General features: G+C 44.2%; 1 long non-coding RNA gene across 2 annotated transcripts; it reads left to right on the top strand.

The window, feature by feature from the left end:
- The first annotated feature begins 2,126 nt into the window (after nt 1-2,126).
- Nucleotides 2,127-48,824, top strand: LOC135209422 (uncharacterized). Of its 2 annotated transcripts, none has more exons than XR_010313347.1 (4): nt 2,127-2,223; nt 13,512-13,550; nt 43,774-43,857; nt 48,275-48,824. It is a non-coding gene; the product is annotated as an uncharacterized LOC135209422 (long non-coding RNA). The 2 variants fall into 2 exon arrangements; XR_010313346.1 differs by lacking the exon at nt 2,127-2,223 and adding an exon at nt 4,330-4,353.
- The last annotated feature ends 23,265 nt before the right edge of the window (nt 48,825-72,089 follow it).

Genomic DNA, 72,089 nt, shown 5'->3' on the forward strand with positions numbered 1-72,089 from the left:
TCACATACTTCATATATACATACGTATATATATATATATATATATATATATATATATATATATATATATATATATATATATATATATATATATTTTTTTTTTTTCTTCAGTGTTGCCATAAGATTTCTGCCCAAACAAGATAAGGAAGCAGACATCATGATAGATGACACTATTGCGGCCGTCCTCAAATTTGCACCACGTGGGGAAGAGGAGGGGAGAAGTTTAAGCGAAGGTCAAACCAAAGGAAATCGAGGCCTCTCCATCCGCCTCTTCTCTGACACCTAAAATGCTGCATAACCCCATAAACTTTTTTACATGCTGTGACTTTTTTTTGTGCTCCCTCTTTATGAATTGTTAAATTGATAAGTATCTGTAACTACATACACTGCATTTTATAAGTTAAGCCATTTTCTTCAATTGGTTACAGTACAGTATAGTGTCCCCATATTTATATTTGTCCAACGCCTGTGGAATAGTTAACTGAGATATTGAAAAATTATGTTATCCTTATGGACCAGACATATGAGTAAATTTGTAGACTATATATAGTTTAACATCATGGGTATTCGATTCTCGGCCATTCCATTGAGGAGTGAGAGATGTGTATTTTTGGTGATAGAAGTTCACTCTCGACGTGTTCGGAAGTCACGTAAAGCCGTTGGTCCCGTTGCTGAATAACCATTGGTTCCATGCAACGTAAAAGCACCATGCAAACAAAACAATCATGGGTATTTCAATTAATTCTTGGTCTTCCTGCCCTCGAGTGGGAGTAAGGCATCATAGTAATTAGTGATTTTTATGCTCAGGTGTGCAATAATAAAAAGGTTCTACATGCCATATTCATATACAAATTGTGTAATTATGATATCTTAGTTATATTTCCATTTCTTTTTATGGAAACACATTTTAAATAGCTTATGTTCTGAACTGTGTTGAGTGATTCATCATATGTTCTTCCACATGTCCATCCCTTAATCTCAGATACTGTTCCTAACCTATTCATAACTCTTTAGGTTAAACTACTTCCCTTCACATGTTCCCGCAAGAACTTATGCTCAATCACATTTGTCAACTTTTTACCCTTCCCGTACAGTCAAACAGTCACTGGCATTCCAAACCTTTCTATTCTTAACTTGTTTATCTTGACACTTTTAAGCTCCCAAAGCTTTTCTGTCTATCCATAGAATATCGATCACCTCCTAGTGTCAGAAACTATTTGAAACCCACAACCCATATTTTCCTTACTATACTTATTATTTACTCCTAAAAATTACTTAGTTGCTAGATAGTTACTGCTTGGTTCGTTGATTGACAGATCTAACCTTTATTAACGTTACCTCAAAGTTAGTTAAGTAACTGAACTAACGTTGCGCCAACGTAAAAAAGAAAAAAAAAAAGTTTTTACCGTTAGTTTTTAGTTTGACCCCTAACGTTTGGATAGTAATTTGCAATTGGTTGGGAAAGTTTTTATTGTACAAAAAATCTCTTATACTAGGTTGTCAAAATAAGAGAAGAGAATTTGCAGTAAATATGCTTGATAACTATCTACTAAGGAATCTCGTGAATTTGGTGCTAAATCCTCATGTTTGATAAAAATACAGGATATTCTAGCAAAATCTCCTTGTCTCCTGTTTGAAATTAATTATATTAATTTGTTGACTGCAAGAAAGCATTGGACAACGTCCACAGGAAAACATATTATGTAATGTCTTGCGATCATAAGGCATTCCCATCAGTTATGAAAAGCTAATTGAAAGAATCCATGAGCGGATATCTACACAGTATGAGTAATTTAACCTGAATTCAGAAACCTTTTGATCTGTTTAACTAGGTTCATTTCCACAGAAATGATTGATTTTGACTCCCCAAATGTACACCGATATCCTGAAGTAAGACGTCTGCTAGTGTAAAAAAAAAAAAAAAAAAATAAAGGCTCATATAAGAAATGTAAAAAATGTATAAATTTTGCTTCAGCGATAAAACACATGCACATTTGAGGGAACTGTTCTTCTAAGGGTCCCGTAATTTCTTTAGTTTACGTTCATGGGTGCTTAAGAATCCTTCGATTTGACGGTCGGGTCACTCGGCTGTCAACCAGATAGAGGAAACGTGTGTAAGACCCTAATTCACTTTTGCCTGTGATTTCTATGACTGGATAACGTCGACGAGTATGGAAGTGATATATAGAAAATTTTACGTTTTGTTGTATTAATTTGCTACATGGTAAGATGGTTAATTAAGACTAGCCTAGCTTTGGGGGTTTAATCTTAGGTAATAAAAGACGGTGGGGGTCTATTTTCTTTTGAAATGGCAGGTTTCTATAGTACCAAGCTAAGTAGTATATTTTGGTTGCTTTATTAACAATTTAACGCTGGGGCTGGGCAGGGTTGGATTCATTAGGGAGTGCGGGCCCTAGGCTGGTGACTTGAGCCCCCCCCTCCCCGTCTCATTTATGGGCAAGCGATGAGGGCACTACCTAACAGCATGGGGTGTTAGGGGTTAGGTTTCCTGGATTTTTCCAATTGGGTAGCTAGCCTAGATCTAGGGTATTTATCCGCGGCGGCCTTGACTATGGCAGTTGCGGTTTTTCTATGCAGTTAGTACCTATTGAACAAGAATTTTAAGTAATATTATTCGGACGACTGTAATTAGCTAGTAGCTAACCCCCAGGGGCCAGTACTAAACGGCGAAATAGTACATTGGACGCCCCAATCCCTATGGTGGATGTCGTATCCGCGGTTACGTTCTTTGCAGTCCGTGCGGAATGCTTTTGTAAAAATACCCCTAACTCTAAACATTGGAAAGGCCCATGTGAGCAAGTTGAGGTGGCTTTGGTTGGTATAGCATAGGCTAAATAACCTAGTGGGCATCTATCCCAGAACGCGGCCTGTTCTTGTAAAAGCACTTAAGCACTTTGATTATGCTATTAAGCCTATTTAATAATTTAGGAGCTAGTAGAGAGGGTACAGTCTGCCTGGGTGGGCCACAACTCTTGACTGATGCTCATGGCAGTGAATTAAATTACTTTTTTGGGAAGGTTGCCCCTATGTCGCCGATTAGTCATTTGCCCTAGGCCTTTTATATTCCGAAAAGTAGCCCAAGTGGTTTCTTAACTTTTAACTGGGCAGGATAAAATCTGATACCAGGCCAGATACAGTCATGCATCCTATCATGTGCCACATGTGTGCACTTAGCACAGGCATTAGCCTAGTACTTAAGATTTTGTTAATTCTAGGCAATAACTCATATGTGGGATTGAAATTAGATAGCTAGGTAGGGTAAACAAGTGCGTGGACTGGCCAACTCAATGACTACCATGGCTAGGCCACCCTCCGAAAAAGTACAGTCCTGACACCGGAGATGGTCATCGGTCATGAGTAGTTGGTGGTGAGAGAAGATAAAGACCTCTACTCTTCTTTCGAAGTATTTTCTCCTAAGTTACAAAATAAGGCCATATTTTAAGATTTAAACAAAGGTTAATGAAAAGGGTGGCAAACGCAGTGCCCACAACCCCAAAACGCTTTCTTAGTTTTAACTTACGATTAAAAAAAAAAAAATTAGAAGATTGACACCTTCTTGATGTTTGCAGAGTCGGTTGTGTCAACAAACTTCCCATTTCCTGGCGTAAGTTGAATGGTAATTTTAGTGTTAACTTGTCTAAAGGAACGTGGTTTGAAAAATCCCATCTCTGTTTTGAATTTAATCTAAAGTTTCCCGGCCGTGTGACACCCAAATCCATCCGCCACGCTAAGTAGCCTTACTGTAACCCCTGTGGCTAGCGCGCGCAGCGCAACATTACCTCTTGCCAGAACATGCCGTGCTTGCCAAGAATCTTTAGATATGCGATAAGGCACGAAGCGCCGTTCCGCCACGGCCTTACTGACAGCACACATAAATCGATCGTCGCGGATATGTAGACGCTCCATACTTTGTTTGTTGTTGTTTTGGTATCGCTGCCATATTGGTTTTGGTGTTCTTCCGCCGATTTAGGTCGGCGGTCAAGTGGGCCTGCGAATCTGTAGGTGCTCCGTTATTATTGCTGCAAAGCACTCCTTTCTGGTATTTCCCCACCCCAAAACCCCCCCGATTCCCAACTGGGGGCCGGGGGCCCCCAAGCTTGTTGGGTGGAAAAGGGGGTTAAAATAATATTTCCTCAAGAAAACAAGATGAGATTCACTGAAAAAACACCATTAAATGGGGGGGAAAGGGATTGTTAATTGTCTTTTAGAAACTGGTGATGCGGCTTGCTTCTGAAGAATTACCAATTAGTATGTTGTTTACCCTAGTCATAGGTCATTGTGAAGATTGTACCTGATTTAGCGGTTATCTAACGGGAAAAAGGTGGTTGTACAGGTGCAGTATCTACTTTTATATTTAGACTGACACTGACATTGAGACTTTCAAATTACAACTGCAATTAGATCATTAAAGTGATGTTTTATATTGTATTTAAATCAGTAGTGGTGGTCCCCAGAGAGGCATGAAAAGTGACTTATCAGTTATTTAAGAATTTTTGATTTAATATTTAAATGTTTTGTGCCTCTTGGTTGGTGGTTCTGCATGTGGGAACCTGGCGGTGGTACATATTAAAGTATTATGGCTCCTTTAATGTAACTGTAGCATGTTGCACACCACCGATGTATGTTTCACTCACATGTGCTTTATAAAATTATACCCTTAGATAACCGCTAAATCAGGTACTATCTTCACAATGACCTATGACTAGGGTAAACAACAGAGTGGACTGGCAACTCACACTACCGCGGTTTTGGCCACCCTCTGAAAAAGTACTTTTAACACATCCTGACACGGAGATGGTCATCAGGCATGAGTAGGTGGTGTTAACAGGAGCTCAAGACCTCATCCTCTCCTCCAAAGTTAGAAATTAAGGCTAAAAAAATTTTTTAATTTTAAAGATGAAAAAGTGGCCAACGCAGGCAGTGTGCACTAACCCCAAAATGCTTTCAAAATTTTTTACTTACGATTTAAAAAGTTTACAAGATTGACGCAATCTCGATGTTTGCGGAGTTGCTAGTGTCAACAAACTTCCCATTTTCTGTGCTAAATCTGCACACCACTTGGACCCATAGACGTTAGGGCACTTTTCATCACAATCGTAAACCAGACATCTAACCCAGTACTTATCTAAGGGAACTACGGCATTCTTTGTGGCGTTTTGCGCTCGTCAATTGTTTGTGTTGTCAATTGGTATGTGTTTACCCTCCAAACTGGGTATAAGACTTACACAAAACTGGGGAAAATAAGTGAAATTAGCGTATCTATTTGTAGTATATATACTTATTACAGCAATTTTATCATTACTGCATTACTATGACAACTAGAATTTGTTCATGCCACTTACCTGACAGATATATATAGCTGTATTTTCTGACGTCCGACAGAAATTTCAAAACTCGCGGCACACGCAGTGGGCGGCCAGGTGGTAGTACCCATTCCCGCCGCTGGGAGGCGGATATCAGGAACCATTCCCATTTTCTATTCATATTTTTTTCTGTCGCTGGTCGGTAAACATCTGTTTACAAGACCTCTGCTCAGGATTTTTTGGAAATTGACTCGCTTTTAAGTATCTGATTGATTTTTTGGTATTGAATTGGATTGTTGGATTGCATGCGCGATAGTGGACCGTTTTTTATTTTGGATTGACTTTTCTCTATAAGATATGTCTGGATCAAGTGTTGTGAGTTTCAGAGTGTGTGTGAGGGCTGATTGTAAGGTGAGGCTACCGAAAGCATCGGTAGACCCCCACACAGTATGTATGAGTTGTAGGGGGCTTAATTGTTTGATTGATCATCGGTGCAATGAATGTGAGAATTGACTGATGATGAATGGAGAGTATAATGAGTCCCCATCGCCTATTAAATTGGAGTCGCGATAGGATCAGGAGGTCTTCCTCAAGGAGTGGTTTCTTCCAAAGGTAAGACTAACATCTCTCCTGCACTAACACCTGTAGTGTTTACAACCCCTAAACCTGTGTTGCCTTCGGGCTCTGATCTTCTTGTCGGGAGAAGCGAATGCTCTCTCTATGATTTTGGAGTCTCTTCGCACTCTGGAGACCAAGGTGAAAGCCTTAGAAACTGGCTCGGTGCAATTGTGGGTGAACGTGCCCCCAGTGTTTGGTTGTGGAGGGGGCGTCAGATAGGCCCCCATAATGCCTCTAGGCCTAGACCTCTATCAGACTCCCAAGACCCAGGGAGGAGGTATGTCGAAAGCCGCAAGAGGGTTACGGGGGCTTCCCACCGATCTGGCGTCCCTTCGGCAGACCCTGTAGCAAAGACCCAGGCTGCCAAGGACCGTGCACGAGCGCGCGTCCTGAAAGAGTGCTTCTCGTCCTCCGAAGCGTCCTCCCCGCGCAAGGGGTGGAGCGCTCGGAGAGACTCTCGTCCGTTGAAAAGGACGTTTCTTGCGGAGGACGCTTCACGTCCTCCTTCGCCGCTTTCGTCAGAAGACGCTTATGATGTCTTTCCGCCTCAGAAGAGAGGTAGGATCTCCTCCGATGAGGACGCTAGGTTGCGTGCACAGGCGCGTATACCTGAGAAACAGGTAGCTGTACCTGTGAGAAGGATCAGTCCTGCTTCCTCTGCTCATTCTTCTCCGACGAAGAACATTCTTTTGTCCCTTCAGGACCAGCTATCCTCGCTTATGGCTCAAAGAGGATTCGCCCAGCAGCAGCGAGCCTAAGCGGAGGAAGGACCTTAGACTGCCTGTCAAGAGGACTAAGCAGTCTCCTTCTCCTTCACCTACTGCGTCTCGTTCGCCGATCGCTTCTCCTTCAGCGATTCGCTGATCTCGTTCGTCATCTAGAAGGACGTTACGTCAGGACGCTTTTGAGGACGCTCTGTACGAGGACGTTCGGCAGGACGTTCGGCAAGACGCTCGTCAGGACGCTTGTCAAGACGCTCGTCAGGACGCTTGGCAGGACGTTCGTCAGGACGCTTGGCAGGACGCTAGGCAGGACGTTCGTCAGGACGCTCGCCAGGACGCTACACAGGACGCTCGGCAGGACGCTCTCCAGGACGCTAGACAGGACGCTTGGCAGGAAGCTCGCCAGGACGTTCAGGCCTCCTTTCAAGACCTTTTTTTGGGGAATTTGCTTGATTTCAAGAAAAGTCTTACCCCCAGACGCTATTTTACGCGCTCAGGCACGTATGCCAGCGAAGAGATGTAAGGACGCTTCTCGGGCAGGTGAGACTGCTGCGGAAGGCGCTGAGGACGCTCGTCCTCCTCAGGACGCTCTACCATCAACGAGCAGTAAGCGTCATAAAGAAGACAGCCGAAATAAGGCTGCATCTAGCAAGGATAGGGGTCCTTTGATCATGCCAAGACCCGCCATTAGGACGCCTTCTCCTGACAGACGGTCTCCTCTTCCGTTTAGAGAAGAAGGAGAACTAAGTAGTTCGGCTGAATCGGGTGAAGAGGAACCTGCTACAGCCCCCTTCTATCTCGGACTATAAGTCCTCGTACGACTCTTGCGTTCTTCTTTTGAGGACAAATTTCAGCCCGCAGCTCCCAAGTCTCCTCCTTCACAGTTTTCTTCATCGAAAACTGGTAAAATCCCGGAGTTTGTAGAGATGAAAACTTCTCTATCAACGAAACGTGCCTTTCAAAAAAGCTCCAGGATTGGATGATAAGAAGAGAGAACCAAGGCAAGACGACCTTCGCCTTGCCTCCTACTAGACTTAGTGGAAAAGGGGGCATTTGGTATAGAACCAAAAAAGATGAAAGTGGGAGTTCGTATCCCTTCTTCGGCTCAGGGAGATTTCTCCAGCCTTGTGGACTTACAGAGGAAGGTCGCTTTTACCCTCTGCTAAGGTAACTTGGACCGCGTCGGAGACTGACCATCATTGAAAGGTCTGCTCAGGACGCTGGAAGTCTTCAACTTCCTTGACTGGTGTTTGAGTTCTGGATATGCAAGCGAGAAGCCCAGAATCTCTTAGTCTGGGGGAGCTGTCCAGCGTGTTAGCATGTATGGACAAAGCCGTCAGGGATGGTTCGGAGGAGCTCGTATCTCACTTTGGAACAGCTTTATTAAAAAAGAGAGCTTTGCTGTGCAACTTCACAGCTCGTTCGGTGACGCCAGCTCAGAAAGCGGATTTGTTTGTTTTCGCCTCTTTCGAACCATCTCTTCCCCCAGACTTTGGTAAAGGACCTGACGAACAGCTTACAAGAGAAGGCTACTCAGGACCTTTTGGCCCAGTCTACAAGACGGTCAGCCGTACCTTCAACCTCTTCGGCTGCAGTTCGTCCGCCGAAGAAAGTAAAGCCCTTTCGTGGGGCTCCCCCTCGAGAGCAGCTCCTCGAGGGAGAGGGTTTTCACGAGGAAGAGCTTCTTTTAAGCCAAAGCCTTCCAAGTGAAAAGCATGTCCTTCAGACACCAGTCGGAGCCAGACTGAAGTATTTTGCGGGAGCGTGGAGAGAGAGAGACACGGACTCTTGGTCCCTCAGATCGTGGAGCAGGGGTACAAGATCCCCTTTTTAGATCTTCCTCCTCTTTCTACGACTCCCAGAGACCTTTCTCCATCCTACCAAGGAGAAAAGAAGAAAGTCTTGTTCGATCTCCTTCAGCAGATGATCGACAAAAGAGCGGTGGAACAAGTCGCGGACCTGGGGTCTCCAGGTTTTTACAACAGAATCTTCCTAGTACCAAAGCAGTCGTCAGGTTGGCGTCCAGTTCTAGATGTAAGCAGGCTCAATCTTTTCGTGGAAAAGATCAAATTCACGATGGAGACGCCTCATTCTGTTCTGGGAGCGTTGAGACCGGGCGACTGGATGGTATCCTTAGACTTGCAGGACGCGGTACTTCCACATCCCGATCCACCCTCTTTCAAGAAAGTATCTAAGATTTGTCTTGAACAACAAAGTATGGCAGTTCAGAGCTATGTGCTTCGGACTGACCACGGCTCCGATGGTGTTCACAGTAGTGATGAAGAACGTAGCGAGGTGGCTACACTCTTCGGGAATAGAGTTTCCCTATAACCTCGACGACTGGCTGATCAGAGCGTCGTCGAGAGAGAAGTGTCTGAAGGACTTGCAGTTCACTTTAGCCTTAGCGAAGTCCCTGGGACTTTTCTGGTCAACCTCGAAAACAAAGTCGCATCTGACCCCAACACAGTCCATCGTGTATCTGGGGATTCAGATGGATTCAGTGGCTTTTCGAGCGTTTCCGTCCCAGGAACATCAGCGGCTAGGCTTAGAGAAGATCTCAGCCTTTCTAAGGAAAGAGACTTGCTCGGCGAGGGAATGGATGAGTCTGCTGGGGACCATTTCCTCGCTGGAAAGGTTTGTTTCCTTGGGAAGACTGCACATCAGGCCTCTCCAATTCTTCTTGGCAGACGAGTGGAAGGCCAAAGGACGATCTCAATGCAGTATTGAGAATATCGATTCCAATCAAGAACCACCTAAGATGGTGGGTGACCCTCAGAAGCTTCAAGAGGGCGTGTCCCTAAGTCTTTTGAGCCCCGACCTAGTGTTGTTTTCAGACGCTTCCATCACAGGATGGGGAGCAACACTAGGGGGGAAGGAAGTGTCAGGCTCCTGGAGAGGGGAACAGGTAGCCTGGCATATAAATGTCAAAGAACTGGCAGCAGTATTTCTGTCCCTGCAGTTCTTCGAAAAGAGTTTGGAGAACAGATTGTTCAGATAAACTCGGACAATACCACAGCACTCGCTTATTTAAAAAACCAGGGAGGAACACACTCCAGAACGTTGTACTCCCTAGCGAGAGAGATTCTGCTGTGGGCAAAAAGAAAAGAGGTAACGATCCTGACGAGATTCATTGCAGGAGTGCAAAACGTCAGGGCAGACCTTCTCAGTCGTCGGGACCAGTCCTTCCGACGGAATGGACCTTGCACGAGGACGTTGTCGAGACCTGTGGACGCTGTGGGGACGTCCACTGGTCGACTTATTCGCAACGTCAAGGAACAAGAGACTTCCTCTTTACTGCTCCCCGGTCCTGGATCCAGAAGTCAATCGCGGTAGACGCTTTGCTTTGGATTGGACGGGCCTAGACCTATACGCCTTCCCACCATTCAAGATTCTGGGGGAAGTCATGAGGAAGTTTGCGGCCTCGGAAGGGACAAGGTTAACCCTGATCGCTCCGATGTGGCCAGCGAGAGAATGGTTCACAGAGGTCATGTCTTTCCTTGTAGACTTTCCAAGGACATTGCCCTGGAGGAAAGATCTACTCAAACAGCCTCACTTCGAAAGGTTTCACCAAAAGCAGTCCGTCAGGTTGGCGTCCAGTCCCAGATGTAAGCAGGCTCAATCTTTTCGTGGAAAAGACCAAATTCACGATGGAGACGCCTCATTCTGTTCTGGGAGCCTTGAGACCGGGCAACTGGATGGTGTCCTTAGACCTGCAGGACGCATACTTTCACATCCCGATCCACCCTCTTTCAAGAAAGTACCTAAGATTCGTCTTTTGGGCAAAAAAGTGTGGCAGTTTCAGAGCTCTTTGTTTCGGCCTGACCACGGCTCCAATGGTGTTCACCGTAGTCATGAAAAATGTGGCGAGGTGGCTACACTCTTCAGGGATAAGAGTTTCCCTTTACCTCGACGACTGGCTTATCAGAGCTACCTCGAGAGAGAAGTGTCTGAAGGACTTGCAGTTCACGTCAGCCCTAGCGAAGTCCCTGGGACTTCTTGTCAACCTCGAAAAGTCGCATCTGACCCCGACACAGTCCATCGTGTATCTGGGGATTCAGATGGATTCATGGCTTTTCGAGCGTTTCCGTCCCAGGAACGTCAGCGGCTAGGATTAGAGAAGATCTCGGCCTTCTTGAGGAAAGAAACTTGCTCGGCAAGGGAATGGATGAGTCTGCTGGGCACCATTTCATTGCTAGAAAGGTTTGTTTCCTTGGGAAGACTGCACCTCAGACCTCTCCAGTTTTTCCTTGCGGACGAGTGGAAGGTCAAGGACGATCTCAATGCGATCTTGAGAATATCGCATCCAATAAAGAGCCATCTAAGATGGTGGCGTTTTAGACCACAGAAACTACAGGAGGGCTTGTCCCTAAGTCTTCTGAGGCCCCGACCTAGTGTGGTTCTCAGACGCTTCCATCGCGGGCTGGGGAGCAACACTAGGAGGGAGGAAGTGTCAGGCTCCTGGAGAGGGGAACAGTAGCCTGGCACATAAATGTCAAAGAGCTAGCAGCAATCTTTCTGTCGCTGCAGTTCTTCGAAGGGAGTTTGACGAACAAGATCGTTCAAGTAAACTCCGACAATACCACAGCACTCGCTTATTTGAAGAATCAGGGAGGAACACACTCAAGAACTTTGTTTCACCTGGCGAAGGAGATTCTGCTGGGGGCGAAAAAAAGAAAGGTTACGATCCTGGACGAGGTTCATTGCAGGAGTGCAAAACGTCAGGGCCGACCTTCTCAGTCGTCGGGGGGAACAAATCCTACGACGGAATGGACCTTTAACAAAGACGTTGTGTCGAGACCTTTGGAGGTTGTGGGGACGTCCCCTCTGGTCGACTTATTCGCGACGTCGGAGGGACCAAGAGGCTTCCTCTGTATTGCTCCCCCAGTCCTAGATCCAGCAGCGATTGCTGTGGACGCGTTGCTATGGAATTGGACGGGTCTAGATCTGTACGCCTTCCCGCCATTCAAGATCATAGGGGAAGTCATGAGGAAGTTTGCGGCTTCAGACGGACGAGGTTGACCCTTTACCTCGCCCCGATGTGGCCAGCGAGAGAATGGTTCACAGAGGTCATGTCTTTTCCTTGTAGACTTTCCAAGGACGTTGCCCTGGAGGAAAGATCTTCTCCAAACAGCCTCACTTCCGAAAGGTATCACCAAAAAAAAAACCTCTCCGCTCTGGGTCTGACTGCGTTCAGCTATTGAAAAGTTGGCCAGAGCGAGAGGTTTTTCGAAAGCAGCTGCGAGAGCAATCGCAAATGCAAGACGTGCATCTACAAGAGCTGTATACCAATCGAAGTGGGCTTCCTTCAGGGCATGGTGGTAAAAAGGAGGGAGTTTCCTCTTCCACGACCTCTGTGGAACCAGATAGCCGATTTTCTGCTCTTTCTTAGGAATGTGCAGAAATTAGTTGTCCCTACCATCAAGGGATATAAGAGCATGTTGTCAGCGGTTTTTAGGCACAGAGGCCTGGACCTTTCTGACAACAAAGACATTCATGATCTCTTAAAATCTTTTGAGACTTCGAAGATTCCCCAAACGAGACCGCCTTCATGGAACCTTGACGTAGTTCTTAGGTTCTTAATGTCAAGTCCTTTTGAACCACTTCAAGCAGCGTCTCTTCGAAACTTGACAAGGAAAGCTCTTTTCCTAACTTCTCTGGCGACGGCTAAGAGAGTTAGTGAAATACAAGCTTTTAGTAATCTAGTGGATTCAAAGGAGACAACGCTGTCTGCTCTTTGAGCCCAACTTTCTTGGCAAAGAATGAAAATCCTTCTAACCCTTGGCCGAAAAGCTTCGAGATCAAGGGTATGTTCAAGTCTGGTGGGCCAAGAACCAGAGAGAGCCATGTGCCCCTGTCAGGGCTCTCAAGTTCTATGTGCATAGAACAAAAGAGGTAAGAGGTCCCTCAGGTAATCCCTGGTGCTCTGTGAAGAGACCAGAGTTACCTTTATCCTAAGAATGCTGTTGCTTTCTTTCTGAGGGACGTCATTTAAGAGGCTCATTCATCTTGCCAGAAGATTGATTTGAGCCTCTTACGAGTGAAAGCTCACGTAAGTTAGAGCTGTCGCTACCTCTCTTGCCTTCCAAAAGAATATGTCAATCAAGGACATTCTTGATGGCACCTTTTGAGGAGCAACTCTGTCTTCGCCTCACATTACCTAAGGGCTGTGAGAACGATTTATGACGACTGTAATTCTCTTGGGCCATAACGTTTTTGTTTCTGCAGACAGTCTTGGGGGCTGAGTAGCTCTTTCCCTTTCCCTTAGTTAGGTTTAGGTTAGTTTTTATTGTTGTGTTTTTAGGTTGTGGTGAGTCTTGTGTGAAGATCTCCCATCCCTTAGTTTAGTATTCAAGGGGTCTTTGGATAGTTGGTCAGGTGGTGGTCAGTTGCTTCGTTGCCCTCTATGGTCTTGTCACGTTGAGGTCAAGACGGCAAAACTTATGCCATATCTCTTTTTTTTTTTTTTTTAGTGAATAATTATCATGAGTAGGTTTGTCTTTTATGTATTTTTTTATTTTTTTATTTTGCCTTGTGCTTGACAGACTAAAATCCATATAATCTTGGAAACCCTTGCTCTATCAGGGCTGAATTGAATTTAGTCCTCATTATGTGAGCTACGACCCCTCGGATTACTGAGCTGGTCACCCAAATGCTACTAGATTTCCATCCACCTGTCCAGTCAGAAATATGTGGGGGATTGAAATAAGATAGTTGCATAGAATTATAGAGGGATAGTCAAGGTCGTTTCAAGATGATAAGCAACAAGTAAATTAACAGAGTAGGAGTCAGCTTGTTTATTTATAATTATAGTTTTGCATGATTTTAAGTAAAGATTTTTTCTTTTACAGGTGGTGTTTGAACAAAGGAAAAAAAAGTTGGTTATACAGGTACAGTACTTAGATATTTAGACTAACACTGACATTGAGACTTTCAAATTAACTGCAATTAGATCATTAAAGTGATGTTTTATAGTATTTAAGTCAGTAGTGGTGGTCCCCAGAGAGCCATGAAAATAACTTTGCTTTGTAATCAGGTACTTAAAAATTTAATTTATAATTTGTTCATGAAACTTACCTGTCAGATATATATATAGCTGATAATTTCCGACGACCGACAGAATTTAAAACTTTCGACCACACGTAGTGGGAGTAAGGTGGTTAGTACCCATTCCCGCCGCTGGGAGGTGGGTATCAGGAACCATTCCCATTTTCTATTCATAATTTTTCTGTCGCCGGTGTTGTGAACATCTGTTTTTTTACCAGTACCTCCGTCTGGATTTGGAAACTTTTGGCTACTTGAGTATCCCTTTTGGTTTTTTTTTGGATTAATTGACTTGGATCGGTGGCTAGGCACATGTTATTATTGGATTGAATTGATTTTGGTTTGGATTTCTCTTTGGATAAATGTCAGGGTCTAGTTCAGCTAGTGCTAGATTTTGTTCTAAGACTGATTGTAGAGGTAGGCTACTGAAAGCTTCAGTAGAACCCCCATACTGTATGTAAAGGTTGCAGGGAGCATGAATGTGCGTATGAAAGCCGTTGCAAGGAGTGTGGAAAGGTTAACAGATTCTGAGTGGAAGGCGTATGAAACCTATCTTAGGGGAAAAAACTTGAGAGGATAGGTTAAGGAGGTCTCCTCTAGGAGTGTTTCGGGTATGCAAGAAATTAATGTTTTCTCCTGTTAACCCTCCTTCTGTTAATTCTCCTAACCCTGTAGTGTTGCCTTCGGGCCCTGAAAACAGTGTCGGTAGAAGTAATACTTTGTCCTTAATTTTGGAGTCGATTCGAAGTTTAGAATCAAAAGTGTTGGCTCTGAGAGCAAAAGTGAAGTGCAGTGATACCCCTTGTGTAGTGGAGGGTGCGCCAGATCGGCCTCATTTCGCCTCTAGGCCGGGACCTCTGCTTGACTCCCAGGACCCGGGGAGAGAGCATGTCGAAAGCCGAAGGAGGGTTACAAGGAACCCCCACCGATCTGGCGTGCCTTCGGCAGTTCTGATGAAAATCCCAGACTGCCAAGGAGCGTGCGCGTGCACGTCTCCTCAAGGGAGTGTTTTTCGTCTTCGGAGGCTTCATCCCCACGTAAAGGGTGGGAGTTCTCATGGTGCTTCTCGTCCCGTTTGAAAAGGACTGTGCGTGTTCGTGACGCTTCACGTCCAAGTTCTCCGGAACTTCGCTCTTCTCCTGATAGTGCGTTCGCCGCTTTCCCACCGCAGAAAAGGCGTAGGGATTCTTCGGACGTGGATTCGGTTAACTCATTCGAGCGATACAGTCGCTCTAGAGTTCGGGAAGAGGCCGTTCTTGGGAGGAAGGGAGGGAGCTCCCCTCGCCACTCTCCTGTCACAGGATCAGGGGGGTCCCTCCCCAGAACAGGAGGATTCTCCAACCCAAGAAAGATGCTTCAGTCACTGCAGCAACAACTTCAGGATGTTCTTGCTTCTAGAATGGTCTCTTCCCCGTCGTCGTAGGAAGGATGATAGGCTTTTCCTGTGAAGAAGTCAAGACCTTCTCCTTCTCGCTCGCCTCTCTCTCCGTTTGAGTCTCCCTCCCTCAAGAGTTCGTTCTGCTCCCCAGTGGCTCTCTAGAGGAGGTGAGAAATTAGTTTCTCGCTCTCAAGAAGCGGTTTTACCCGCTCTCACGATTTTCTTGATGTTCGGAAGCGAGCTGTGGACGCTGAGCGCGCTTCTGTGTAAGTGGAGCGTGCTTCAGTTGCCGCCAAAGCGCGCACCCTGTTGATGATAAACGCACGCCAGTGGACGCCAAGCGCGCGCTGGCGGACGCTCAGCACGCGCCAGTGGACGCCAAGCGCGCACTAGTGGGGCGCTCAGTGCGCGCCAGTGGACGCCAGGCGTGCACTAGTAGATGCCGAGCGCGCACCAGTCGCGCCAAACGTGTGGCTTCGGACGCCAAGCGCGCCTGTGGACGCCAGTTCCTCACCAACGCAAGCACAGGTGGAAGAGGGAACCCTACCTGTTCGTCGAGTTTTCTTCAGTACTCCCTCCAACTTCTCCCAGTTTTCTGAAGAGGGAGTTAGTGACGATTTCGTCGAAGCAGAGGAAGAGCAGCAGTCGGCTCCTGTCTCATCTGACTACAAGGTTTTGACGAGTCTTCTCCAGTCGGAATTTGGAGAAACATTTCAACCTGAAGCCCCTCATACTCCTTCTCAATTTTCTTCATTCAAAGCGTCGAAAGCATCGGGATTTGTCAAGATGAAGAAGTCCGCTTTCCACGAAGCAAGCGGGTTCCGCAAAATCCACGATTGGATGGAGAAGAGGAAAGCGTCAGGCAAGTCCTCTTTCGCTTTGCCGCCCTCAAGACTCTGCGGAAAAGGGGGCATGTGGTACGAGACGGGAGAGAACGTCGGCGTTAAACTTCCAGCCTCTGCTCAGGGTGATTTTGGGAGCATTGTGGATGCCTCCAGAAGAGCCCTCCTGTCATCATCAAAAGTCTCTTGGACTCATAACGAGTTGGACTTCCATCTAAAAGGCCTCTTCAGGACTCTAGAGGTCTTTAACTTTCTCGACTGGTGTCTAGGAGTTTTGGATGCCAAAATCTAGCGCTAGCTGAACTAGACCCTGACATTTTATCCAAAGAGAAATCCAAACCAAAATCAGTTCAATCCACTAATACGTGTGCCTAGCCACCGATCCAAGTCAATTAATCCAAAAAAAAACCAAAAGGGATATACTCAAGTAGCCCAAAGTTTTCCAAATCCAGACGGAGGTGCTGTAAGCAGATGTTCACAACACTGGCGACATAAAAAATTATGAATAGAAAAATGGGAATGGTTCCTGATACCCGCCTCCCCAGCGGCGGGAATGGGTACTAACCACCTGACTCCCACTACGTGTGTCGTAAGTTTTAAATTCTGTCGGTCGTCGGAAATTATCAGCTATATATATATCTGATAGGTAAGTTTCATGAACAAATTATAAATTAAATTTTTAAGTACCTGATTACAAAGCAAAGTTATTTTCATGCCTCTCTGGGGACCACCACTACTGACTTGAATACTATAAAACATCACTTTAATGATCTAATTGCCGTTAATTTGAAAGTCTCAATGTCAGTGTTAGTCTAAATATCTAAGTACTGTACCTGTATAACCAACTTTTTTTCCTTTGTTCAAACACCACCTGTAAAAGAAAAAATCTTTACTTAAAATCATGCAAAACTATAATTATAAAATAAACAAGCTGACTCCTACTCTGTTATTTACTTGTTGCTTATCATCTTGAAACGACCTTGACTATCCCTCTATAATTCTATGCAACTATCTTATTTCAATCCCACATATTTCTGACTGGACAGGTGGATGGAAATCTAGTAGCATTTGGGTGACCAGCTCAGTAATCCGAGGGGGTCGGTAGCTCACATAATGAGGACTAAATTCAATTCAGCCCTGATAGAAAGGGTTCCAAGATATATGGGGGATTTAGTCTGTCAAAGCACAAGGCAAAATAAAAAAAAAATATATAAAAGACAAACTACTCATGATATTATTCTCTTTTAAAAAAAAAAAAAAAAAAAACAAAAAAAAAAAAAAAAAAAAAAAAAAAAAGAGATATGGCATAAGTTTTTGCCGTCTTGACCTCAACGTGACAAGACCATAGAGCCATACATATGAGGGCAACGAAGCAACTGACCACCACCTGACCAACTATACCAAAGACCCCTTGAATACTAAACTAAGGGATGGGAGATCTTCACACAAGACCTCACCACAACCTAAAAACACAATAAAAACTAACCTAAACCTAACTAAGGGATAGGGAAAGAGCTACCTCCAGCCCCCAAGACTGTCTGCAGAAACGTATTGGCCCAAGAGAATTACAGTCGTCATAAATCGTTCTCACATCCCTTAGGTAATGTGAGGCGAAGACAGAGTTGCTCCTCCAAAAGGTGCCATCAAGAATGTCCTTGATGACATATTCTTTTTGGAAGGCAAGAGAGGTAGCGAAAGCTCTAACTTCGTGAGCTTTCACTCGTAAGAGGCTCAAATCAGTCTTCTGGCAAGATGAATGAGCCTCTTTAATGACGACCCTCAGAAAGAAAGCAACAGCATTCTTGGATAAAAGGTAACTCTGGTCTCTTCACAGAGCACCAGAGATTACTGAGGGACCTCTTACCTCTTTTGTTCTATGCACATAGAACTTGAGAGCTCTGACAGGGCACATGGCTCTCTCTGGTTCTTGGCCCACCAGGACTTGACATACCCTTGATCTCAAAGCTTTTCGGCCAAGGGTTAGAAGGATTTTCATTCTTTGCCAAGAAAGTTGGGCTCAAAGAGCAGACAGCGTTGTCTCCTTTGAATCCCACTAGATTACTAAAAGCTTGTATTTCACTAACTCTCTTAGCCGTCGCCAGAGAAGTTAGGAAAAGAGCCTTCCTTGTCAAGTTTCGAAGAGACGCTGCTTGAAGTGGTTCAAAAGGACTTGACATTAAGAACCTAAGAACTACGTCAAGGTTCCATGAAGGCGGTCTCGTTTGGGGAATCTTCGAAGTCTCAAAGATTTTAAGAGATCATGAATGTCTTTGTTGTCAGAAAGGTCCAGGCCTCTGTGCCTAAAAACCGCTGACAACATGCTCTTATATCCCTTGATGGTAGGGACTACTAATTTCTGCACATTCCTAAGAAAGAGCAGAAAATCGGCTATCTGGTTCACGAGGTCGTGGAAGAGGAAACTCCCTCCTTTTTACACCATGCCCTGAAGGAAGCCCACTTCGATTGGTATACAGCTCTTGTAGATGCACGTCTTGCATTTGCGATTGCTCTCGCAGCTGCTTTCGAAAAACCTCTCGCTCTGGCCAACTTTTCATAGTCTGGAACGCAGTCGACCCAGAGCGGAGAGGTTTTTGGTGATAACCTTTCGAAGTGAGGCTGTTTGAGAAGATCTTTCCTCCAGGGCAACGTCCTTGGAAAGTCTACAAGGAAAGACATGACCTCTGTGAACCATTCTCTCGCTGGCCTCATCGGGGCGATAAGGGTCACCTCGTCCCGTCTGAAGCCGCAAACTTCCTCATGACTTCCCCTATAGATCTTGAATGGCGGGAAGGCGACAGATCTAGACCCGTCCAATTCCATAGCAACGCGTCCACAGCAATCGCTTCTGGATCTAGGACTGGGGAGCCAATACAGAGGAAGCCTCTTGGTCCTCGACGTCGCGAATAAGTCAACCAGAGGACGTCCCCACAACCTCCAAAGGTCTCGACACAAACGTCTTTGTTAAAGGTCCATTCCGTCGGTAGGATTTGTTCCCGACGACTGAGAAGGTCGGCCCTGACGTTTTGCACTCCTGCAATGACCTCGTCAGGATCGTAACCTTCTCGCCCACAGCAGAATCTCCTTCGCCAGGTGAAACAAAGTTCTTGAGTGTGTTCCGTCCTGATTCTTCAAATAAGCGAGTGCTGTGGTATTGTCGGAGTTTACTTGAACGATCTTGTTCGTCAGACTCCCTTCGAAGAACTGCAGCGACAGAAAGATTGCTGCTAGCTCTTTGACATTTATGTGCCAGGCTACCTGTTCCCCTCTCCAGGAGCCTGACACTTCCTCCCCTCCTAGTGTTGCTCCCCAGCCCGCGATGGAAGCGTCTGAGAACAACACTAGGTCGGGGCTCGAAGACTTAGGGACAAGCCCTCCTGTAGTTTCTGTGGGTCGAACCACCATCTTAGATGGCTCTTTATTGGATGCGATATTCTCAAGATCGTCCTTGACCTTCCACTCGTCCGCAAGGAAAAACTGGAGAGGTCTGAGGTGCAGTCTTCTCAAGGAAACAAAACCTTTCTAGCAATGAAATGGTGCCCAGCAGACTCATCCATTCCCTTGCCGAGCAAGTTTCTTCCTCAAGAAGGCCGAGATCTTCTCTAATCCTAGCCGCTGACGTTCCTGGGACGGAAACGCTCGAAAAAAAAGCCACTGAATCCATCTGAATCCCCAGATACACGATGGACTGTGTCGGGTCAGATGCGACTTTTCGAGGTTGACAAGAAGTCCCAGGGACTTCGCTAGGGCTGACGTGAAACTGCAAGTCCTTCAGACACTTCTCTCTCGATGAAGCTCTGATAAGCCAGTCGTCGAGGTAAAGGGAAACTCTTATCCCTGAAGAGTGTAGCCACCTCGCCACATTTTTCATGACTACGGTGAACACCATTGGAGCCGTACGGTGAACACCATTGGAGCCGTGGTCAGGCCGAAACAAAGAGCTCTGAACTGCCACACTTTTTTGCCCAAGACGAATCTTAGGTACTTTCTTGAAAGAGGGTGGATCGGGATGTGAAAGTATGCGTCCTGCAGGTCTAAGGACACCATCCAGTTGCCCGGTCTCAGGCTCCCAGAACAGAATGAGCGTCTCCATCGTGAATTTGGTCTTTTCCACGAAAAGATTGAGCCTGCTTACATCTGGGACTGGACGCCAACCTGACGACTGCTTGGTACTAGGAAAATCTTGTAAAAGCCCTGGAGACCCCAGGTCCGCGACTTGTTCCACCGCTCTTTTTTCGATCATTTGTTGTAGAAGATCGAATAAAACTTGCTTCTTTTCTCCCTGATAGGATGGAGAAAGGTCTCTGGGAGTCGTAGAAAGAGGAGGAAGATCTAAAAAGGGGATCTTGTACCCTTGCTCCACGATCTTGAAGGGACAAAGGGTCCGTGTCTCTCTCTCTCCATGCTCCCGCAAAGAACTTCAGTCTGGCTCCGACTGGTGTCTGAAGGACATGCGTCTCACTTGGAAGGCTTTGGTTTGAAAGAAGCTCTTCCTCTTGTAAGTCCTCTCCCTCGAGGAGCTGCTCTCGAGGGAGGAGCCCCACGAAAGGGCTTAACCTTCTTCGGCGTCGTACAAAAGCTGAAGAAGTTGAAGGAACTGCCGAACGTCTCGAGGACTGGGCTAAGAGGTCCTGCGTTGCCTTTTCTTGCAAACTGCTTGCCAGGTCCTTAACCAAAGTCTGGGGGAAAGGGGGAGATGGTTCGTAATAGGAGAAAAGAGCAGCTCCGCTTTCTGAGCTGGAGTAACTGATCGAGCTGTGAAATTACACAGCAAAGCTCTCTTCTTCAAGAAGGCCATCCCAAAATGAGAGACCAGCTCCTCTGAACCATCCCTGACGGCTTTGTCCATGCATGATAGCACGCTGGACAGCTCCCCCAGACTGAGAGAGACTGGGCTTCTCGATTGCAGATCCAGAACTCCCAGCACCAGTCCTAGAAGTTGAATACTTCAAGAGTCCGGAGCAGCCCCTTCAAATGATGGTCCGTCTCCGTAGGGGTCCAGGTCACTTTAGCAGTGGATAAAAGGACCTCCTCTGATCCAATCCCCAAGCTGGGAGAAATCCCCTTGTGCTGAAGAAGGGATTCTCACACCCACATCTAATTTTGTTTTATACCACATACCTCCTTTACGCTGAGTCTAGCGGGAGGAAGGGCGAAAGTGGTCTTGCCTTGATCCTTCCTTCGTTCCATCCAGTCTTGGAGTTTCTTGAATGCCCTGCTTAGTAGAGAGCGAAGTCTTCATCTCGACAAACTCCGGGGTCTTACAAGTCTTAGAGGATGAAAACTGCGAATTGGGCTGATGACAATGGCTTTCGATTCTCCCTAATAAAAGTTTGGCAATTTGTTTTACTAGGTGTACCCGAAAGGAAACCATCCCAAATATTAGGCTGAAAGACACACTAATACCATATGAGGAGGAGGTGAAGTTTTTAGGAATGATTTTTGATAAAAAACTAACATGGGGTAGTCATATTGACTCTTTGAAAATTAAGGTGAAGAAGTCCCTTAACATTTTAAAAGTAGTTCAGGTTTTAATTGGGGTGCTGATAAGAGGTCACTTTTACGGTTATATGACTCTATGTAAATCAAAGCTTGAGTATGGTTGCCAAGTCTGCTCTTCAGCAAGTGCAAGCAAGCTCAAGGAGTTTTGATGTAGTTCAGTTCATCATTGCTGGTCTGAGAATATGCTCTGGAGCATTTAAAACCCTCCAGTTGAAAGCTTATATACCGACACAGAACTCCCTCTAGACTTACGTTGAGAGGAACTGGGACTGCGGTATATGTTCAAACTAAGAGGTTTCCCCAGAAAACCCGGCAGCATCTATCTTTAACCAAAACAATTCACAGCAGTTTGCAAATGCTAGAGCATCCAAGCCTTTTCATGTGAGAATTAATGCTGCAGTTGACAGTGTGCCTATTAAAGACCAAAAAATTAAGGCAATACATTGCTCTAAGCTGCCTCCTTGGTTGACCCCAGAACCATCGGTCTGTAAAAAAACTGGGTTAAAAAATCTGTTAATGTCCAAGAAGTGAAGGCTTGTTTCTTGATCATGACCGAAAGCATTCGGATTCTGTTAAACTTTTTACTGATGGATCAAAGACATCAAGTGGTGTTTGGTTGTGCTGTTGTTCATAGTAACAACTCGTATGTGGGCAGACTTTCAAATAATGCCTCCATTTTTACAGCTGAATTAACTGCATTAGCCAAATCCCTTGAGATTGCTTCTACTCTACAGGGTAATAATTTCACCATTTACTCAGATTCTTATAGTGGCACTCATGGCCCAGCCATTCAGCAGTATAACCCTAAACATCCAATTGTTCAACGTATTCAAGAATGGTTATATAGGCTTGCTTCCAATTCAAATCTGTCCATTTTTGCTGGGTTCCTTCCCATGTGGGGTATTGCTGGTAACGAACTTGCTGACCATGAAGCAAGAGATGTCATTAATAAAGAATACATTCTCTTCCACATGTTCCTTCCACTGACATGAAATGGACTATTCGTTCATATGTTAAAAAATAAATGGCAAGCATGTTGGTCGTCTCCCCATCTAACCAACAATAAAAAGTACAGGAAGATCTGACAAAGTATTGAACATTGGCCCTCTGGTTTCCAACAATATCGTAGGGTAGAAACTGTATTATGTCGTCTAAGAATTGGCCATACTCGATTGACCCACCGATTCCTGTTGAAGGGGTACCTGCACCAGTCTGTATGCAGTGTGACTCTCCTCTTACTATGGACACATATATGCCATTGCCATAGGTATTCTGCAGCACGACAGGCATGGGTTAGTGGGCAGGGATATAGTAGAACTGCTTGGTCCGGATGTAGCTGTTAATAGAATTGTTGGATTCCTTAGAGATATTAACCTTTTTAATGAAATTTAATATTGAGCGCCAGGTACGTTGCAGTAAAGTAAGTGTATACACTAAAGTTGTTTATTATAAGTATACTTATATGAATATGAGTATGTGTATGGTATATGTATGTATAAGTTTTTTACTCTTGTTGCACTCACGAATGGCTTCAAGCCTAAATTTCATTTTTATACATTCAACTTACCTGTCAGATATATACATAGCTATTACTCCGTCGTACCGACAGAAATTCGAATTTCGCGGCACACGCGGCAGGTAGGTCAGGTGATCTACCCCCCGCCGCTGGGTGGCGGGAATAGGAACCATACCCGTTTTCTAATTCATATTTTTTTCTGTCGCTTGGAATGTAAACAACGTTTGCAGTTCCTCCTGATGGATTTTCGTGTTTCATCGCCATCGATCGTCTGGGCTAACTTTTACAGGGAAGTAATGGATCTTTGGTTCGGCATACGCTTTTGTTAACTTTTAGAATTTTTTTTGATAAAATTAAAACTTCGAAAATTTAGAAGAGTAGTGACGTGTAACTACCGAAGTTTTCGGTAGACACTCATCCACTTTCACGAAAGTGAATTACGTATACTTTCATGAAAGGGAATTACTTAATATTTATTCATTAATACCAATAAGTGTTAGAGTTTGATTGAGGAATGTATATCTTTTCTTCCTAGTTGGGGAAGTCAGAAAAGTAACTATCCTTTAGAAGCTTTATTAGCTCTTGTGTTAACGAGCAATTATAGTAGTAACAGTACTAGTAGTTGTTGCATCCTCATCACCTTCTTACTCCGCAGTATCTACAATATCATATTTGCAAATTGTAGACTTTGGATATAGTTCAAATGCGAACTCTTAGAACGTAAGAAGTGAATATAGTGTTCCCCCATTACAATGGAGGGTGCGTCTGATCGGCTCTGTCTCGCTCTCAGGTCTAGACCTCTTCCAAGCTCACAAGCCCAGAGGAGAAGGAATGTCGAAAACCGTAAGGAGGTTTCAGAGAATCCCCACCGGTCAGGCGTCCCCTCGGCAGGTTCTGTAGAGCGTCCCAGACTGCCAGGGATAGCCATTGGAAAGGCATCCTAAAACAGTGTTTCTCCCTTTTTATGCCTACTGTTCCTCGATGGATAGAAGAACTTCAAATGAATGAAATGGCGAAGATCCTCGTATAATGCCTTCTGTAGAATTATTCAAAATAGAGAATGACATTAATCGATCCACCTTTCGGAATCAGGCGACGATTTAGCGCCTTCTAATATTAGAGATCATTCGATAACATTTGTGATAAAGTCATTGTTCGAACATTTTTTTTTTCGCAACTAGACGAGAGCGCTATCCCATGGGGGTATGAAATTGTTATTTCAACATAAAATTCCCCATCGGTGCATTTTTAGATATAAATCTATTATGATGAGAACGATTTAGATTGTGTGTCAATCGAATGAATTATATGGATCTCGTTGAGTGATAAAGCATATATGTATGACTTGTAAGCTTCTAGCTCCTTCCATGCTTAGAACAAATCGCCTTAGGACTACGGTATGGCAAGGCATAGACACATACCGAAATTTATGCTATAATGGTCAAGTGAAATCCTTACAAAATTTCCTAAATTAATACGGTTTACCTTAATGTAACAGTATTATAGAGGATTCTATTACGCTAGAGTATGAGTTATATGATGCTATCATGTCTTCGAGAAGTGATCGGAGAAGCATATCTTTATTGGTGGATTGAGAGTAGGATAGAACATTTTTCTTCGTGTTAGAAGAGGTTTCCATGAATTACCAGTACCCTTCTAGGACTTTCCTAGGAAGGAATAGGTTTAAAAGAATTGTTTAGACGACACCTATTTAGTTTCTAGACTTGTCGAAGTCTCGTTAGCTTAATTATGCTTATATAAAAACTTCCTGAAGTTCGATAATAATTTATAAGATTCCTTTATTTAATGGAGTAACTGGCAACTCTGGAAAGGGAAGGCCAGACTGCTTTTTCTTTCGCTTTGAAGACCAACCTAACGCTGTCGCAGTACCATCTTGTTCTCTGTCGTGAGAGGTCGCTTACAGCTCTCTCTCCTGCGGAATGGGATAACTAACCGTATCTCTTCCCTACAATCGTGGTCTTAGCCTCGGATTGAGGGAATACTGAAGCTATCATAAATAAAATATTGTCTGCCTTTTGTTAGGAACAATCTTTCAATAAGAAGGATATTACAACCTTTCAATGCTGTTTACCGTAGGTAACATGATTAAAGGATTCTAATGCAGCAGAACATATTATTTAATGCACTCATACTTACGAAAGCATGGCTTATTAGAATACATACTTAGTGAGAAGAGAGATGTAATAGAGATTCACTTCAAGACTACGGTATGGTTAAGTCTTTCGAGAAAGGACACAACCGTATTAGAATCGGATATTGCACAGAAGTTGTATGAGTCGGATGGGAAACATTCTTTTAGTGGGAAATGGTTTCCTGAATGTATTACTACTACGTACGTATATAAAAGTTTTTCATAATAAGAACGGAATTAACATATGAAAGGATGTCGGGTACCATAAAGACACAGATGTTCTGGCACATAACATAAAGATAATTAGTAGGAGGCGCCAGGGTGGCGCAGATGCGCCACCCTGGCGCAGGTTGCGCCAGCCTGGCGCAAGTTGCGCCAGCCTGCACAAGTTGCGCCCAGCTTGGTGCAATAAGCCTAGAGCACCATCCAAATATTTCTCGTTTGAGCGAGTTTTATTAAATAAAAGCAATGCAAGAATTTGCGAGTCCATGAGAACCTCGATCGACGATAATAACTGTTAAAGTATGTCTAACATTTATTGCAAAGAGTTGTGAGAACCTGCGAGAAGCCTTCTTCATAGATCTCTTAGCAAGAAGAAGACGAACAATCTTCCTGTAGACTGCTTCCTTTTCCTCAAACCATGCCATAAGGAATCATAAGCGCCAGCCAGACGCCTGGCTCTAACTAGAAAATAATTAGTTAATAGATATACCTTAGAGCAATTATGCTTTCCTACAGAAAGCTGGGAAGTTACTCAGTCCCTCGCACTGGAGTGGTCCTTCTCGTTCAGGAGAGGGGGGGGGGGGGGGGGGGGATACGGAAGAATAACCGAGGAAAGAATAATTCCCCTTCCGATATACTCGTATTAGAGGAAAATTGAGAAGAAACATCCAACTATGGAGTACTGTAGAATGATAGGATTCTTACAGCACCTCTTCTTATTTTGATATCAGATTTCCTGACCAAGGTTGCAACGTAATAGGCCATAAAGGCTCCAGCCAGGCTTTAACCAGGCGATAGGCGCCAGCTAGGCGCGAGGCGCCAGCGAGCATCCAGCACGCCAGCTAACCAGGCGAGAGGCAGCTTTAACCAGGCGCGAGGCGCCAAGCCTAGGCGCGAGCGCCGACATAGGCGCGAGGCGCCAGCCAGGCGCGAGGCGCAGCCAGGCGCGAGGCGCAGCCAGCAGCGCAAGACATCAGGATCTCCAATTTCTCAGTATTTGGAGATAGACTTCCAAGAGTTTCCTCTTTGAGACTGACACAAGATCAGTTTTTTTCCTGACAGGGACACAAGTGTCGCACAGGCGGCCGTGGCCCTTGTCAGGATTAACTGAAATTGCGGAAGTCTCTAACAAGAACAGACTTCTCATGTCAGGTATATAGTGGTCGCGTGAGCGACTTCTTTCCTGGCAGAGGAGTTGTTTTTTTGGGAGAAACACTTTTTTGCCAGATCAACCCTCTACTGACAATTATTCTAGATATCGCACACGAACGTAGTAAGTGTCAGGATAAGTTGGTTCTTCTGCTTTATAGACCTTTACATGGTGAAGAGAACTGATATCTTTAGAGGTCTCTCGCTTTCTCAACCTTATGAGACAAGTGATAGAAATATATCGGACTCCTAAGTTAATCTGGGTGCAGGTTTTAGAAAGACCTTGGCAACCCCTTTTTTATTGCACGTTTCGGCTAGTCCCTGAACCATGCAGCTCCTCTTTCTCCTCTTTCATTGTTATTAACAGGATGGTATATTATCCTACTCCTATGTAAACATATAACAAGGGAGACCTTGTAATGTTTTGGTACTGGAAAAGACTCGTAGGAGCTCTCAGTATTGGGTGAGAGGCTCTTTCAAGTATCTGAACCGTACATTACGGCCTGATGTTCTAGGATAGGAATCTTGAATGATTCTCTCGATCCTGGATCAGTTAGCAGGAGAATAGGATAATAATAATTTGTTTGCAGAATAACGATGATAGAATTTTTTTTTTTTTTTTTCCATTCTCTCGTTGCCCAGGCACGAGGACAGGAAGAAAGAATATAGAGAGAGGTAGCATATACGCCATCTTTATGTTATAGAAAGGGGAATAAAATTTAGTCTTTTTCCCCTAATAGATAAACTCTTTACAGAATGTAAAGACAAAGGGTGTCAAAGAAAGAGAGGATATAGGTATGCCTCATTTTAGACTTAGAGAGGTGGATTCTCAGAGGTCACGTTCTTCTCACAGCAGGTTTTGGAAGTCTTTTCCTAAGACATCTGAATATTCTTTCATCATCTATTTTAAATGGACCTTAACAACCTCTCCACTCTGAGTCTGTCTGCGTGCAGACTGACCAGAAGTGGACATGAATGAGAGGATGTTTCAAGGTAAATGACAGTAGTCATGGATAAGATATATAATTACTGCAGATCGTGCTTGAGGGAATGAGGAAACTGTCCTCTTCCGATACCTCTGTGAACCACATAGCGTTTTTTTTTGTTTTTTTCTTCCCTTTAGAGGGAAGAATACCTTTGTATATATCTGCTATCAAAAAAATGCAGTAAAAGGCTATGCTCTGTCTCTATAAAGGAATTGGAGATAGCAGAGCATTAAGATCTTCGGATCTTACACAATACCTCTATACGACAAGACTTGGAGATCCTATAGTTACAGTGGGATCCTATTTGGGCCTCAGATTCCGTGTTCTGACAAGATGGAATGCTCCTCATCAATGTTCTCTTGGTACTAATCGACCAAAGGAAAACGACGATGAGATTTTGGGCTTGGATCTGGAATCAAATCTAGAAAGACTCGGCAATGGGTTCCTGCCAGCATGGTATGTTTGGCAAAAGAACTATAACCTTTTATTCCTGGATCAATGCTTTCAGATAAAGGATTCGTTTGTCCAGGCCATGTATTTACGTTGTATCTACAAAAGAAGATAAGGTTTAAACGTTTGCTGACAAGAGTCTTTGGAATACGATGAGGGCTCAAAACTACTTCCCAGAAGGTTCGAAGAGATATATTTAAAGAGCTTAGAAATCGGGAATCCTCCCAATTTCAAGCTCAGAGTCTCCTTAAATTCTTCCAGGCTCTTTCCCTGCCTTCGTGCAAGGATAGGGAAGATTTTGCAATGAGAGAACTCGTCAACATGTAGGAAGAGTGCTCGTTAGCAACTGAAGTATCAAGTATGATCCTCCTCGGAGGAAGACTGGTCTCTCGGACTATTAGATTTCCTATCGTCTACTGGATGTAGCCGACTAAAATTACTTCCCCTTGTTGCAGAGGCCATAAGCTCAAAGTGAAGAATTTCTTCCACCCTTTTCCTTTCTCCTGATAAACGATTGTGGATGTTTCAGACTCTCGGACAATGTAGCGCCAATCAGGCGCCAAATGCCAAACAGGCGTAAAGACGCCACCCGAGCAAGACAGTCCAAATAAACACTGTCATTGTCTGATGAGAGAAGGAGTAGGCCTCAATCTGGCGCAGATGCGCTAGAGGCGAATAAATCAGGCAAAGTGTCCGAGGTGGACATCGCCAGTTTTCATCGAGACTCTTAACAAGCTCGAATCTCCAGCAAGTGGGGAGAAGTCAGCCAGGCGCAAGGAGCCAGCCAGGCGCGAGGCGCCAGGCAAGCGAAGCACCAGCCAGATGCGAGACGCCAGGCAGGCGCGAGACGCCAGGCAGGCGCGAGACGCCAGGCAGGCGCGAGACGCCAGGCAGGCGCGAGACGCCAGGCAGGCGCGAGACGCCAGGCAGGCGCGAGACGCCAGGCAGGCGCGAGACGCCAGGCAGGCGCGAGACGCCGAGCAGGGCGAGGACGCAGCAGCGAGGTCCAGCCAGGCGCAAGTGAGGCGCCAGCCAGGCGCGACGAGAGGCGCCAGCAGGCGCGAGGCGCCAGCCAGGGGCGAGGCGCCAGGCAGGCGCGAGGCGCCAGCCAGGGCAAGCAGAGGCTCTGGGCTTCATCCAGAAGAGATCTTGCAAAGAAAGCCCTGGTCTTCTTTGGAAGAGTGGAATCTCTAAAGCACTTCTTGAGTAACTTGATGTTTCCTTCAAAACAGCTAAGAAGAATTAAAAGCGCTTGAAGTGCGAGCTTTTAACAATTCTTGTTCTTTCCATAACAATATGTCGTGAGAGTCATATTAGCTGTAATAACGGGAGATGCAACTCTGTGTTGACTTCTCTTTGCACGAAGGAGATCAAGTGGGCCTATGAGAGATCCTTCTCTCTTTGTTATACGTGTCCACGGATGCGTTGCTGGGATAGGGAGCCGACACTGATCCTTAACTAGTGAATTAAAAATTTTTTTTTTAATTTTAACATAAGTGTATTATTTTCTGGGGTTATTTGAAATGAGTTTGGGGATAGCTCTTTTCAAATTAAGCACAAACCCTCGTGTTAGGATCAGGTGATCGGGATCGGTGTGTGCTCCTTAAATTATGCCAATAGGCATTGTGTATTGTCATGTAAGTGGATAAGACCCCATTGACAAATGACCACTAGATTCTGTCAAGTAAGTGGATAAGACCCCATTGACAGATCTACAAGAACTCTTAGCCATAGGTCACATCCTCGCTGAGGCTCTTGAGACGAAGCAGACTACTAGCAATAGCTAGGAAGTCGACCTTCGTCTACACATAGGAACCAAGGTTTTATTTATTTATTACCTACAACGTATGTTGTTTACCTGTCTATTCAGTAATAGCTGTGTTTTACCCTCCCACCAATGGTGTGAATCAGCTATGTATATATCTGACAGGTAAGTTGAATGTATAAAAATGATATTGTTTATGATACAATAAGTTTTTATACATACTTACCTGGCAGATATAATACAATTAAATGGCCACCCAGCCTCCCCTCAGGAGACAGCTGGAAGAAAAAATATGAATAGAAAACGGGTATGGTTCCTATTCCCGCCACCCAGCGGCGGGGGGGGGTAGATCACCTGACCTACCTGCCGCGTGTGCCGCGAAATTCGAATTTTCTGTCGGAACGACGGAGTAATAGCTATGTATATATCTGCCAGGGTAAGTATGTATAAAACTTTATTGTATCATAACAATATCATATTCCATTCCTGAGATCCAGAGGAGTTTTGCTGAGGTCATTGTGCTGATTCATCAGCACAACGACCTCGGGGAATGATCGCCAACTGCTGGTCCAGACCAGCAACTCTACCATCACCGGGTTGATGATCATCACAGTCCCTCCCAGCCTACCGGTTCTGCTGGTAGGCAGGGGAGGAGCTCTATAACAGCTCCCCTGACATAAGACCGACGCTCCGTTCCTTGGACTGGGGACGCGTCGGAGGACGGGTATCGGCTCTCCTCCTGTCAGTGCTCGATCAGCCCCACCCAGACGACGTTCATGGTGGCGCAGACGCTTAACCTACAGTACGAGTTCGTAACCCTCCTCGGGAAAACGTTTTCCCAGACTCTTGAGAGGCCATCGCCCCAAGGGGATGGCTGCACGTACTCCTTCTCAACTGCTAGTTTCCACTGGGAAGGTGAGCGAGTATCCAATTCCTCTCCCCCATTCCCTCTCTCCTCATGGCTACGAGGGAAAGGGTAGGGATCCTGTAGAGAGTTCTCTGTAGGATCCACGTTGGGGACTGCATTCCTGGGAGGACCTTCGGGTCCTACCGGACGTAAGTCCCCGTTGTTGAGGAAGGATCCTGCCCCATCCTCGATTTCTACGGGAATCGGGAGGACCACCAACCGATGATCGTCTGACGAATTCGGTGGGGGTTTCGCTGAGCGCTGAGAATTCTGCGGAATTTCTAGCACACTCAAAGTGTTCGGGTTTTTTTACGATCTGCAGACACTTGGGCGAAACCACGGTCCAGATTGGGTTAGACGAGAATCCCCGATAATTGTTACTACGATAATCGGAATCTCGCCGAATGCTCGAATTCCTGGAATTTCTAGCGTTTGGAAGAAGCACTGCTGCTGAAGGAAGAATATCTCACAGTAGGCGACCAACCTTGGGATAGAGAAGAATGGACGGGAACATCCAGTTTGGCTTGAATTATTGTCTTTGGTATTCTGTTATCACCATTGAAACTTTCCTTCGGGGAAGACTTTCTCCTTCACTCTCTTGATTAGAGAATGAAGGGTGTCGGCTTCCAATCCTTATTCTCATTCCTTGAATGGAAAATAATTTAGGAACCTACAAATCTACTTTGTATATTACCCTTGCGACATGATTCTGTTAGTCAGTTAAATTGTCCAGGGCGTAGGCACATACCGTAGTTAACTCTACGGATTGTGACAGAGACGAATAGTATCTTAATTGAACGCAACTCGGGACTGCCTGCAACCTCCCAGGAGTTACCAGTTTGATTTTGAGATACTTATGGTATTGTTACAACACCACCACAGCTTTGTATTCACAGAAATCAGTTTTCGTTTAAATACAATTGCTCGAGCGTATTTTTTTTATGCTCGATGGTTCTAGCCGAAACGCATTCCTTCTTGGAATGGATTTACCTGGCAACTCAGGATGACGAGCGAGCGAGCGAGAGCTAACTGTGTGTTGGGCTGCCGACGCAGCCAGTACCAGCTGGCTCTCAGAGATGCACGGTCGGTTTATGTCCCTCTCCCTACAATGATGACTACGACCGTATCTCTGCCCGACAATCACAGACTTAGGCCTCTGATTGACGGGGATTCTCGCATACATGAATGACCATCTCTACTGCATCGCCTTGGACATTGCGAGAATTTTCAGACAGAGATATCTCAATGGACACTATCATTCTGTTTTACCGCACGGTAACAGAAGTCTGTAGCCTAGTCTACCCGCTGCATCGCACCCCTGCGATAATGCGGAATGATTTTTTCAGACATCTGAATTTGTCTTCTAAAAATATCTCGTATTCGTAGGTGTGCAATTATTCATTGTTCACCCCAAAGAAATTACAGATGTATAACGGAAGACATCGTCCTGCTCCCCGCCCTGCCAGCTCTACTTCCAAGTATTGTCCTCCCTGGATAACCTGAAGTAGATGATGATCAGCCCATGAGAAGCAGTTCTTCAGGCAATATATCCCTGTTTTTTCATTACTGAAAAGCGCCCCGCTTTCATTGCAACTACGACTCCTCACCGAACAGCAATGAAATAGCGGTTTAGCGTTTTCAGTCTTTTGTAAGCACAGGTTCAGAATCTTGAGAATTACTTCTCTCGATTCGGCTGTGAAGACGTAGGTAGCATTCACCTTCCACCTTCGTCTTCAACGGCACATAGTGTTGTTTCTCCTTAGCTGAGATTCAACTACTATGAGAATTCTGTCTTGCCATCAGGGACCTCGGTCTCTAGAAGGCAATTGACTTTCGCCTGTTGGGCACATGCCTTACAGAATCATCACCTGCCGTCCGCATCGGTGGCAAACAAAATAGACGATTTGTATGGTCACTCAGCATAACCCTTTAAAGGAGAAAGTCACGTGACTTGCTCGGATGCTTGGACAGCTTGCCTCACACAACCGAACGCAGTCAGTCGGCAGCTGTCAAAGCGCCCAAGTCAGTTACTAGCTACGCTGTGGACTTAGTTTGGTTGTTCCAGATCAGTCATTTAATCATTACTTCGTCCTACTAGCTTGTCCCAGTACCCATACCATCGACACCCACCATGGAGTGTCAGTGTCCTATCCACTACGGAGACGGAGAGACTTTGCCGCAGGGGGATACGAGACCGCGAGAGGCTTCGCTGCAATGGGATTCGAGAATGCGAGACACTTCGCTGCAGACAGATAGACCAGTATGGGTACTGGACATCACCAAAGAGGGGAAACTGCATGGCTTTTCATGCGAAGTCAAGCATCCAGGGGATGGGGATCAGTGACGCTCTATTTCATACCGAACTTCATTGCAAAGACTCAGAATCCTTCGGTCCTTGCCGATCGTTCGAGTTCTTCACAATCCCCTCCCTAATGGACTTCACCGCCTTCGATGCGAAGGAGATGCTGCTTTGTCCTGTAAGGGCGCAACGGCGCTATCTGAAGAATCTTGACACTTCAGGTCTGAGTGTTGACACATTTTCATTAGCACCAGGATGACCAAGAAGAAGTTTACAGGAACACACTTTTCTTGCTGGCTGCGTGAGGTGATCAGGAGGGTGTACGAAGCTGATGGTAGCAACGACATTACGTACCCCTTCGTCTGAGAGCCCACGAAGTCAGAGCTATTGGTCCTTCCTTCGTGTTCCGCAAGAACTTCTTTCCGTGGCGCAGGTACTGAAGGCAGGGTCCAACCAGAACCACATGCACCTCCTCCTACCTTCAGGATATAGCCCACAGGTCCTTGGACAATTGTTCCTTAGGACCCGTGGTGGCTGCTCAACAGGTTGTGTAGCTTACCCAGCTCCCAGAGCGGACCGAAACCGCATCGCTTCCTGGTGTGACTGCATAAAGGGATAGGTGATTGAGGTGACTGGCCTTCTCTTCCCCATCTTTTTTCTCTCCCTCTACCTGTGGGCAGAGGGACGCGGTAGTCACTACGCTGGGCAGGAGGCGTTGCAGGTAGGCTACTCGACCGAGCCCCATCATATCCCTTTTCATTAGGGATAGGAGTGAATATCCACCACTTCTCCAACAAAGGCGGGGAAGTGGAAGCCAACAAGAGACAAACCCATAAACTTATGTTGCCTCTTGCAACAGGAACAAGTTATTGCTTGCTAGTTTTAAGAGATACGCTTCCCTCTCTTATTACTTGGGTCCAGAGGCTGACCATTGATCCTGCGGTACATACCCCGATCAGTTTGGCAGAGGCTAGGATACCTCCCTCGCTCTTACGACCAGGGAGGCAATCCAAGGTTGGGCGAACACCAGTCTGTTCTCAAAAGACACTGATTCCTCCCACCAAGAAGTGAGTCTTCCTATTGTAAAAGGACCGATGGTTTGTATATCGTACCAGAACAAATGACAATTTTGTCGAAAATTGCATTTTTCCTAACTACAAACCTGAGGTCCTTTTACATATAGTCCCACCTCGTGCCACCCCTCACTCTGAGTTTTTTCCTGGGCCTAAAGCAAAAGTGATTCTTCACCTCCCAGTCGCGCTGCGCGCGTGCACTATCGGACAAGCAGTTAACTACCGAACTCCCTTGTTCAAAGCTTACGACCGTCCCAGCTGCCGCTAGTTACCTTCCTATTGTAAAAGGACCTCAGGTTTGTATAGTTAGGAAAATACAATTTTTGACATTGTCATTTTCAACCATTTCGGTAGAGTTAAAATTGACCGAAGGTCGAATTTTTTCTATTTATCATTATTTATATGAAAATATTTCAAAACTGATAAAAGCTACAACTATGGTTTTTTTTTGTTGTATTCTACATGAAATTGTGCACATTTTCATAATATAAAACTTTATTATGTAATAGCTAATATAAAACTGTGTAAACATTACGACAATCGGACGAAAAAGTTTCTGATTTTTTCGATGAGTTACCGCGCGGACGTAAGGAAAGTTTTTTTCATAAATTCACCGTAAATTGAAATATTGTGCTAGAGAGTTCCAATTTGTTGCAAAATAACGTGAATGATTCAAAATCATACTTACGACTAGTAATTGTAGTTTTAGCTTACAATTGCGGTTTTATACCATTTCGGTTGAGTTGTTAAAGTTGACTGAAGGTTGAAAATTTTGGCACTTATCATTATTTATATGAAAATATTTCAAAACTGATAAAAGCTACAACCCCCCAAAAATGGGTTGTTTTTTTGTTGTATTCTACAAGAATTTTGCACATTTTTATATAAAACTTTAAAACTTTAGTAACGGCAATAATATAAAACGGCGCAAACATTACAACAATCGGACAAAAAAATTTGATTTTTTCGGAATAGTTACCGCGCGGACATAAGGAAAAAGATTTTCAAAAAATTCACCATAAATCGAATATTGTGCTAGAAACTTCCAATTTGTTGCAAAATAAAGGTAAATGATTGAATATTACTAGAATGTAAGAGTTTTAGCTTACAATTGCATTTTTTGACCATTTTGTTCATGTCAAAGTTGACGAGGTTTTGATATTTTGGCACTTATCGTTATTTATATGAAAATATTTCAAAACTGATGAAAGCTACAACCATGGGTTGTATTTTGTTGTATTCTACATGAAATTGCACACATTTCCATATATAAAACTTTCTGTAACGGCTAATATGAAACGGTGCAAACATTATGACAATCGGACGAAAAAATTTGATTTTTTTCGGAAGTTACCGCGTGGACGTAAGAGTTTTTTTTTTCATAAATTCACCATAAATCAAAATATTGTGCTAGAGACTTCCAATTTGTTGTAAAATGAAGTAACGGTATGAATATTAGTAGAAATATAAGTGTTTTAGCTTAAATTGCGTTTTTCAACCATTTCGGTAGAGTCGAAGGTTGACCAAAGGTTTGAAATTTTGGCACTTACTGTTATTTATATGAAAATATTTCAAAACTGATAAAAGCTACAGCCATGGGTTGTTTATTGTTGTATTTACATGAAATTTCGCACATTTCATATATAAACTATGTAATTGGGCTTAAGTACAGAGTCAAAAGCTTTTTCTAGTCAATAATAGCTGGTATACAGTGACCTATTGTATTCCCATGATTTTTTTATACAAGTCTCAGGGTGAATAAGAGATCTGAAATGGTTCTATTCCTTTTGGTATCTAGTATATTGTTTCTTCACCCGAGGTTCAATGATATGACATCATCGCTTTTCTAAAATTCAAGTTTTGCTGCATGGCATATGAGTGGTATACCTCTATAGTTTTCACACTTGCCTGAATCACCTTCTAATTTTTGCAATTAAATAAGTCTTCTTCCCCTTTATAAATTGACACAAATGTCTTCCCCAATATTCTGTAACTTATCTCTGGCCAGAAAGATAGAATTAAGTCATATAATATCTGCTCTGCCAGGTCTCCTCCCTCTTTAAAGAACTCTGTTGGTATATTGCCATATGCAGGGCTTTTTCCCTTTATTTATCATCTCTCAAAGTATTATTAAATTCTTGATGTGAAATCACATCTTCTGTATTTCAATTTTCTAACATTGAAAAATGTAATTTGTTCATGAAACTTACCTGTCAGATATATATATAGCTGTATTTTCTGAAATCCGACAGAATTTTAAAAAACTTCCGACACACGCAGTGGTCGGCCAGGTGGTTAGTACCCATTGCCGCCGCTGAGAGGCAGGTATTCAGGAACTATTCCCATTTTCTATTCATAATTTTTCTGTCGCCGTGCTGAAAACACCATGTTTTCAGTACCTCCGTCTTAGGATTTTGGAAACTTCATTGCCGCTAAGTATCCTAATTGTCTTTTGATTTATTTACTTGGATTTGTGGCTAGGCATACGCTATCTTAAATTGATTTGAATTTTATTCATTTTTGCATAAGATATCTGAATCTAGTTAGGCTAGTTTCAAGAGGGGGTTGTCTGCAAAGATAGGGTGTGGCTACCGAAAGCTTCGGTAGATCCGCACTTGGTATGCACGAGGGGTATGGGTCTTGCTTCTTTGTTGAGATTTGTCAATGTCATGTAGATGTGAGACTTTGTCTATTCCGTAAGGAAGACGTATGATTCGTATGTACGCAATTAATCAGTAAACTGTCAATTCGTAAGGAAGCGTATTTCGATGTAGCAATTAATCGTAACCAAAAGCCACGGGTGTGAACCAATGCTAATTCTTGTAGACTTTATTTTGCCTAACCCTGTAGTATGGCCTACTGGGCTATGAATATGTCTGCGAGAGTGCTCGCTCTCCTTCATTGCTGTGAAGAGTGCTACTTCTGTAATTGTTACTCCTAACCCTGTAGTGTTGCCTTCGGGCCCTAAAACAATGTGTGTAGAGGAATTGCCCTTTCTCTGATACTCTTTCGATTCGTAACTTAGAATCGAAAGTTGGGCTTGCTTTAGAGAGCAAAAGTGAAGTGCAGAAGTGCAGTGATATACCCCTTGTGTAGTGGAGGGTGCGTCAGATTGGCCTCGTTTCGCCTCTAGGCCAGGACCTCTGCTTGACTCCCAGGACCCGGGGAGGGAGCATGTCAAAAGCCTAAGGAGGGTTACAAGGAACCCCCACCGATCTGGCGTGCCTTCGGCAGTATCTGATGAAACTCCCCCAGACTGCCAAAGTTGCGTGTGCGTGCACGAAATCCTGAAGGATTGCTTCTCGTCCTCTGAAGCGTCCTCCCCTGCAGGGGTTGAAGCTTTCGGAAGGACTCGCGCCCCCTCCCTTAGATAGAAGCTTTATAGAAGAGACGCTTCACGTCCTCTCTCTCTCTCTCTCTCTCTCTCTCGTTATGCATTTCAGTGAGAAGTAAGAAGGCGAACGTCGTCCTGAACACGTGTCCGTCTTTCCACCGAGGAAATATTAAAAGAAGTCATAGTAGCAGGACGCTTTTGAGAGCGGACGTCCGAGCTTTAATTACTGTGGGAATAAGAAGGCGTTCCCTCTCGACTTGGACGGGACGCTCGGATGGACGACAGGCGCGGGCCAGTGGACGCCGAGCGTGGGCTAGTGGACGCCGAGCGCGGGCCAGTGGACGCCGAGCGTGGGCCAGTGGGCGCCGAGCCCGCCCCAGTGGACGCCGAGGCGTGCGCCAGTGGGACGACCAAGCGTGCACCAGCGCACGCCAGGTGTGTCGCCTGGCTGAACGTTTCTGTTGAACTCTTCAAGCTCTTGTTTCAGATTTGGGCCTAAAATAAGAATTTTTACCTCTACCTACGGTGATACCTTCTACCTCGCCTGCAAAGAATGTGAAGTAGGCAGTGCTTCGGAGGAAGCTTAAAGTGAGACAACTTCTTCTTCGAAACCCAGCAAGACATCGGGTTTCGTGAATTCAAGGGGTCTCTGGTCAATTAATATTGCTTTTCGCATAGGTGGATGGAGTTAAGGAAAGCTCAAGGGAAGATCTCGTTTGCTCTACTGCAGTCAAGACTTTGTGATAAGGCAGTTACGGGTTGGGATTTGTAAAAGCTCGACGTCCTACACCGTCATGACGCGTCGACTACTTTCGGTAGGAGGTTCTTCGCAAAAGCACTCATCAAGAGGACGCTCTTCAGGAAAGCGCAAGACAGGACTTCCTTTGCCATACTGCCAATAAATTTAAGTTGCAAGCTTTTTAGTCCATCTGAAAGGGCTTTTCAGATGATAGATTTTGTTAGTTCCTAAGTTCGGGGACTACGCTGCCGAAGTTGAACATCGGGGTCCTACCTGCTGAAAGCCCGTCTCTTATCAGGATTCTTGCCCCCTTCCTCGTTTGATACGGGAATCGGAAAAATAATATGCTCGACTTCCTGGATTACGTTTTGTCAATTCAGTGATTTTCCTCCCCCATTGACAATATACTATCATTTTGTCAAGTAAGTGGGTATCCCCTCATTGACAAAATATCTCTTTGTCCCGTAAATGGGTTAGTTCTCATTGACAAACATCTCATTAACTTTATATTGCGTAAGCGGATAAGCTCTTATTGACAAGATTCGGAAGAGCTCTCATTCAATGACCGCTTATGTCCAGTAACATAAGAAGCTTGAGCTGTCTGCTTCGATTCTCTAAGTTTTGTTCATGAAACTGCCTGCCAGATATGTATGTAGCTGTATTTCCAAATTCAGCTATATATATGTCTGCCCAGGTAAGTATGAACAAACTTTATTGTAATATAATATCATATTTTGCCTTGCGTTATTTTACTACTGGTTGGTTCAGTCATATACGCTTCTTGTAGTTAACTTCTTCGGATGGCAACCGAGAGCTCTATTGTCTAGTATTTTAAGGACATTTTAATCGTTACTCCCTGCAGCCTTCCAGGAGTTTCCGATTTATCTTTTACCGTTGTATGGTAGTGTTTCTGACGACACAAACGAATCTATATATTTAGCGTTTTTTTTTTTTGTTTTCTGTTTCGCTTAAATATACCAGCTTGAGATCTCTTTTCTGCTCAAAAAATAACGGACCTATTTCTTCGTAGAATAGGGTAGCTGGCAACTCAGACATAAAGTTAAGAGACGACGTTCGTAAGCTGCTGGCTGCTGCTGTGTCTGTCCTCCAGTGTCCACTGTCCAGTCCAACCGAGCCAGTAACAGATCGTGCGCGGTAGGTTACGTCTCTCTCTCCTGCGGGATTGACTGACTAACCGTATCTCTGTGCTGGCGGTTAAGTCTCTCCTGCGGGATTGACTGACTAACTGTATCTCTGTCCTACAATCACAGGACTTTAGCCTAAGATTGAGGGATTTCTTACGTGAATGAATAAACGTTGCATTCGTTTTGCCTTACTATGTTCAACAGAGATATCTCTTAATCCTTTCGGTGCTCGTTACCGCACGGTATAGAACTACGAGTCTACCGCAACATTGCACTTTTATATGCTCTCCTGCTTAGGCAAAGCGCAGCCTTATTAGGGAAGCAAAGCATACTCGGGGAGGGAATGGATGAGCTTGCTGGGGACCATTTCCTCTGAAGAAGTTTGTTTCCCGAATAGACTGCAATTCAGACATCCACAGTTTTTTTCCTACCGGGAAACTGAAATATTATTCAAGATCTAGGAATGATTCTGAACATCTCTCAGTGCGTCTATCACCTGAGGTGATAGAAAGAAGGTGCCGGACATCTGGATAGGTTTCAGATGTCCTGGATCTTAATCTGAAAGAAGTAGAAGCAATTCGGCGGTCGTCCCTCCAGTCCTCGAAACGAGTTTTTTGGAATCCAGTGGTCCAGATCAACTCTGATATTTTCCACAGCTCTCTCATATCTAAGAAGTATCTTCTCTCGGTCCCTGTTCGAGTTTACGAGAAAGAGCCTATTATAACAACAGGCGTAGAATGTAACGATCCTCTAGAGGTTCGTTACAGGATTGCAAGAGTCCGTGCGAATCGTTCTCGATCGACGGCAGCAACTACTGACTTCTGAGTGGAATCTTTCTTTAGAAGTATGTTGAGAGTTGTGGAGACTTTAGGGGACGCCCTTTCATTCTTTTCTTCGATATGTTGAGGATGAAGAGGTTTCTTCTTCTCTGCTCCCTTATCTCGATCCGGGATCGGTACCATTAAACGCCATCCTATGATATTGAAACGGGGATGGTGTTTAGTCTCTTTTCCCCTTTTTCAATCGCTTAGAATGTAATAAGAGGATTTATGACGTCACGGGAGCGACAAAAATGACGCGGATCGCCATGTTTGGCCTTCAGGATCCTGGATTCACAGAGTTCACGTCCTTCCTAGTTCACTTAACAAGGACCTTTTCCGAAAGAGTCGGTCTACTCTAACTCGAAAGGTACCTATAACCTCTCCGCTCTGAGTCTGACTACGTTCAGACTATCGAGATGTTGACATGGAATAAGATTACCGTCTTCCCTTTCCGTCTGAAGAATGGGATAAGCTGGCAGTCACAACTATTAAAGAATACGCAAATATGTTGTTGACGGCTTTGGGCTCAGAGATTTGCTTCTGTCAAACAACAAAGCCCTTCACGATCTTTGAGTTCTGTGGAATCTCGAAACTCGCTCACCATCTACTTTTTGTCGCCTGTTTTCTCGGAGTCAGACACTCGTGCGAGATCAGGCGACATATAGTAGCCCTGAGTTTCTTGTTGACTGAAGTCGGTTGCGTTTATACACCCGCGATGATCGTGTAACATGAGACCATGGTTGGACTGTCAGCATTCTTCCTTCGGGACTGAATCGCCTTTTTGCTCCTCGCTCCTTTCTCCTGGCACCAGAAGCTCGAGTCAGGAGTTGCTCAGGAGTTGATTTGCTGTCCTTGATCGTCTGACTGGTCAACTGGTCGGTCACCTGACTTTAGTACAGACGGACTGACTGTGCATGTCCAGATCGAAGCTGTCAATATGGAACTTAGACGTAGTCTGAAGTTCTTGATGTCAAAGCATTTTTTTCGACCTCTGCCTACCTGTTAACTTCTCGCATGTGATCAGGAAGGCCTTCTTCTAACCACCCTAGATACGACAAAGAGGGTTAGTGAGATTTTAAGCCATCGTCACAAAGTTTTGGCTTTAGAGACACACAAGGCAGTGTGCTCTCTAAGCCTTCTGTTGTGGCCTAAGAATGGAAACCCGGTTTTGTCCTTTTGGGCCAAGGAGCTTGGAAGCAAAGGATGGCACAAGTTAGTGGGCAGGAGCCAGAGAGTGTCCTGTGCCCTGTCGGGTCTCTCAAGTTTTATCTACATAAAAACTCGAGTCGAAGTCATTCGGGCAATCTGCAGTGTTCCGAAAAAGACCAGACTTGCCCATATCGAAGAATACCCTGGCTTTAGTGTTAGGAGTTCTTTCAAAAATGCTCCTTCATTGTGCTTGCACAAAGATTTGAAATCTTATTACCTGAATGCACACGAGGTGAGGGCGCGGCCTCGGAAGCATTTCAAACAGAGCATGGTACTCAGCAACATCCTGAGTACCTTGTTTTAGCGAAGCAACTCTGTGTTCACTTCACACTCCCTGCGAGATGTGAAGATGGCATATGAGATCTGCTGCTCGCTAGGGCCATACGTGTCTGCAGACACAATCTTGGGGGCAAGAAGTAACCACTCATCCTATCCTGTAGAAAATGGTTAGGAAGAGCTCTTAATTTAGTTGAGTCGCGACAACGGCGACTTCTTAACTCTTAAGCCTTAGTTAACACACTTAACTTTGGCTAGGTTGGTCAGGTTGTGATATATAATATTTATATATATATATTTATTTACTTCGTAGCCCTCATGGTATGGTCAATATGTCTAGTCACGTCGTGGTCTCGCCCCTGTTGACAGATCATCTGGAGTGCACCAGCTATATAGGTCTCTACCTCGCTGGCAACTCTAGTAGCACAAGCAGACTTACGTGGCAGTAACCACGAAGCCAGCTATGCTAACAAGTGGAACCAAGATGTAAATCATCTGCATGCATTTGTTTCCCAAAATCCTTCTATTCTGTCCCTTCCCACCTCCAACGGTGGGATTCAGCATATATATATCTGACAGGTAAGTTTCATGAACAAAATGATTGTTATGATACAATAAAGTTTGTTCATACTTACCTGGCAGATATATATAATCAAGTACCCACCCACCTCCCCTCAGGGGACAGTGGAAATAAAAATTATGAATAGAAAATGGGAATGGTTCCTGATACCCGCCTCCCAGCGGGCGGGACGGGGAATGGGTACTAACCACCTGGCGACGACCACTGCGTGTGTCGGAAGTTTTTAAAATTCTGTCGGATTTCAGAAAATACAGCTATATATATATCTGCCAGGTAAGTATGAACAAACTTTATTGTATCATAACAAATCATCATTTCTGTCTTCCGATATTTTAAGTTGTTGAAATAGTTGGTCCATTTTTTGTTAAGATCTTGATCAGTGCCAATGATGTTTCGATATTCTTATATACTGTTTTGTTTTATGCTTGTACGATTTTGCAAGCGCAAATATCTTTTTCTTAAAATCCTCCATCAATTCACTTCGTAGTTCTATCCATGCATTTACCTGCTATCTTCTCTATTTCTCCTGTTTGACTTCCAGAGGATACATATTTTTCCTTAGTCCACTGGTTTCTTTGTTTCATCCATTTCGTGTGTTATTTTTTAATTTCACTGCTCCCTTTACATCTTCATTCCACAAAACTATGCACCTTTCCTAGTGCCTCCCACATATTTACAGCCAAGTTCTTCTCTCCAACTTCCAAGGACGCTTTCTTTTAGTTTCCCATTCTGTTGCTCCAATTGCTGCAGTTTTAGTAAACTTGCTTTGAAATCTCTTAATATCTGGATATTTTAGTTTCGGTTTTAGAACTTTTCTCCTTTTCTGAGCTCTAGAGAAGGAATGCTAATTTTCCCTATTGCCAATCTATGATCCGAGTCAAGGGAAACTCCTGGCAACACTTACATTTCGTACGAGCCTTTTATCTGATGTGAGCACTGACCATTACTGATCTCTGATCAAACTGCCCTGTTTGTTTGATTCCATGATATCTTTGTACGTCTATTTGTGCAAATCCTGATATAGAAGATGCCATTTATGATTTTTGAATTATTTGTCATGCAGAAATTGTTTAGGTTTTCACTTCATATTTCTTGTTTCTTCTCGAATGACCTACAGTATCACATTTTATATTCCTACTGTGTATTAAAATCTTCCAGCATTGAAATAATGCCCTCTGTCCCCCCTCGGATGTAAATCCAAAACCTCCATGAAGTTGTTGTTCTCTTCTTGTTGTGTGTCATCTCCCAAGTCTTGACCAGCGCTTTTTACCTCTGCCTTGTTCCAGCCATTCCCAATAGTTTTTTCTTTCATCATATCTAGTATTTCATCTTCCCTATTATTATAAGTGCGAACATAATTGTATGCCTATGGAATACTGAAGATTTGTTTGTTTAAAAACTTTCCAAGTTTTATTGTAAAGTGTTGTAGCTGTGTATGCTCAGGCTGAGGTAATAGTTTTAACACATGGACCAAGAGGATGTTCTTCCCTTCTATACTGAAATTAATTGTATATAGAGTATCACTTATAAATAGCTCTTGGTCAGCTCAAGTAAGTTATTCTTGGTAAAACACTACAGATTCTAACAAAAGACCCCATCTATGTCCTTTTTAGTAATATTATTTCTTTACAGGAGGCTTGAGCCCTGTTTGTGAAGTTAATTATTAATACCTCGTAAATAAAACTACCTCAATTTTCCATCTCATTAATTTTTTCTTACTTTTTCAGGTGATGTTACTCCTTGCTGATTCTTGAAATAATTAGTGTATATTGAGATGAATAATACAGAAGTTGGTTAGCACTATAACAAAGGTATGTAAATGTTACATAAACCTGAAGTGTCTTGAGGTAAAGGGTATTTGGGTAGGATAGAAATATAGTTGTTTAAAAAGTGCAATGTACAGTTTTGGATTTACCACAATTGCCAGAATGAAAATTGTAAAATTCAAATTTATTTTGAAGTTTATAGACTGTCAGAATGAATAGCTATTGGAATATTTGTAAAAAAAAAAAAAAAAAAACAAAAAAAAAAAAAAAAAAAAAACTTGAAATATAGTATTTGTTCTTATGTTAAGATACTGCAATATTATGAAGTCAAGTTCTGTAAAGCCTAGTTTTATTTCCTCATTAAATAAAGGGGTCAGTTTTAGTTTATTATACAGGTAAATGGACCTTTATCAGAGTAGGAGTTACAGTCAGTAATGAAGTAAACAATTACTGATAGGCTTACAATATGTACGTACTAATGTTTCTAGTTGTAGGTAGATAATGCAATTTCAGCATGTTCACTTTAGATTGGTTGGCAGGAGCAAGAGAAGGAACTACGTATTTACAGAGCTATTGGAAACAGCAGTTAGAATGGTAAAGGATAGAGAGAAAATAATTGTGGGAGCTGTTACAAATGGTAGTTGGAAAAATGAGACTAGATGAATTTTTGAGGTTCGTGGAGGTGATGGATTTGGAGTAAGAAATGAAGGTAGACACACTGTACTGGAAAGGGTTCGGAGTTCTGAATTAGTCTGTATGAATAAATTTGTGAAGGCAGATTATATTGAGCAACACACATTGGTGGAGCATGGAGCCAAATGATAGATTGTAAGATCATTCTTGATGAGAAACAACATAAATTGCTAATGATGAATATTAAGATGAAATATAGAAATCCAAGAAGTTTGGGGATAAGAAATTTAAATACTAAATTTTCTCAAAGAACAGTGTAATATAAATATGTAAGACAGACATCACTTGGGAATAACTTTGAGGGGAGGGGTAGTAGAGCAAAAAAATATTCGAAATAAGAAAACTTAAAAGGTGCGAATGAAGTCATGGCATGAACAAGTGGCTGAGAGTTCTCTGGCAGAGAGAGAAAAGTGGTGGACTAGAGAGGGTGCAAGATTTGGTTGTGTGATAGTCAGGGCTTTCAGCTATTGGAAGGTGAAGTTGTTTTTAAGGTGCCAAGGATTATATAGTGAAGGAGAGGGGTGGGGGTGGGGGGTGCCCATGTGATGATTATACCCATTGGAAGAGCTACAGCAATGCTAAAATAGGTCGTAAGGAACAAAAGGATGCAAAAAGGATAGTCATAGGATCAAATGACAGGGAAAAAGCAAAGACAAGGTCTTGGTCAGTTGTCATTAAACAGGAGAAGGAAATATCTTACTGAAGCATGATGATAAAAAGTTGGTCACAATTTTATGAGGAATTGTAAAACAAAATTGAAAGAGGTAACTTTGCAGGACGTAGGGTTGGGGTAGTGGCCAGTGGTGACCATGAATTTTGTAGAAGAAAAGGAAGCTGCAGGTAAAAAAAAAAAATACATAGCACTGAGTCCATCAAAGGTGCAAATTGGAATGTTGGCTGTTCAGGTACGTAATACTTTGTAAAAGTGTAGTGAGTGGCTACTGGAACTGTTAGGACCCAAATGACCAGGAAGAAAGTCTGATGGTAGGTGTTTGAGAAAGAATATTAATGAGATATTGTGAGAAGGTAATTTTGAAAGTATTAGATGAGATATTGTTAGAAGATAATTATGAAAGAATATTATATGAAACGTGAGAAATAAGAAGATTAGAGGGAGAGGTGTAGTTGATGCTATCTATACTCTGTTTATATGCATTTATGGGAAATACGGCTGCAAGTTAATCAGAAGGTCTAGTACTGTGCATTTACTCTAAACCTAGAGAAGGCATTTGATAGAATACCAAGAGAGGTAGTGTGTAGTAAGAAAGAGGAAAGTGGCAGAAATTTTAGATTGGTTGAAGTTATGTACAAAAGAACAAGTACAGAATTGATGACATTGTGGCGAAACAAATGTTTTACGAAGTTGAAGTTGACAAATTAACAGCTGAGCTCATTTCTGTTTGTACTTGTTATGAATTTAATGAGTAAAGGGATTAGGAATGAAATGTATGGGAATTATGCAGGTGGTCTGGTGAATACAGCACTACTACTGAATAATTTCAGTCTTAAGTAAAATGATGTTATTGTATCCAGCAAGCAGGGAGGAGTGTGTGTACCGGAAGGAAGAGGCTTCGTTTTTAAGAATGTAGAGAATTTCTATTTCTAAAGTACTGATCTTAAAACCTACTTTAAGCCAGGAGGACAGTGTGAAGTTGAAATTAAGATAAATGCGGCTGTGGGGGAAGTGAAGGGAGGTGTCAAGGGTAGTGTATAGAGTACATTTCAAGTAAACTGAAGACAAAGATCTGTTGCCCAGAAATCTTAAGAAAAGATTTTGTACATATGGTTCAGAAACATGGCCCTTAAGAAGGAAAGAGGAACAAATTAGAGCAATCAGAAATTGGTGGGGGTTGATTTTAAGATACTTGCTGCATGGGCGGCTGGTGAATTAAAAATTTAGAAGTGCAGGGTGGTGGAAAGATTACCAGTATGATGCTGGATACAGAGATGGATTGGCATGTGGTTAAGGTGAGTGAAGAATGCTTGGGTAGGTCAGAGGGAGGCAAAGGATTAGATGGAGTGATAGTGAAGGAGGATTTAGTGAATGGTTTAGTGGCCAAAGACACTTTTGTTAGGAATAAAAGAAGATGCATCAAGGCAGCTGACCCCTACCATTGGAATAGTGGTGGGGATGGTGGTGGTGATGAGAAAGTAAGATACGTAAATGGCTCTATAGAGTTATGGGAGGATTTAGGAGAAATTGGAGAGGGGGATAGTGTTAGCACTAAAAATATTTTGCTCGTCAAAAATTGTTTCATGCTGGTTATTGCTAGCTCGGCCCCTGCAAAAATTGTTTCGTGCCGGTTATAGTCAGGCTCCATTTACATGATGAGAATAGGTATTTGCCTAATAGTGTGGCAAGAGAATGAATGGGTGCTGCCATTCCTACATTGGTGTGATTACAACTTGCCTCTCCAAGAGGATCACTGTACACCCACAAGAAGGGGCAGTCTACCTGCACGAAATGAGGGAACGTAGTGTCCACCAGTGCCTGTAGATGCTAGAGCACAAAAATTCTGGATGGCAACATCAACCATAGATGCCTTCAATGAGTGTAAGGAGGCCCTTGCCTCCTTTGATGGGAACCTCCTTAAACATGACCCAGAAGACCCCTTAGCAGTTAGGAGGGTTGATAGTTAACTGCTGTTATTAATTAACTCATCCTTCCATTCAAGGAAAATGAAAGGTGAGAGGAAGATGTAGTTGTCTTAAGATTGACCTTGTATGAAGCCATGTAGGTAACCGTATGAAACAGGTAATTTCGGGCAACAGTATAATTTCAGAATGTTAGAAATGACGTATTGACTGGAGTTATGTTTTAGCTTATGAATAAATTTGCACACTTATGGTGTCATTTTTAACTTGGTACGTCTTAGTATAGACTTGTGCTTTTTATGTAAATTGTATCTGATAAATTTTTTCATTTGTTATACTTGTACATTTTAAAGCTTCGAATGTTGGTCTTTACATGTGAAGATTTTTTAGGTTATAGTATAACTTTCTTTATAACTATGTGTACTGGTAACATTTTTGTAATTATTTTTTTATATACGTAACAACTTCTGTTTTTCAGGTGTATGTTGATATTTTTGTACACAAAGTTCTTTATATCAGGTTTTTGCTCAGTTCTTAAGTCAATCCCATTTAGTTTGCTGCAGTCTCTTCCAAAGCAATTTAGAAAAAAATAGTGGTAACAAATAAAGAAAATTATAATTTTTGTCGTCATCCTGGTTACATTCTGTCCATAACCTGCTGAAGAAATTGAGGACTTGTTTATTTTTTTTTTTTTTTACCAAGAGGATACATAGGAATTAAATTTCTAAATTGATAAAAAGACATTTCCTGCATCCTCTCTCCCTTCCTTAGTCTTAAATAGGACTTTTCTTCCCTCATTGCAAACACAGCACAACATGGAAGTTGCAAAAGTGCACTTTTTTTCCCCTAGAAGTACATAGTTATAATCACTTGAAACACTGGAGCAGGAAAATCTGCCCAAGCAGTGGACAAGTTCATGTACTTTATAGAAACTTTGCTTTAAAAATGCTACTGAAGTCATTACACAGTTCATACTACATTCATTACTGAAGTTGCCTTGTAAGCCTTGCATGCTTTGAAGCACCATTGCACTATTGACACACTTTGCTGGATGAAAACTGAAAAATTGAAATTGAGTTTCTGCATGGAAAGTTTAAAGAATAAATTATTGCTTATTGTTAAAGTACAGAAGTTATAAATTAATGTTTTATTTATTTATTTATTTTTTTTGCAGTGTCTCGGGGGTGGAATGTCTTCAGCACCTAATACAGCCATTTAGTTAGCAGTGTCGGAGCAGACTTGGAGCTGTTCTCACAGCTGACCACTGATTTTCCATATTTCATGTTTTCTCTGTTAAGGAATGTAGACCATTTCAAATGTAAAAACTTTTTACAGGGAATCCCAAAGAGGGTGGGGTAAGGTTGTAACTGAGAAAAGCCCTTTCATTTACACTTTAATTAAAAACTTTTCACATATACTACATGCCATATATTTCCACGCATAAAACGCCCTTTAAATCCTAAAATTCACCCCTAAAAATTGAGGGTTGTCTTCTACAATTTTAAAAACCAAATCTTGAATTTTAAAATGGTTTATTGATAGGCTAGCCTCATTGCAATAACCATTGACATAATTAAAAGATTCACATTATGAAATAAACTGATGATGAAGGTAATAAAACCATCTTTCATCTCTGCGAGCCCAGCTGAGATACTGAACATTCAGGTATGTTTGTGGTCACAGCATCCTTGGATCTTTTGGCAACAATTACACATGCCCTAGTGTCAGACTGTATAACATCTGTCAAACCATTGATATACCAAGATTGGAAAAGAGAATGGTCCACAAATAAGCTCAAAAGTATAACAACTGAAGTGTGTGCATGGAGGACATCCTCCACAAAAAGAAAGATCAAAAGAGGTAATCCTAACAAGGCTCTGTATAGGAGAGACAAGATTCTCACATGGTCACTTGATGTCAACACCACATGCAGACCCAATGAAGTGTAATAATGTCAAGCACCCATGAAAATGGCAACATTTACATGTTGAATACTCAAATTGGACCCAACAAAGATCAATGTATCTACGGAAATCAAAAATGATAATTTGTCGAAAATTGCATTTTTCCTAACTATACAAACCTGAGGTCCTTTAACAATAGGAAGTAACTAGCGGCAGCTGGAACGGTCGTAAGCTTCGAACAAGGGAGTTCGGTAGCTAACTGCTTGTCCGACAGTGTGCGCGCCGCGCGCCAGGGAGGTGAAGAATCACTTTTGCTTTAGGCCCATGCAAAAAAACGCAGTGAGAGGGGTGGCATGAGGTGGGACTTATGTAAAGGACCTCAGGATTGTATAGTTAGGAAAATGCAATTTCGACAAATTGTCATTTGTTCCGATAGGTAATACAAACCCTTGGTCCTTTAACAATAGGAAGGCTCACTTCTTGGTGGGAGGAATCTGAGTCTTTGTGAACAGACTGGTGTCGCCCAACCTTGGAATGCCTCCCCGGTCGTAAGAGCGATGGGAGGGATCCAAGCCTCTGTCCGATTGATCGGGGTGTGCACCGCAGGATCAATGGTCAGACCTCTGACCGAGTACTAAGAGAGAGGCAAGCGTATCTCTTCGTACCAGAAAGCAAGAGGAGTGCGGAGAGGCACTCCCCTTAAGAGGTTGCCTGTCGCCAGCCACCAGGCTAGGTCCTGCCTTACCTCCTCCATGAGGGGACACAGGGAAGCAAGGTGGGGATCCCTTGCCTGTGACCAACTCTCCTTTAGTCTCCACTGGAGAGACCGCAGATGAAGACGTCTGTGAGGAACTAAACTTCTCAAGTGACGACAGGTGGCCGATCACGACTTGCCATTGCTGAGCTGACTGTTCCTGTTGAGACAGAAATCGGTCGGCTGTCTCCCTTAATTTGCTGATCCGCAAGTCCGCGGGGAAGACTTGTACTGATACTGTGTCGATCAGCATACCCAGGTACTTCATCCTCTGCTTGGGTTCGAGATCGGACTTATCGAAGTTTACTACGAACCCTGTCCTGTAGCAACCGCGAGCGGACTAGCCAATCGTCGAGATACCTCAAAAGACGATATCCCGTGCGAATGGGCCCCAAGCAGACACCAGAGTGAACACTCGCGTGAACACCTGAGGGGCGGTTGAGAGACCAAAGCAAAGTGCCCTGAATTGATACACTGTCCCGTCGAGGATGAAGCGGAGGTACTTTCTGGAGGATTGATGGACGGGTATCTGAAAATATGCGTCCTTCAGATCCACTGAAAGCATGAAAATCTTGTCCTGATGGAGTTGAGCCCGGAAACGTGCCGTCTCCATCGTGAACTGAGTCTGGCGAACAAATCGGTTCATGGGGAGAGAGAATCTATCACCGGGCGCTGGCCCCCAGAGGCCTTTTCCACCAGGAAAAGGCGGCTGTAGAAGCCCGGTGACCGATCCCTGACGATCTCTACAGCTCGTTTGTTCAGCATGGTCTTTGTCTCCTGTCAAAGAGCGATGTCCTTTGATGAACCCTGGACGTAGGTCTGCAGATGGACCGGGTTGGAGGTAATAGATATCCCTCCCGAAGGACGTCTACTATCCAGGTCTCGGCACCGTAGCGCTGCCATGTTGCCCAATGGCTCGCCAGGCAGCAGGTGAGGGGGAACGCCGACCCTAGCGTTCCCACCTCTCTTTGACTTCTTCCCTGCTCCCCCTCGAGAGAAGGAGGGCTGGGAGGAGGGCTGATGACGACCCCCCCTGGCAGAAGTTGAAGGAAGAGTCCTTGCTCGGGGCTTACACTGGGCAACCGTCTTAGCAGCCGAGGAAGCGCTAGCCAAACTCTTTGGTTTAGCCGCAGTAGTTCGAGGGTGCCCAGAAGAAACCTTCGAGACTGCCTGGTGAACTGTCATCAGTGCGCCGCCTCTCCACCGCAGCGTCCACCATCTCTCCAGGAAAGAGAGAGGAGGAACTCCGAATAGGTCCATTTCGAAGTCTGAGTGCCGCTTCACGCCCAGCCCCCCTGGTTACTCGTGTAAGGACTGCGTCCCTACGACGAAGTACCAGGTTGGCCCACAGGTTTGCCGTCTGATGGGCGAGGTATGAGATGGCTCTACCTCCAGACTGGCAAAGTCTCCTGAAAGCCGGGTCTTCTTCGAGAGCAGAACTCCCGGAGTTGGCCGCGACTTTGGATACTGTGAGGCACCACAGATCCAACCAAGAGACTGCCTGGAAAGCGCCATAGCGGTTGATTCCAGGGCAAGTGCCTCCTGCTGCGAGAACCAGAGGTTCTCCGACAGGAGCTGCTGCAGGGACACACCTGGAGTTAGCTTTGCTAGCTCTGGGTTAACCTGTTTGGGCGGCATCGGATCTTCAGAAGGCATGTTGAATCGCCGCTGACGCTGTAGAGGAGGAGGAAGTAGCTTCGATGACCTGCCTGACTTCAGCGAATCCTCCCGTCCGGAAACAAGAGACTCCACCTGGTCCAGCACAGAGTCAGCCAGCTCTGATCGCGGCAGACCCACCGTCGGTTTGGGTTCCTTTTTCGGGCCCCAAAACGACTCGAGCCGGGACGTGGGCTCAGATGTGGGAATGGCGATCCTTCCCCAAGGTCGTTGTGCCGACGAATCATCGCAATAACCTCGGGCAAAGTTCCTCTGAATCTCAGGAGTGACTGCATCTTGAGGAGGTAGGACCGTCCAGTCCCTCCAACAAGAGCAGCTTCCCGATATCCTCCTCCTTCAGAAGGAAGGAACAGCATCAGACCCCTCTCGTTCTCCTCCTGTCACTTGCGCGTTACGTCCTGGTTGATCCTAAGACTGTGCCTGGAGCGTACGGCGTAGTGACGGATCGCGAGAGGCGTGCCCCTCACGATCATCCTAGGTACCTCGCCCTTACCCGCGTATCCCGAGGAAGTTGAAGGTACAGGAGAGGAAGACCTGACGCTCACACCCTCGCTCACTGGTAGAACCAGTGTGCTTGGAGGGCTGCAAACGATCACCAACCCGCGTGGTGATTGATCTGCAGGCCTGGTCGCACCGCTCACCCTGTGGCGAGCGGCTAGACTGAGCACAGCGGCCCCGCCCCGGTTCTGTGCGTCAGATGAGCTGCTGCTGGTCCCCCTATGCCCTGCCCGTCCCTGTGGGAGCGGCGGTCAGGGGACCTGCAGAGATCACTGTCGCAGTGAGACCGGTGCGTGTCCTCGCGGCGCGTCGAACCGCTGGTACCGAGCCGAGGCTGGCGCCAACGATCGGGAGGACCTCTTCCCAGCCTCAGCCCGTGGCTGGTCAGAGACGGTTGCGTCACCTGGGTTACCAGCTGGTCGCTGCGAGAGCGGCCACTTGCCTGGCGAGAGTCACCTGAGCGGCTCTCACCAGCCTTCTGCTCCGTGCCGCAGTCCTGGTCGCCGAGCGACTCTGGTGTCAGAACTTTGGCTTTACAGGAGACCGTACGCTGAACCTCTCGCGAACGAGGGTCCGGGCCGGAACCTGGTTTAGCGGCAGCGCCACTAACACCAGGTGAGGAAGTACCGGTGGTAGCCGGTACCTCTCTGGTCCCCGTCTTCTTCCTTGCGGAAGGAGAGGCGGGCCCTGTTCCTGAAGGAGCAGGAGGACCAGCAGAAGGACCCCCCGTCCCACCGGAGTGGGACGGGCCCTTAGAAGATCCTGAGGGAACCTTCTTAGTGGGGGAGGAGGCAGCCTTCTACTTTTTCGGCTTGGGAGCCTTAGAAGTCGAAGGGGGAGAGGCGGCAGCAGACGACGAAGATGACGACGACGACACCTTATCCTCCTCCTCCTCCTCCTCTCCTCCTCCTCCTCCTCTCCTCTCGTTCTTCTTCTTCTTCTTCTTCTTCTTCTTCTTCTTCTTCTTCTTCTTCTTCAGCTCTCGCAGGACAGACATCAGATCCTCCATCCAGGACGGAGCCGGGGCAATTGCTGAAGCAACACGGCCGGCTGCACCTGTCCGGAAGGACCTGAGTCTGGGGCAGCAACACCGTGCACTGGAACGACTTGGGCAGGAGCGGGAACAGCAGGAGCGGCAAGAGCGGCAGGGCCAGCAGCAGGAACAGCAGTAGTGGCAGGTACGGCAGGCAGTCTGGGGTAGGTAGCTCAAAGAACCCAGGCGGAGGCGGTACGCCCCTTCTTGGTACGGCAGCGATCGGCCCCCTGCACAGCGGCTGTTGGCGTCACCGACATCACATGGGGTGTATACACCAGGTGAGGAGGGGTGGCGTACCCTGGGGTAGTGATCGTGGTAGTGGTGGTGGTCACCGCTCCATGGGTGACCGCCCCAGACCCCGCCAAACGCTGGATAAGCCCCTGGATACTTGGCACGCCCTGCAGTCCCAGTGAACGCCCACGGAACATGTCCAAGGACGTCTCCCACGGAAGATGCACCTGCGGAAGCAACGGTCAGGAAACATGAGGGGTACCCTCTCGCTTGGTGGGAGACGAACCCCACCCAGAGCGGACGGAAGACCCCACCCCGAATACAGTTGTATGTCAGGGTAACGAGCGCCTCCTCCACACTCGATGGATCAAGCGAGGGAGAAGGACTACCAAACCCCCCCCCCCCCCCCCCCCCCCAAAGGGGAAGGTGCCATACGCGGGAGCTGAGCTGGGGGCAGGAAAGAAGACGAGGTATCAGTAACCAAAGGAGTCGCTGGAGAGCTTTTCCGACGACTCCTTGGCAGGCCTTCGCTTCTTCACCCTCATACAGGCCCCCGACTGCACCTCCGACCAATTTGCACATACAGTACATGGCTCGGCACGAGAGCATTCACGCCCTCGGCACAGAGTACATTATTCATGGGGGATCAACATTATAAAGGAGCGAAAGCCGCCACATTTACGCCCCTCCAGCCTGGGACACACACTACGGCGATCAGGGGGCGTGGCGAAAGCTCCATGTCTTGATCCACTCAATTAATTATTCAATGAAAAATGAAAATAGGTACTTACAATTTTCACTTTCACAATCAAACAAACCAGTAAGACGAACATAATCCAAGCATACGACGATGTAGCGGCAGAGAGCGATTGCGCAACAACGTCCTCACACCACACAGACAAGAAAGCAAAAGTGATTCTTCACCTCCCAGGCGTGCGGCGCGCGCACTGTCGACACGCAGTTAACTACGAACTACCCTTGTTCGAAAGCTTAGACCATTCCAGCTGCCGCTAGTTACTTCCTATTGTTAAAGGACCGAGGGTTTGTATTACATATCGGAACAAATTGGAAAAATATTCTTGCTGAAAGCAAAGTTTTTTCAATTAAAATCATACATTTTTTAAATAAAATAGGTTTCTTAGTCTAAATTTCATTTTTATTTTTCTATTTTAAATTTTTTTTCTCAGGATTAATCCCTGAGAACCAGCCTGAGAGTGTCTACTCAAGACTCGGAGGTCTGGAAAAACTAAGCCCTATTAATGATAATAAGGAAACCTTTCAATAATTTTAATGATAGTATAATTACAGTAGTAATAACCTATTGGATGACTTAATCATTTTTAATTAAAAATTAATTTATATTGTAATTAACAATTTTGGATTACATACGAAACAAAAGCACAGGCTTAGGTTAAAAAAAGAAAAAAAATGGCTTGAGTGGGAGGAGAGCAAAGTGAAGGTCCAATCTCCAAGGTGGTTGAAGAAAGACTGATGGGTCACTTGCCAGATGCCATGGAATCCTTGCATTTAGAATCTTTTGATTGTTTTTAACTGGCACCAGAAAATTTATCTTGGTTAAGAACGAAGATTTGTTAAGCTATGAAAAACAGAAATTAAGAAATTGTCTTGTTGTTTTGTACTTGGAAATATACGGTACCAGAGTGTTTGCTGGACAAGTTGTCTCTTTGATGTTGTTTTTTTTGCGACCAGAATTTTCTACTGATGGTATAAGGTCAAAACCCCTGGTGTATGTATGTTTTTTTTTTTTTTTTTTTTTTTTTTTTTTCCAATGGAATAACGTGGGAAGAAAACTGTATTTTATAAGATTCAACATTTTCGGTTGTCTTTTAGATTTAATGCAGGATTTTTCTTTTACATTTTATGAACAATTTCCCTATGTCTTATTACTGAGCAAAAGATGTGTTAGTGTATTTTTAAAGCATAAGGCTCTGTATAATTGGATTTATAATTTGATAGATTTCTTACCTTAAAGGTCTGTAGAGAAATTCACTTGCAAATATTTGTAGATATGCTTATTTGTTCTGTCTTAAGAGATTGTATTTTAAGATTGGTGGATTTTCACCATGGATAATTGACTCTGTATTTATAATGTAAATTAGCTCGATGAATTTTCTTGTTTGCTTTTAAGGAAAATTGTCATATCAGTGAAACTTTTTTGTAAATATTCAGATTTTACTAAAACATCTATTTCGTCGTTTTAAAATGTTTCTGGGCAAAGTTAATGTTAATTTGAAATGAAAAATTGGAAATTGTAGAGCATCTTTTACAATTAGAATTGTTCAATGTAGCCGATTGATTCGACATACTGGATATATCTTATAGTAGTTTACATGGATGATAATTTGAAATTTATCAAATGTACATGAAAAACTATGCACTGTCGCTGAATACATATACTACAATGGTTTAACTGGTGTGAGTAATTTTCATGAAAAGCCTGGTCAAATTGGATGAAATAGAAGCTATAGACAAGATAGTTGCTCATTCATACAAGCTACTTTGATATTTAATGTTGGGTTTGGAGATCTTTTCCTTTATGTAAGCAAATATTTTCTTTTTTCGAATTTTTTATCTATTGGAGATAAATGTACAGTAGTATTTGTACAATAATGGCATTCAGGATGATATGGTCTAGTTCAGGATAGACACTTTTTCATGTGGTGGTTTGGGTTTTAATAAATTCCTTGTTGTAATGCTTTAGAATGAAATATTGACGTGTATTGGTTGTAGGACACAATCTTAAGTGAAAGGTGGTGATCAGTAATATGTTTTCCCGAGTTTGATATGTTTTTATACGAGAAATATTGATCATGTCAAGGTTATGAATTCAAAGTGTTCATGATGTAGGTTGGTGCCAAGGAAAGATTTAATGATGTATGGAATATGGAAAGATTTGTTCAGCAAGGTTGTTCATGAAAGTTTGCCTTTCAGAAGTTATTTGGTGTTCAGATATGGCTTTGATGTTCAGAAATAACTTGCTAACAGTGAAATTTGGTGTTCATTAATGTTTAGCCGATAACACGTAGTTTAGTTTGATATAATTAAGATTGTGTTTATATTGATGCGGGCTCCACAACATGCTTGTGACGCATGTAATTTGGGTTTGTTAGTACGATAGATTTCAACTGTACAGTGCATAATGTGTGAATGTGGATGTCTGGGAGTCCGAAAAATTTTGGTCAGGATTAACTTTTATAAGTGTTATTGCTGTTTATAGCTGCACATACCTCGAGATACGAAATTAATCCTTTCAGAGGCAGCCTTCGTATCATGAGCTTTTCTTATCTTGAACTGCATTTTAGATGTAAATGGCTAATCCGTTTCAAAGCCCTCCAAAAACAACCCAGTAAATTCATAATAAAGCTAAATTGACTTAACAAACAATGAAATACTACAACAATTTGGACCAATTCAATATATATACCTAACTTAATATGTACTAGTAGTACTAATATGTAAATATGTACTAGTAGTACTAATATATGTACCTGTAAATAAAGTGTATTAGTGTACATGGTATACAGAAATACTGTACGTAAAGTGGCGACGGAGGAGGAGGACAACGTCAGAAAACGTCTTATAGTACGTACACTTAACTTTACAAAGCACACAAAAAAATGTCAGGAAAACATAAAACTAAACTTTACGAAACACATTAACAAAAGTGTAACACTTAACTTTACAAAAAACTAAAATTAAAGGAATTTTTATTTTATTTTTTTATTTTTACATTTTTTTTTCTTATAATTTACATTTTTTTTTTTTTTGTTTTTTTTTTTTTTTTTACAAAAATGGAATTTTACTTCTAAAATTAATATTAATATCTTATCTGTATAATTTTATCTAGCCTAAATCCCCAAAAGCCGCACCAAAATTTTACTACATCGGCAACCCTGTTACCTTCCTATTCTGTCCGCCAGTTGGCAACGCTGCCGTTGACAGTTCCAAAACCTTCCCTGAAAATCAGTTGTGATAGGCAGATTGTGGGGCAGGATGGGTGGGACTAGATAAATTATACAGGTAATTATATTAATAATTTTAGAATAAAAATTCCATAATAATAAACATTACCGTAATATAATTAATCTAGCCCGATTAACCACATTGAAAAGAAGGAGGGAATCTGAGTACAATTTCCCCTTCGGACGAGAATAGGACATAAAACAATCAAAGAAATATATATCGTAGGCAGTTAAAAACTCAACCCAAGGTCTAAGATACTAACAACTCAGTCTCCTACCATAATGGCGCCGAACTGCGGTAGCACAGGACAGGAGTAAGTGCATAATCAGTCCGTCTGTACCAAAAGTCAATTGACTGACCAGTTGACCAGTCAGACGAATCGAGGACGCAAGGCTGCACCCTGAAGACTATCAAGCACTATTCTTTCCCCTGAAGGATGAGTGTCTCGACTTTCTGGCCGATTCAAAGCTAAGCAACCTTTGTATCAATGCAACCCAACGTCCCCAGCAGCGAATCGGCTCATGAGCAACTCCTGACTCGAGCTTTCTAGTGCCAAGAGAAAGGAGCGCGGAGCAAAAAGGCGATTCAGTCCCGAAGGACGAATGCCTGATCTCGCAAGAGTGTCTGACTCCGAGAAAACAGGTGAGACAAAAAGTAGATGGTGAGCGAGTCACCAGATGACAGCGGACGATCCATCGACTAATTCCCTGTCCAGAAGGACAGTGGAAGAAGCATGAGTCGTCAGGACAAGCGAACCAGTGGCTAAGTCCTAGGTCGGCATTGACTTGGAGAAGCGTAGTCGCTAGTGCCAACAACCCAGTGGCTGGTCCCATGTCAGACTGACAATGGAAGCAGCATGAATTGCCAAGCAGTCAGTCCTTGTCATCAAACTACCTAAATACCCAAACTCCAGCCTAATTCCCATTATAACTAAGCCACCAAAAACTGCCATGAGTTTATAATACAAAAACAAAAAACAACAACATATATACAACAAAAGCAAAAATTAATGAATAATATACAGGTAGCACCAAACGTAAAACAGGAAGACTACCTAATTCTCCTGTCCTGACGACCTGTCCTGTCATCACCAACGGGCCCAAAGAACGAAGGGATCGCCTAGAACTAGAAGAAATATCCCTAGAGTAAAAAAACGAGGCAAAAACAGAATTAGAACGCAAAGTCGCCACCTCAAGCACCTTGGCGACTGACGTTCTTCATAAAAGCTACTGATGTAGCAACTGCTCTAATACTGTGTGCTCTCGGCGTCTGGTCTTCACAGGCAACCGAACCATCAGTTTTAATGATCAGATCTCTGAGAAAAAAGGATACACCATTTTTTTATATAGGTCTCTTGACATTTCTGGGTGAAACAACGGATGATGGGGACGACCCTGAATGTCCTTCGTGTGGCGTAAATAGCACGAGAGCGCCCTAACGGCAAAGAAACTAATTCCTCATTGAAATTACCGATTTCAGTACGAAAGACCTGGGAATGGGATTATCAGATGATTCAGTCTGCGACAAATTCAGGAAGGTATGACAAAATCATGTCTTGTCCAGATTTGGCAACTAGAAACGAGAGTGATTGTAGTTCACCCACCTCTTGGCTGTAGCCAGCGAGACTAGGAAGTGTGTCTTGGAAGAGAGGTCCCTAAATTTGGCAGTATTCAGAGGCTCAAACGGAGGGAACCTTAAGGCTTGAAGGACTTTTAACGTCCCATGTCGGAGGAGAACACTGCGGACTGGGTCGAGATAGGGAAAAGGATCGAAGTAAATCTCTAATGACGTAAGATGAAGAGATCTCAGGGAGCCTTGCCTTAAAAACATAGGAAAGCATCGACCTAATAACCCTTAATGCACGAAGGTGACAGGGCCCTGTCATGATGTAAATGAACTAAAAACTATGCTACTTTCGGTAAGGAAGGTCTAGAAATTGAATGTCCTTGAGACTTGCACTAACGTCTGTAAACAGACATTTAGCCTGATAATTTACTCGGTTGATTGCCGTCTGGGAAGAGCCAACTGTCGCGCCACTCTGGAGAGAACCCTTCGTGCTTTGAGAACCTACCTGACAGTCTCCAGGCATGAAGATGAACATGTGGAGCCTCTGATGGGAACCGATGAAAATGGGGTTTGAGAAGATCTGGTCTCTCTGGCAGACGACAATGGGGGGCTCCACCAGTGCTTCCAGTAGGTTGGGAAACCACTCCTCCTGTGCCCAGAAGGGGCAATCAAGGTGAGATCCAGACGCTTGGTTGCCCTCACTTTGTTGAGGACTGACCTCGCCAGAGAGAACGGAGGAAAATGCATAGGCTTGAAAGTCCCTGCCAGTCCTGCAAAGAGCGTCTGTCCCGGCAACACTGAGAAGGTCTGGTAAGGGCCGAAGAATATCTGGCACCAAAAATTCATTGGGGTGGCAAACAGATAGACTGTGACAGGCCACTTCTTCCTGAGGTTGTCGAAGACATCCTGACAGTGTCCATTCGAACCCTTGAACTTCGTTCGGTCTCGACAAGGCGTCTTCTAAGATGATGTGATGGCTCAGGATAAAACTGAGGGACCAACGTAATCCCTCTGTCTTCTGACCAACCCACAGGATTGATCAGGCTTCTTGAGTGAGAAGATCCGACTGTGTGCCACCTTGGTTTCTCAACGTATGAGACTGCTGTGGTGTTGTCGAAAAGATTGCGACAACCGACCAACATTTGATCCTGAAATGAAAGAAGGCCTAGGTACACTGCCCTTGGTTCCCTCCAATTTATTGACATGATCCTCCCTTCCTCTAACCAAAGGCCCGAAGCGGCTTCGGAGCCCAGGTGTGTGCCCCAACCTTGATCTGAGGGCGTCTGACCAAAAACATTAGGTCCGGCGGAACTGAAAGAAGAGACATCCCTGAACTTGAGGCGGTGAAAACTTGCATCCACCAACGGAGATCGCTCCGACATTGTGGAAGAAGAGGCGACTATTGTGTCCTCTGACACAAAATCCCACGACTGGCGAAGTGTAGACTAAAGGGACCATCATTCTGAGACGACCTCGCCGGGAATCGGTTGGATGAGGGATGACAAATGGCCCAAGAGTGTCTTCCTGAGAGAAACTGGCTGCATTACGGAGGACAAAAATTCTTCGATCAGACTTGGAAGCTTGTCTATCCGTTTCTGAGCTGGAGAAGCTCTCAAAGTCTGGGAATTCAAAACAATCCCCAGATAATTCATGATCTGGCAAGGGATTATATTGGACTTGTTGAAGTTGACACGAATACCCAACTCGACACAGAGACAGAACCTATCTCCTTCGACCGGAGACATTTCTCTCGAGATTCGGCCTGGACTAGCCAATCGTCCCGATACCGAAGCATCCTTACATTTAACTGATGTAGAGTAGCCAAACAGAAGCCATCACCCGAGAAAAGACCTGTGGAGCAGTGGTGAGGCCAAAACAAAGTGTCTTGAACTGGAAAACTCCCGAGTCCGTGGAAAAACCGAAGGTAAGGTTTGCTTCTTGGATGGATGGGGATTTGCAGATAAGCATCCTGCAGATCGATGGAAATCATCCAGTCCCCCATCCTGACAGATGAAAGAACAGTCTGGACCGTCTCCATCCTGAACTTGGACTTTAGAATGAACTGTTCAAGACGAAAGGTCTATGATTGGGTGCCAGGCACCCGAGGCCTTTAGAACTACAAACACCCGTGAGTAAAACCCGGGAGGAGGAGGAGCTCTCTATGGCATCCTTCTCCAAGAGGGCCGAAAGCTCCTCCTCCAAGGCTAGACCCAATGGCGGGAGAGAGAAGCTCCTACTGCGTCTCCGGGCGAGGTGATGACTCCTACTTCCGAAATTCTTATGCAGAGACAAGGAGGAAGAAGGAAGGCGGCGGCCCTCTTGGAGGTTGAGCTCTTTCTCTGCCCTTTGAGCCACGCCAAGAACCTCTCCCGCCTTTCAAAGGGTGAGCACCAGAGGTTGAAGTAGAGGCACCAGAAACCCGAGTTGAGCTTGGGAAGAGGCATCACCTTGATGTTCCTTCAAAACCTCAGAAAGCACAGACCTATTGAAAAGGGAATCGCCAAAAGGAGAAATGGATACAACAGACTGGTTCTGTGAATCTCTGATACAGAGGAAGGGTAACTGCGACAAATAACACGGCTACGCCTTAGAGAAACAAAGGCCTGCATTGAAGCAGCAAGCTCGTTCTGATGTACAGAAGCAATTGAAATGGATGAGCAGAATTTCTCAATAAGAGAGCATCAGGAGGAACAAACCCGGAGTCCTTGATATACATTAAAAGCCCTCCGAGGACCTACACATTGAAGGATTGAGCTTCTTGTAAGGAGCTCATAACAGACTCCATGGCAATAAAATCTTCGATTGAGACAGAGACCGAAGCCTTAGAAAGCAGGGTTGACCCGAAAGTCTGACAAAATCAAGATTTGGTTTGGGGGGTCGGGAGAATGAAGTATCATCCGCCACCTGATATACTCCTCTCCGGTGTCGTAGAAGAGATGAGAGCTACCTCTTCCCTTCCCCAATCACCTTCGAAAGTTTAGCGGCAACGTCTCCCTCACTCTCGCGAACCTCTGAGCAAAGGGAAAACGTAAAAAATATCCGTGACCGGGAAGGACCGTTAAGAAAAATCGCTTCTGTAATACAACGAGGCGGAGGCTGCTTCTGCTCTAAGGCCTCGCCTGAGGAAGAAAACTCAAAATTAAATAAAGTTTCTTGAACTCTACATCATGACCTCCGTTCAAGGAAACATCAATACACACCAAAGCCGCTACATCATGACCACCGTTCAAGGAAATATCAATATCACACGAATCCGTGTCATCATCATCATCATAGTCAGATCCTAAGAGAAACTTCCCCTGAAGTGAGATCCTGACGACTAGCTGTCTTAGGCCTGACACTAATACCCCTCCCCCCTTCTCCTAAATAAGCCCCCTTTGGCACTGTTATGGGACCAACAGGGGACACCGGGTGGGTAAAGAATTGTCAGGCACCTGCTTGGACTGGATCCCCCCTAGGCCTACGCCACGACGGCTTCACAAGCCGGGGTATCTGTTGCACTGTTTACCCATGGTGCTGTCGACAGGTACCTGACGAGGAGCTGAAATTAATCTAAAAAAAGAGTTAGACATTCTAGTAAGGCTTCTTCAAAATTCTCTGACAGCTTGTTAAACTTAGCTGAAATGTCTCTATCTAAACTAAGCTGTAAGTTTTTAAAATTCTGTTTCCAGCTAGTTTTCCATTGCCAAAATCTTTGAATCTACATCAGAAACGACTTCACTATTTACCAGTTGTACCGAGGCAAAGCATCAATTAATTCGGATCGGACTCGTACGATACCGAAACGAAGAGCCGAAAAATGAGCGCCCAAGTCAAAGAAATCATTAGATACAGTTCTAGCTATTGATCTCTTTTTCTCCTTACCGATCTTTTACGCTGCAGATTCTTTGGTGTTTCATATAAGCAATCATATCCTCGTCAGACCAGGGCTTACATAAGTCACAAATAGAAGTCAAGTCACAAACCTGTCCACGACAAGAGCTACAAATGTCATGGGGTTCATACTCCCTGCTACTCATCCTTGTCCCCACAAGCCAGGCAGTTCCTGATGTTGATGGCAGAAGGAAGCATCGCATTATCTTGGCAATCCATTGTAGAGTTGACAGGTCAGTAATTCCGGGTCGAGCTAAAGTTCGTAATTTAAGATAAGTACCACAACAGAAATAAAGTTAATTCACTATTTCGTGGATGTAATACGTGAGTGGTAAGGGTAATTCTAAGCCCGCGTTCCGCGGTACAGTAGACTATGGCAGTTGACGTTTTCCTATGTTATTTTACCTGCTGAACAAGAATTTAAAGTAATATTTATTTGGTTGACTGTAATTAAATTGTAATTTACTTTTGAAGACTACATGACAGTACAAGGGGTGTGATGTACCAATGTACTAAGTTCAAAGGTAATTAACAGATTAGTTACAGTCGACCGGCAAAATATTACCTTAAACTCTTGTAAAGTAAGCAAAATAACATAGGAAAACGTCAATTGCCATCGTCTACTTCGACTGAACAATATTCAAGATGTTGGTTCGGGGCCAACAAACGTAAACAAACCTCCATATTTGAATGCTAGTAGGGTGTGTGGGATACGTAACCAACAGGGAACCTTATGTCCGGTAATAAGGGGGCCGGGATGGGGTGGGGTGGGGTACCAGAAGAGGAAGGCAGAGGTACGAGTTGGTAAAGCCACGCTGGGATATGATGGTATAATAATTCCCAATAATATCATCAGACATCAAAAGCACTAAACTTTTGTAACACTAAAAACAATATAACAAAAAAAGTACCTTAAATATTAGGAACCTTACCTTAAAGGGGTGGAGGATAGAGTTCAGCAGCCGCTTCACGAAGGAGTGGAGTCTCCTCTTGGGGTCGTGAAAGTGGATTTTGAAGTACGCCACTGCCAAGTACCCGACAAAGTTGTACCTTCTACGGCCATACCGAGGCGTTGCCTCACGAAGTTCCCTCCACCGCCTTTCAGTTGTATTTGTATGGGCACCGTCCACTGGGTGCACCAAGTTGATGGAATGGTTGACAGTCAAGTGGGCGTAGCCTTTGTCCGCCAGGCAATCATAAGCCTTCCAGCAGTCAAGAAAATAACAGTGGTCCCCGGTACAATGTAGTCCATAATCACGGTAAGCAAAGTTTTGTGACACTCCTGTTTTTTACTGGCACTACAAAAACACCCTGGTCTGCCTACAGACCCACCAAAAACCCACTAACCCTCGACAACACGGCCTACATTATACTTTCTTTTGCCGAACTTTGCTGCGTCGATCTCAACAGTTGCACCGGGACCACCTATTAATTTCTTCTGCCGGATACACCAATGTACTATGACCTGAAATGGAAAGTAGGGTTAGTGACATTAATAAAGTTTAACATAAAACCGTGGAGAAAAAAAACCTACTTATAAAAAAAAAATTTGCTTAAGACAAAAAAAAAAATAAAAAACTTACTTCCCTGGAGTAGCTGGACCAATCATTAATGGCTACGTCACTTAAACCGAGCTCTGTCCTCGCAACTTGATAGCTAAAAAAATCGCTAACATAAATAAATGAGAAGAGGACAGTCTTAACATCAGAGGGACCCAGAAAACCGTGTGCCCTTAAATAGCGAGAGGTAATAGTTGCACCTCTTCTTTGGTTTTTTGGGGGTAAGGGGCATAAGACTTGTCACACCTGTAAGTGGATAGAGATATTAAAATTACTCTGTACAAACTTCAAAACATGAGAACATAGGGAACAGGCATATTGATTTAATGTTATAGATAGATGTTTTAAGGTATAGTGTGTTTAACCTACTTTAGGCTTGTAAAATATAATGAGGTAAAACTCAAACATCAACAAATATTAAGTGTTACCTGAAACCTCATCCTTTGCAGGTCAAGCCTACACTCTTTGCCACAATGAGGGCAAAGGCCTGTTTCCTCAAAAGGCCGTGATCCTGACGGTATAATTACCAAAATTTCATACTGCCCCGAGTAATGGGCTGAAAAGTCCTTATACTAACGAAAACAGTTAGCACATGTACGGGGCAGAGTCGAGTTAGTAATGGGCCCGGAGGAGGTAGAGGTGCCTGGAACTGCTTCCGCCATTGTGCTGCTGGGTTGATAAGTGAAGTGAGACTGGCAAGTTTGTCAGGAGGAAGGGTGGGGGGTTGAGACCTCGAAAGAGGGTAGGGAGGATGGGATGGGGGTTACATATTCACATTTGTGAAAGAAAGAAAAAAAAAAAAAAAAAAAAACACACCACACGGTCTTGTAGTGGGTGGACAACATAGGAAATGAGGGAGGCCGTGTTTTGTGTAATTGAACTTGACAAATGTTGAGTGAAACCGTACAAACATAGCTTCTTTTATGTTTATGAAACCAAAGTTATCGTGTATTATTATTAAAGTAAAAAATATTGCAATGAAACCTTACAGTAGGGACACATATCTTACATAAGAGCTAATAAAATAAAAAATCCATACATTTATGAAAATATATATCTATACACGGTTTTTTTACATCTGGTATTTACATCTGGTACTTGAGTATAAATTATCAAGTACAAGTCTAAGGCCATTTTAGTGAATAATGAATAGAATATCAAGTTTCAAGGATCAGAGTGGCCAGTTCAGGGGGTGATGGAACATAACTAGAAATGTTGAGGACAATTGTAAAAATTGTGTAACTTAACCAGTGAGCTCCCCCCGTCCCCATAGCCCACCTTGAAGTAAGGCATCTTAGAAGTGTAACATAGGTTAGGATAGTAACCAAACCAACCTAACCTAGTAGAATGTGTTACCTGACCGTAACCCCCCTTAAAGGAAGGTAATCTTAGTAGTGTAACATATAGTAGGTTAGGATCGTAACCTAACCAACCTAACCTAACCTAACCTAGTAGAAAGTGTGGCTGGGGGGGGGGGGGGGTGGGGGTGGACTACCTAGAAGTGTAACATATAGGTTAGGATCGTAACCTAACCTAGTAGAACATGTTGCCTGACCGGGGGGACAGAGCTCCCCCCCCCCCCTGTACCCCTACTAAAGACCTCTTTAAAAAATAACTATCCAAGGAAGATTGCTTCTGCCTGCTTTTGACAATGTTCATGAAACGACTCTGGCAAATGTCATCGAAACTGTGCAAGCATACGACCTGTGTAAGCCTTTTCGGGGTTGTCTCTTTTCAACAAATGATTGCACCATATGAAAAGCAGCTAGAACATCCTTAATTTTTGCCGTTGCCATAGGGTCTTTGTTGTCCTCCTCGCTGCTACTAGAGAACTCTTCTTGAACGACGTTATGTTGCATGGCCTCCCAACTCCTTCAGGTCATCCATTGTAAGCTCTCTCCGGTGCTCCTCGAGAAGGTTAATGATGTCGTCCTTGTCGACGACCAGCCCCATGGACTTGCCGAGTGCAACGATCTCATCAAGATCTGGTTGCAAAACAGTTTCAGAATAGTCAACTGTTCCTGAATCTGCAGCACCAGCTTCGCCCACATCAAGTCCCTCGAAGTCTCGGGTGGATATGGCATCAGGCCAGAGTTTCCTCCACAAAGAATCAAGGTTCGCCTTGAAACCTCCTGCCAAGTTTGGTCGGTGAGTCTGATGCATATCACAACATCGAAATGCTCCTTCCAAAATTCACGCAAGGGAGGTTTGTGGTATCGGTGATGTTGAAACATCTCTTGAAAAGATGTATCGTATACAGCTTCTTGAAGTTCGATATCACTTGCTGGTCCATGGGCTGAAGTAGAGGCGTGGTGTTAGGCAGAAGATAAAGAACCTTGATAAACGAATACTCCACTAAGATATCTTCCCCAAGGCCAGGAGAGTGAGCAGGGCCATTGTCCAACAACAGTAGATTTTTCAGAGAGAGAGGCGATTCTCTTCCAAGCAAGAATTTTCTTCACTGTCGGCCCGAAACAGATTTAACCCCACTCCGTGAACAAAAGTCTCGTTATCCAGGCTTTTGCATAAGCCTCCACATCACTGGAAGCTTCTCCTTAAGCACTTTCTGGGCCTTGAAGGCTCGAGGAGTCTCGGAATGATACACAAGTAGGGGCTTCACCTTGCAATCCCCACTGGCTGTTCGAACAAAGTGCGAGTGTAAGCCTGTCTTTCATAGGCTTATGCCGGGTAGCTTCTTCTCTTCCTACGTGATGTACTTCCGACAAGGCATTTTTTACCAAAAACGGCCAGTCCTCATCACAGTTGAAGACTTGCTGAGAACTGTAGCCTTCCTTGAGCGTCATCTCGTCGAACGTCTTAAAAATGCTTCGGCCACTTTCGTGTCCGAGCTGGCCGCCTTCCCATGCCGCACCACCGAATGGATGCCAGTCTGTTTACGGAATTTTCGAACCACCCATGGAGAAAAGCCTTGAAGTCTTGGGTTGGTGTCAATGTCTCTTCTCCTCCATCGTCTTCGGCTTGGGCAAATCAAAATCGCCAAAAATAGTGCTGGCCTTGTGGGAGATTGCCGTCTCCGTTATCGTATCGCCAGCGATTTCTTAGTCTTTTATCCAGACAAGAAGCAGCCTTTCCATCTCATCGTGCACGTGTCTCCTCTTGCTGGACAAAATAGTCACGCCCTTTGAAGGTGTAGCTGCTCTTCTCCAAAGAAAAGCATCCTCTTCTTTCCTACTTCAACTTTCTTGGGACCCATGACTACGTATACTACTACATATGTAATTAAGTTATGTAGTACGTATACGTATGAAGTAAAGTTCTCGCACAACACGATAAAGTAGTACTACAACTAAATCACTAACGAATTTACGTTAAGAACGAAATCGTATAGAACGAAAACTAATTTCCTCATGCTTACATACGACCGTGATGCAGCGAAGCGGCCGAAGAAGCACGCCGCTACGTAGACTCGATGGGGAAGAGATGCTGACCAATAGGATGAGCAGGATCTTATGGCAGTTGATTAGCATCTAGGAACCAGTGTGGGAGGCGGGAGGATGGTGGTGAGTCTACTCAGTTGGCGGCGCGCGAGAGTTTTAAAATTGTTATCGTGCTCCGGGGGGGGCGAATCTTGGACTTTACAGCAACAACCTTTCGTATCTTGAACAATTTGCGTATGTAGAGCCACAAAAATCTTTTATATCTCGAGTTTTTTTTTTTGTCGTAAGTTGAGCCTTTCGTGTATCTCGAGGTACCACTGTATTTGGTTTTAGGAAGTGTTTGTTTCCATTACTTTTGGAATTAATTTTATTTGCCTGTGATATTTATAGATTTTTATGAAACACGTTAGTCTGATACTTTGGTGCCTGGGATGTTCATGTTGCATTTTCCCTCAGGAAGTTTGTCATGGCTATTGTGATACTCTTACTTTATAGTGTAAGTCTGTTCTTTAGCCTAAGGAATCTTTCATGTGTACTTTCAAAACCTTATTGTATAACCTTGCACTTAGAATGTATGTTTGTTTGGAATAGATTTGTGATTTAAAACAGTTTGCATTATATTCCCCCTAAAGTAGTTTGTTAGGTTATTTACATTTGTTGATGCTATTACCTTTGTAGACTGTTGGTATGTTGGTTTGCCTATGGGAAGTCCGTTATCTATGATAGTTTGGCTTTGAAGGCGTTTGGAGGTTGTTTTTTGCCTAAAATCTATTTTTATATTTTCTGCTAGGAAGTGAATGAAATTGTCCAGAAAGTAATTTTGTTTTATAGAACAGTTGTTAGTTTGTTTGCAAGTTTGTTAAGAAACTAAAAGAATGAATTTTGGTTTGGAAGTTGTTTTGAGGATTCGAATATATGGCAAAAAATACATCTTGTGAGTTTTACACTCATTTTTCATATGCTTTTCAGCTATTTCATATGCTTTTCAGCTAGCTTTTTTCTCTAGTGGGTTGTTTTGAGTTTGATAGAGAGGTAATGTATAAAATGTGCAAGTAGCAGAGGTTATTAATAAAATTTTGTTTTAAGAGAGGGATTTGCTTAGTGTATTAGAATTGGTTTTTTACTAGTTTTTCCTGGAAATGTCAGTTATGAACTTTTTTTGAGTGGGGGTCAGATGTTTCCTTGCAAGTGGGTTAATTTAATAGTTGTTCATATGCGAGTTGTTCATATGCGAACAAACCTTCGATCTTAACAATAAGGTAATTTTCTATACTCTGTTTTTTTTTTTCACCTGTCCATCCGCCAGTGGTGTTTTTGTATGGTAACACTTGTGTCCCGGGCTTGAAATAGTTTATGTTACGTGTAAGTTTTAGGTAAATAAAGGATATCTGTTGTACATTTGCAACTGAAAGTGTTTTTAATAATTTACTGTATGCGAATTACACCGTTAATATTCGAAATAGGATATTGTATTATTGTCGAATGTAAGCTTGCCTTTTCGGGTGGCGAATGGAACAGCCAGGACGCAAATTCCATCTAACAGATGCTAAACCAAGTTACGTCATATCGTATCTGGCTGAAACGCACTTTATAAAAATTAACAGTACATACTGTTATATTACGTATACATGTAATGAAGTAATACGTTGACATCTTGCCATAGTGAACAGCGAGAGAAGCAATTTTCCCGCCACTGCGTCTGGCTGTTCCATTCGCCACCCTGAAAAGGGAGCTTACATTCACAATAATAACAATAACCTATTTCGAATATTAATGGTGTAATTCGCATACAGTAAATATTAAAACACTTTTCAGTTGCAAATGTACACCCAGATATCCTTTTATTTACCTAAAAACTTACACGTAGGTCGTAAACTATTTAAAGCCCGGGACGCAGTGTTACCATACAAAACCCCCACAGGCGGATGGACAGATGAAAAAAAAAAACAGGTTAGTGCCCAGCTGGATTCCGGTTTAAAAAGCAGATGAAAGAAATGGAATCTTGTGATATCTGGCACACATGCGGTAGATCGGGTTGAAGAGGTGGTCAAGGACCACACATCTATGCCAGTCTTTTCTTGACCACCTGGGCGAGAGTTGTGTTTACCTCTCTTGGCCTTTTTCTGGTTCATTGCCCTTTTGTTTTCGTTTCTCTAGTGTGTGTGTTCATTTTTACTTGGTATTATGGCTTCTCCTGCACCTTCTCGGCGTCAGTGTATGTGCCCCGGAGTTTCTGGTTTTCTGTGTTCTGGTTTTTTGGCTTGGGCAGAGACCGACCCTCTCATCACATGCAGTAGGTGTCGTTCGAATTTTTGTACCATTACGAAATCCTTGCACGGAAATGCTGGGCAGGGTCCTAAGGAGCAGTGGAGGAAGTTTTATGGCAAGAGGGAACATCGGAGAGTCTCGACTCGTCCTACTTGGGAGGACTTTGCTCCTATTCCCGAAGTTTCGTCTTCCACAGTAGTCAACCCCCATAGTAGCGTTGCCCCTGCATCTCCTTCCTCTCCGTTGATTCATCGATGGAAGTATCGGGAGGTCGCCAGGGTATAATTTTGTAAAGTAGCCCCCTCTTCCTCGGAGCTTTTTCGGTTCCTGAGAAGGATGAGGTTTTTTTCATCATTCTCTTCTCTTCCGGTGTCGGAGGCGTTCAAAATGGCGGCGTTTTGGAAGACGCTTGGGCTAGGGGGTGACCCTGTTTCTTGGAGGGATTGCTAGCGAATTTTGTGGAGGCTCGCACCCCCCCTTCCCAGTCTGGCCAGGCCATCCCCCCGACCTCCCGGCCTCGTCTTCGTGGGTATCAGCAGTCGGCCATCTTGTATTTGCTCCACCAGTGTCTGCCGCTGCTTCGAGTCTGAGTGACGCTGTTGACGTCAGCCCCGTTGATGATGTCACGGGGTTCATCTTTGTGTATTTCCTCCGCCAGTGGCGTCTCTCCCCCCCTCGGTGCGAGGGGAAGCTGTGGACATCATCACCGCTTGTGACGTGTCACTCATCGATGATGTCTCTCCCAGTTGTCGCCTCTGATCCGCCTTGCTTAGCCATGACATCATCACTGTTGCCCAGCTCGCAACATCTCCCTTCCTTTTCTTCGGAGCCATCTCTGGCACATCAGTCAGAGGTCATATGCCAGGCAGTGCTCAGAGGTTGGACTCTGTATTGGATGTGAACGTGGCTGCCTTATCGGTTGGTTGGGAGGACTGGTAGGAAACGTGTTTTGCTTCATCCCGCCTCTCGAGATTTGTGCGCATAAGAAACTTAGTGTTATCTTCTCCCTCTTCCCCCTCTACACAACTCGTTGGCGTAGCAAGTGTTGGAAGTCTAAGGACTTTGCCTTTCCTTTGCCTTCGAGGGAGGAATAACGTGAAAAAACGTGTTCGGTTAGTGGTGTGCGTTCTGCAGCGGTTGCTTCGTCCTCTGGCTCGTATCTTGAACGTGCAACCCTCCCACCCCCCTCCGTCCTTGCACATTGCGAGCGTGTTGCAACCTCCTCCTCCATGGCCTATTCATCGCCATAAAGATCTGAAGGCGCCTGTCAAGAGGTTGAAGGTAGTGAGCACAGAGTTGGCGCAACTGGAGTGTTTGCCTGCCCCTCTCACTGGTGCTTCCAAGAGTTCGACTCTTAAGGGATTCTCTGTCTATCTCTGTCTATCTGTCTATCCAGACAGGTTAGTAGGGGTTTTTGGACTGTTTGGCTGCTAACCCTTCTGTTAATTTTGATGGAGAAGGCGCATTAGAAGAGCCTACACACCCTTCTCGTCATCACAGTGCCTGAGCAGGAGGAGGGAGACATGCAGGAGTTTGTCTTCCTTTTTGGAAGTTGTTGATCTCATTCGTGGATTTAACAAATTGGAAAGTAGGACTCGGGCTCGGTCGTCTTACACTCCTTGCTTGGAAGCCTTAGTGGGAGCTACTCAGGACCCCAAATCATCTCTTCAGCTTCCTTTTCGGGGTACGTTCAGTCGGTCTTGCAGAAGGTTAACGCCTGTTTCTGACCGGGACGGTTCACTTCACTCTAGGGGCTCTACCAAACTACTACCCCTGCCACTCACGAGACATAGGAAGTGCTATGCTACGAGCTCTGCATTTTTGTTGTCATGCCACCTAAACCCAGACGTCATGCGCCTGAAGCCAGGTTTGACTTTGGAACAGGTGAGGTCAGTGGCTCCGTCCTTGTCTCTGCAAGATGCCTCTGCTTTGGAATCTACGGCGGCCTTCATGTTGCAGACGGTTTCTTGGCTAGACCACTGGTCTGTGGTTATTGCCAAGATACCTAATGACAGGTCCCCTGAAGGGTTGGTGAGTGCCGCCTTGCTTGCCAGTCTATTGCAGTCCGGGAGCAAGGCGTTTTCATATTTGGCTCACCTTCGTGCCAATTTATGGGCTAATCTTCTGATTAGGAGGGATGCAGCTTTGTCTAGGATGAAGAGATCGCTCGACACTTAGTCTTTGCTGGCACTGAGGAACGGAGATCTGTTGGAGTCCCAATTTTTGTTAACTCGCACAGAA

The sequence above is a fragment of the Macrobrachium nipponense genome, chromosome 38 (genome assembly GCF_015104395.2).
Source record: "Macrobrachium nipponense isolate FS-2020 chromosome 38, ASM1510439v2, whole genome shotgun sequence".
Taxonomy (NCBI): Eukaryota; Metazoa; Arthropoda; class Malacostraca; order Decapoda; family Palaemonidae; genus Macrobrachium; species Macrobrachium nipponense.